Genomic DNA, 71681 nt, shown 5'->3' on the forward strand with positions numbered 1-71681 from the left:
AGTTCTGATAATTACACAGTAGGGTACATAATGATAATGCATTGTATATTTCTCTTAAAAGCTAGGAGAAAGGACTTGGAACAATTTCACCATGAAGAAGCGTTAAGTGCTTAAGGAGCTCGCTATGTTTACCTTGAATGGGCAGTATGCAATGTACACCTGTATTGCAACATCACCTGCTACCCTGTCCATAGTTACAATTTTTATGCATCTGTTAAAACATTTAAACAGAGTGGCCACCTCCTGTGACACTGGCATCACACATGCATGCCAGTTCCTGTCCCAACAGCTCCATTTCTCATCCAGCTCCCTCCTAAAGGCCAGGAAAATGCAGCAGAGGATGGCCCAAGTTGGGCCCTCACCACCCACTGGGTAGATTCAGATGAAGCTCCTGGCTCCTGTATTCAACCTGGACCAGCACTGGCTGTTGTGGCCATCTGGGGAGTAAACCAGCGGATGGAAGATGTCTCTCTGCCTTTCTTTCAAATAAATAAATAAATAAATAAATCTTTTTTTTTAATTTAAACAGTTAAAAGTTCAAACTAAAAACTTTCCCACGAGATCCCATTTCACTCAGAATAAAAATCTGAAGTCTTTTTTTTAAAGATTTACTTTATTTATTTGAAACACAGAGTTACAGAAAGAGGTAGAGACACACACAGAGAGAGAGGGGTCTTCCACCTGCTGGTTCACTCTCCAAATGGCAGCCACGGCCAGAGCTGTGTGGATCCAAAGACAGGAGCCAGGAGCTAGGAGCTTCTTCTGGGTCTCCCATGTGGGTGCAGGGGCCCAAGGACTTGGGCCATCTTTTACTGCTTTCCCAGGCCATAGCAGAGAGCTGGATTGGAAGAGGAACAGCCGAGACCCATATGGGATGATGGCACTTCAGGCCGGGGCTTTAATCCACTGTACCACAGTGCTAGCCCCTGAAGTTTTCTTTTTTAAGAAAAAAATACTGTGGGGGCAAGGGGAAGGGGAGGTGGGGAGAGAGAAGTCTTCCATCTGTTGCTTCACTCCCCAGATGGCCAGGCTGAAGCTAGGAGCCTGGAACTCCATCTAGGTCTCCCACATGGGCGCAGGAGCCCCAGTACTTGGGCCATCTTCTGCTGCTTTCTACAGGTGCAGTAGCAGGAAGCTAAATGGGAAGCAGAGCAGTGGAACCTTCAACCAGTGCCAATATGGGATGCTGGTGCTGCAAGCGGTGGCTTAATCCACTGCACCATGAGGCCCGCCCATTTGGTCAGTTTTTGAGTCATGCAAAGCCAGAGCCAGGAAGTTACTTAGACCACTTCCTCTAACTCCTTTCGTTCATTGGACGGATGGGAAGACTGAGGCTTAGAGAGGGCAAAGGACTTTCCCAAAGTCGCAGAGGGAGCGAATTTCGTCAGTTTTCAGCAAATTGACTCACAGAATCTAGAAACCTCCCATGGCTGTTTTCTTTCCGACAAGCAGAGGGGTTAGTGGGGTAGTGGAATAGGGTGGCGGATGCATAATATGCACTGGGGTGGGGGGAGGCCACGGTGTGGCAAGCAAGACCCTGGGCATTTTACATAAGGTGTCTCATATCCCCTCATGACCCTTAACACTTTCAATACATAGTCTTTCACCTCCTTTACCCATTGCAAGGCTGCAGCTTGGAGCAGAAAAGTGACTTTGCCTCGGGTCACTGAGTCAGCTCGCAGTGAATGCACATCTGTCATCTAAGAGCCTCAGGGGACTTTGTCTGATGCCCTGGGGGGAGCAGACCTGCCATGGGCCAGAGCTGCAGGAGTGTCGCACAGTTTTTGTGCAGCCTGGCTCGAGGCCTCCTTTTGCTCTGCCCCAGGCCTGCGGAGCCGGGCTGCTTTTCAGCCTTGGACTAACATTTTTCCCCACGGAGTATGGAGAGTCCGAAGTTGAGCCAAATGCAGGCCCCTCCCGCCCCTTGGGGGAGAGGAAAAGGGGGAGGGGAGTGAGCAGCCTTCCAGAAGGGGGATGGCTTTGCCCAGCAAGTTCCAGCGTAATATCCTGGAGCTATTCCTAGGTAGATTGTGGTCAGTGGAATTATGCTTTTATCAGGCTGCTGGGAGTTTCAATAAAATCTTTATGGCCGGGAAAGTTCTCTTTATGGAAATCAGATTATTGAAGTGCCTGCTGGGGTGGGTGGGGGAGAGCCTCGCCAGTCTGCCTTTTTCCCCACTGCCTCCCCCTTCCCTTGCAGGACAGCTTCGCCACTCAGCATCTCCCCTCCCCTCCCACAGGCTCCCAGCTCCCAGGAAAACTTGAGCTCTGCCTGCCCTTGGCATCTAGCAGGGCACTGGGTGGGGGCAGGGGGGCACATGGAGGCTGTAGATGGGATGGTTTTGCCACTTCTGGGTCACCTTTCCTCCACTCCTGCCTCACTGTTGCCAGTACCCACACTCTGGTCCTTAGCACCCACCTGAGTCCCTCCCGCCCTGCCCCCCCCCCATTCTTTCCCTGCCCATGTGTTTCTAGAACCTTCCTGCCTGGAGGCGTGTGAGACTGGGGTTGGGGGTGTTCCTGAAGCTCTTTGGGGACTTTCTTGGGAGTGCCCGGCCCTTTGGCTCTTTCTTGGGAGTGGAGGAACAACCAGGGTTGAGGCCCCCCACGCTCTACCCCATAAACTGCCTGCTTGGGGGAGAGCCGGCCCTCGAAGGTTTTCCTTGTGGCTTTCGGGGAGGTTTTAATTTAGCAAGAGGAAAGTGGTTTGGGCCAAATGGTCTCTTTCAGGGCTAGACTCTTTAAAAAATTCCCCCCTGAAATTCGGGGCTTGTTCTCCTACTGCCTACCTCGCAACACCTTCCTCATATCTGCTTCCAGTCTGTGGCTGGTTCAGGCGACAGCATGTGCCCTGGGGACTGGCTGGAGGGACTGCAGAAACAGATGACTGAGGCTGGGCGGGGGGGGGGGGGGGGCAGAGGAAGAGGATGCACCGGGCATCATGCGGGGAGTAGAACCAAAGCAGGCCCCTGCTGGCATTTTCACTCAACAACAACTTGAGAGCAAGAGTGCTGTGCCCGTTTTACAGATAAGGAAACAGGTCCAGGGCCACATAGTTTCTTTCCTTCCTCCTCCTCCTCTTCCTCGTCTTCTTATTCCTCCTCCTCTCCTCCCCCCACTTCTTTTTCTTGTCTCACTCTCAATTCCCCACCTTTCTTTGTCTCCAATTCAGTCTTCTCCTCTTCTCTTATTTTCCCCACCACGCTCCACTTCTGTCTCTGCCAGCACTGCCCCAGCCCCTCCCTCAGGTCTCCACAAAGGAACCACCTGTGGTGTGTGCGCGTGTCTTTTCCTGTCGCTGGCTACACCTCTGTGACAGCTGATACTAGGAGGCTGCATTTAATTGAAAGCATCTTGGGTCCCTGGGGAGCTGGCAGAAACCCTGTGTCCTGCAGCTTCTGTTCCCCAAAAGCAGGAAGTGACATCATTACCTCTGTCCCCCTTCCCCAAAAGCAGGAAGTGACACCTTCAGCCTCCTTCAGCTCCCGGAGGGTGCCCCCAGAGCACTGCTCTGCTCCAGAGAGGCGCCGATGAGATTTTGGAAACCCTGCCTTCTGAGTCCAGCTCCACCCCGGCGGTCACTCTCCTGCACCGACCTCACTTCAGTTCTGACCCCACTGTTGTTCCAGAACATTCGCAGGCTTGCTCCTCAAGGGGTGAAGCAAGCTCAGTATTGTTAAAGGCTAAAGTTTAGCCTGATAACTTGGCCCACGGTTGGAACAGAGAAAGAGCATAGCACAGTGCAGAGACCTTAGGTGTGTTGTTGGGGGGTGGGAGATGACAAGGGATGAGTTGAGAGGTAGACTGGGGCCAGGCCAAGTAGGGAACTTGCACTTTACCTTGAGGCTTCTGGGGAGATCTTGAAGGTTGCCAAGCAGGAAAGGGAGATGAGCCTATCTGTAATTTACGAATGCTTCTGTGCCAAATCCAACCAGGAGAGAAAGTGTGCAGCAGATTGGGCAAATAGGAAGTGCTTGGTGATTTTCCTAAGAGCATCATTATTCAGCAGTGCTGGGCATGGTCGCTGAACTGCAATGGTTGAAAAGATGAAGATGGCCAAGTGTGCATGCCCTACAGCCCGCCGCATTCTGCCACATTCCACTCCCTTTCATCTTGTTTCTCTGCTCAGGGTGCGGAGGAGCCAGCAGGCTTCGATTGCTTTCTACTATACTGAGATCGGCTTCTCCTTCCCACCCCCCACTCCCTGGATCCCCTACACACACACACACACTCATAGCAGACTCGTGCTTCCTCACGTCTCTGTCTCTGTTGCTTCAACGGGCTGGATTCTGGAGATCCCCCACCCTTCCCCACTTCAGATTCAGAAATAAATTCTTCACTGCCCCAATGGTGAAAACTTATCTGGTCTGGTAAAAAAAAAAAAAGTGTGTCTGGAGCAGCGGAGTTCCAAGTTGCAGCCAAGGGGGTGAGCTGACTGTGGGAGCCTGGGGCAGAGGCAGGAGTGGGAGGCAGGGAGGACCCGAGGCAGAGATTGGATGGGTTTGAGAAGCAACGAAAGGAAAAGGGAAAGCAGAAAGAAGATGGTGACATGGGGAGGGAGGACAAGAATTGTGAATGGAGAGACTGGGGAAGTGCTAAACAGAAACTGCTTTTCATGGGCACAGAGTTGGGTTTATTTTTTTTTTTCCGAAGACTTATTTATTTATTTATTTGAAAGGCAGAGTGATGGAGGGGTGGAGAGAAATAGACAGCCACACACACATACAGAGAGAGAGAGAGAGAGAGAGAGAGAGATCTTCTTTCTGCTGGTTCACTCTCCAAATAGCCATAACAGCTGGGGCTGGACCAGGCTGAAGCCAGGAGCCCAGAACTCCATCTGGGTCTCCCACATGGGTGCAGGGACCCAAGCACTTGCCTCATCCTCTGCTGCTTTCCCAGGCCATAGCAGAAAGCTGGATGGGAAGTGGAGCAGCCGGTGCCCATATGGATGCCAGCACTGCAGGTGGCGGCTTTACCTGCTACGCCACAGCACCGGCCCCATTCTTTTATTTTTATATGGGTGAGAGAGAGAGCAATCTCATCTGCTGATTCACTTCCCTGAACACCTGAAACAGCCCCTGGCTGGTGCTGAAGCTGGGAGCTGGGAACTCAATCCAGATCTCCCATGTGGACGCAGGGACCTAAGTACCTGAGCCATCACTGCTGCTCCCCAGAGTGCACCGGTAAGAAGCTGGAGTCAGGAGCCAGAACCGGGAACTGAACCCCGGTACTCTGATATGGGATGAGAGCATCTGAAAAGCTAGGCCAGACATTCACCTCTATTACTGTTTTCTTCGTTGTTCTCTTTATCATCGGGAACGAGTTGCTGTGGGGAGAAAGGCAGGTGGCTACTTGGAGACATTGCTTGGGCTGGAGAAACAGCCCCAGAGCCCTGCATGTATGGCTTTAGCTTTCCAGGGAGTGCTCAGAGAGACTGCTGGGCGACAACACCAAAGATGCCCTGAGCAAGCATGGAAGAATGGTCCTCTGGCCCCAGGCTTTGCAGTTCCCGTAGTCCCCTCGGTTTGGCCCTGAGACAGTCTGCAGAAGACAAGGCAGCCCAGCTTTGGGGCCTAGGCCTCCACCCACCAGTGCCCAGCTTCCCTTAGCTGCACACCAAAGCCCATCCATTTTCAGGTCACACTGTGGTGAGCCGTGACCATGGCTTTGCACAGACACCTCTGGCCAGCTGCTCGCCACATGCTGCCTAGGGTTAGGAGCCCACTGAGCTTCTGATGACATGGGAGGGCAGGGAGGCCACAGGTACTCCCCAGGCCTAGATTCCACAGCCATGGGCCTGAAGGCAGGGCCAGTCTTGCCTGAGGCTTATGTTACTGGCCCTAGCTTCTCCTACCCCCAGATCCACAAAGTCTCTAGGGAATTCTAAGCCACATGTGCCCCGCTGTGCCTACCATGTGTCTGCCTTCAGCCCTGTCCCGCTGCCCTGTCAGGCGGCTTCAGCCAAAGGAGAGGATCAGGGTATACTGGAGAGAATCCCTCACGGCCTGGGGGTGGGGCCAGGAAGTAGAGACATGACCCACTCCTCAGGTTGGGAGGGGCTCCACCTCCTCCTGATAGGCAGGACAGGAAATTGGGGCCTGGACCATGCAGAAGGCAATCCAAAAGGCTGCTGGGGCTCCTCCGGGGGCTGTGGGCCAGGAGGCAGCAGTGGCAGGCCGGCTGGATGCAATCAAGCTTGCTGGGGGAGAGGGGATTCATGGGGGTGGAGACACAGGGCACCGAGAGGAGTGAGTGAGAAGTATGAAGACGAACAGGTTAAAAGGGAAGGGAGAGGCACAGGCTCCAGGAAAGCATCTATCCTCAACTGCCTTGGACTCAAAACCCTCCAGAGAGGGGCCGGTGCTGTGGCGTAGCAGGTAAAGCCGCTGCCTGCAGTGCTGGCATCCCATGTGGGTGCCGGTTCTAGTCCCGGCTGCTCCACTTCAGGTGCAGCTCTCTGCTATGGCCTGGGAAAGCAGCGGAAGATGGCTCAAGTCCTTGGGCCCCTGCACCCACGTGGGAGACCTGGGAGGAGGCTCCTGCATGGAAAGGCAGAGACATCAGCATGTGACAAGGCATGGTTTCTAGACACTAGTTAAGATGTCCACATGCCACAAAGGAATACCTGGGGTCAGTCCCTACTCCCGCTCCTGATTCCAGCTTCCTGCTAATACACACCCTGCGAGGCAGCAGCAGATGATGGCTCAAGTACTTGAATTCCTACTACCTACATGGGAGACCTGGATTGAGCTTCTGGTTCCTGGCCTGGCCTGGCCCTGGCTGCTGGGGAGGGAATAAGCAGATCGAAGCTCTCTCTGCTCTCTCTCTCTCTCTCTCTCTCTCTCTATCAGATAAACAGAAAAATGTAAAAGGCCGTTTCTCGATGGGTTCTGGTCTCTGCCTAGAGGGAGAGGTTGGTAAGTAAGGGAGCTGGCCAAGGCTTCCTGGTGTGGGAGGATCAGCTCCTTGTGGATGATCCCTTGGGGAAGTCTGCAGGGCAGAACAGGAGGAGGTGGAGCCCACATGCAGCGCTGAGCGGGCAAGGGGCTCGCAGAGGTGGAAAAGAGGGTGAGCCCTTTCCTGATTATAATCACGGTCATGGCCACCACCACTACAACAAAGGCTCACAAGGGCAAAATACAATGTATTTGATCACAGTTTTACATGACCTGGGAGCCTTCAGGTTGAAGACCCAAAGACCTAGGGGCCACCTGTCTGTTTTTATGCTTAGGTTTGACGGGACAGGGATAGCTGTGTAAATGGATATGAGCGAATGGAAACAGTAAGTGGGGAGACCCAGCAAGGCCTGTCTGTCCAGATTCTTCTGGGTCCCTCAGTAGCTGCATTTTTTCCTCCCGGCTCTGGGACAGGAACCTTCTGGAATGAAGGTCTTATGACACACAAGGGTAGGTCAAAGAATTTCTTTATAACCAGCTATAAAACAGAAAAGTGGGGAAAGGTTCCAGGAATATTTTCAGGCTTTATGGCTGGCCTTGGGGTAAAAACGCTAGTGTCTACGAGCCGCCTTGCGAGAAGAAGGCCTAGTTTCTATGGCTTGCTTTGGGGGAAGAACCCGATAGAACACATATCCTCCCTTCCTTCAAGCTCTGCACCCTCTCCTGCCCCACATTATGTTAGATGGGGACTTCACCACTCATCCTACCCAGCATTCCCTGTACCTCACTTCCCTTTCTCACACGCAGCACTTCTTACCATTTGACACATTGAGCATTCATTCAGGCAGGGTACTGTGTTCTGTGCTGTAGCCCCCCACATGTAGAAGAGTGCCTGGTAGTGGATGCTCAATAAATCCCACTGACCACTGCTCCCAAGCCTGATGCTGCCCATGGAGCCTTCCTGCCTGCCTTAGCAGACACCCTGTCCTCCTATCTGCCTGTTGCCTGCCTGGCTGGTCCTTCTTACCAGCTACAGCTATGCTTCTGGCCTGTCCTCATTACTTGTGAGATCCAGGACTGTGGCCGGGCATCTCTTGGCCCACCAGGCTCCGGGGCCTGGCACTGGTTGAGCGGGTTTACTGTATACACCACCACCACCCGGGCCATATCCCTCAAAAGCACCTGCTGACTTGCTCCACAGGCAGGTCCTTTGTTGGGCTGAGTTGGAGATGGCACTCCAACGTGATACAGGGCTTCTGAACATACAGCAGTGCCCTATTGTCCACGGCAGTCACTCCCCAGCTACCTGAAACTGCGCATACAGATACGATGCTTTTTCCTATGCACTAATTCTCATGATCAGGTTTGTTTTATAAATGAGGCACAGCAAGAGCTTCACAACATTACCAATAAAATAGAACAAGTGTAACAGCATACTAGCATCTTTACGTAGAAGTTGGGAAATTGCTTCTTTCTAGAAGTTTCCATCTACTCTTTTTGGGTTGCAGGTAACTGGAACCGCAGCAATTGGAACCATGAGGAACCCCCTGTATCTGCACAATGACCTTCAGAGGTGGGTCATCTGCTTTAGCATCCCCATTTTACAGATGGAGAAACAGACCCAGAGTTTTAGGCACCTGCTGAAGGCCACAGAGCTGGAGAGTGGTGAAGCCATTGAATGAGAAGCCAGGCAGTTTGCCCCAGGCCCAGGAGCCTCTGACCACCCCCACCAAACTCCTGCCTTCTCTCCAGGAATTGGGAGAGCAGGTCCTGCTTCCCCAGTGCCAAGGCCCCAGCCCAGGCAGCAGCAGTGCCAGCTCCACCCACAGGGACTGCATTTGTTCCCAATTACCGATGGTTTGTTTTGAAATGCAAATTGTTCGTAATCAGAGGGGCAAGATAGAAAGATGTGTCCCTTTGTCTCAGGCAAACAGGGCTTGCCCAAGGAGTTGTGTTTTTTTCCCCCTCTTTCTTTTTCCTGACCCCTGAGGAAGGTGTGGGTATAGTATACTCTCAGTGAGGTCGAAATAAAAACAAACAAGGGCTAATTCAAAACTGACTGTCTTGCCACCTGCACCCTCCCATTCCCTGCCTTCCTTTCTGCCCTGCTGGCCTTGGATTGGTGATGGCACTGTGATACCCCAGAGGGAATCCTAAAGGGTGCCATGAAACCTTTCTCTAATGTTCTAAACAAAATGAGTTTGAACCTGATTGTAACTGAAGAATGAAGGGAAATCGTAACATCCTTGACTGAACAGGCCGGGGGAAGCACACTCACAAGGTCTCTGGCAAACTAAGAATCATGGAACAGTGCATGCAAGTAATGTGGACGATTAACACAATTTTTTGGATCCTGAAGTCACAAAGCGCCTTCGCCCCAGCTGGGCTGGGAGCCCTAGTCACCAAGACACCCTCTGCAGGATTACCTCCTCAGCCTCTTTTTTTTTTTTTTTTAAGATTTATTTATCTATTTGAAAGTCAGAGTTACAAAGAGAGAGGAGAGGCAGAGAGAGAGAAAGAGAGAAAGAGAGAGAGAGAGGTCTTCCATCTGCTGGTTCATTCCCCAATTGGCCGCAAAGGCCGGAGCTGAGCCAGTCCAAAGCCAGGAGCCAGGAGCTTCTTCTGGGTCTCCCATGTGGGTGCAGGGACCCAAGGACTTAGGCCATCTTTCACTGCTTTCCCAGGCCACAGCAGAGAGCTGGATTGGAAGTGGAGCAGCTGGGCCAGGGCATTAACCCGCTACGCCACAGCGCTGGCCCCCCTCCTCAGCTTCTGTCTTCAATGCCCATGCCCTGCCTCCCCACGCACGTGCCACTGGGAGTGGGGGCAAAGCTCTCTTCTTTCTGTAGGTGCGGAGAAGGGGAGCAAGACTCAGAAGCCAGTTGCACCTCCCTTGGGGTTCCCTCCTGGGGATGGTTGCAGCTTTGGGTTGGCTGCAAGCAAACCACTTGCCAAACAAAGATGTGGAAGGCAGAGGTGCAGCAGCAGGTTGGCGTTGAGGGGCTGTTGAAAGTGGCCAGTGGGCTCAGCTTGCAGGCACAGGGCAGTAGCCCAGCCCACAGCCCTGAGAGCTCCCTTAAGTCTTGTTGATCTTCAGGGAGTCCCTGCCAGGTGTGTGTGTGTGTGTGTGTGTGTGTGTGGGTGGGTGGTTTGGCGGTGCAGGTTGCCAGTTTCTGCTGTTGCCGACTTACCCAGTCCAGGCAGGAGGAGGCAGGAGGAGGCGAGATAAATGTGGCTTCCTGCTTGCTCTCACTCTCTCCCAGCCACTTCAGATTTGGTTTTCCCTGCTGATTGGCAGCCCTGCTCACCTACAGAGACTTCAGTCCCCTCCCCAAATGTACAGGCTTTCATAGGCTTCTTTTTTTAGATTGATTTATTTATTTGAAAGTCAGAGTTACACAGAGATAAGAAGTAGAGAGAGAGAGAAGTCTTCCATCTGCTGGTTCACTCCCCAATTGGCCACAACAGCTGGAGCTGAGCCAATCTGAAGCCAGGAGCCAGGATCCTCCTCCAGGTCTCCCACGCAGGTGCAGGGGCCCAAGGACTTGGGCCATCCTCTACTGCTTTCCCAGGCCATAGGCTTCTTCATGAGCTCCTGACTTGGTGAAACTTCCAATGCCCATAATAAGTTCCTTCTTCCACATGTCTCACAGTAGTTCTGCTTCCCTGATCACACCCTAACAGAAGCAGCCTTCAGTACATATTATCTTATCAGTGTTGTTGGATGGCAGGTTTCACAGGCTAGGACCAGTCCTTGTTATCTGTGGATACTAAGGGGCCGTCAGAGAAATTGAGCTGCTTCTGTAGGGCTTGTTGAGTGGAAGGGAATTGAATGGAACCTCTGTAGCAATGGCAGGTGCTTGATGGGACCCGTGGTGAGCTGAGGCCTGGAGGAGGGCAGGGCAGATTTGTGAATGTCATTGGATGCAGTTACTGCTTTAACACTCCCGAACAACCAACCATGATTAATGGCCAAGGATAAGAAGAATAGCTGGTACTAATTGAGCATGGTGCATGTGTTACCCCCTTTCATCCTCACTCTGGCTCTGGAGGCAGGTAAGTAAATGTGATCCTCAGAAAGAGGTCCAGTAATTTTGTCCAAGTTCACACAGAATGGAATTCCAACAGAATGGATGAGGTTCCAAAGCCTGTGTGGAGCTGTAACTGTTCCTGGCAATTTTCTCTCTCTCTCTCCCTCTCCCTCTCTCTCTCTCTCTCTCTCTCTCTCTCAGCACTAAAGACTCAAGAGCAAACTCTGCTCCCAAGGCTGCCAAGTGCTGTGAGGTGCTCAATGCTGGTGGGGAGAGCCATAGCAGGAGACCAAGTCCAAATGCACCTTCCTGGGAGGATCGTGGAGCTGGAGGCTGGCCCTGGAAACTGAAGAGGACTAAGTCTATTTCCCAGGAGAGAAATCCAAGCCTTGTCCTCAATGGCCTTTCTCTTGTCCCCTTTGTATCCATGTGTCACTGCATTCTCTGGACGCTTCATTGACCCCTGTGGGCCTTCGAATCTTCCCAATCTTTGGTCTGATCCCTTGGCCCTAGCTCTTTCTTTATGGCCTCGTGGCCTCTAGTCTTGCCTGATCAAATCCACACTGGCTTCCAGAACCATCTTTTTCAAACCCAGTTCTGATCATGCCATGTCTCCACTCAAGAGCCTCCCATACCCCACCTCCGATTAGGGCTCCACTTTGGGATAAAATAATATGAAGACTCAGCCATGTACAGTTACCAAGAGTCAATCACACATGACCTACAGAAATGGAAATCTCTCGTGGTTCTTCTAATATTGGTAATGCTGATAACCACAGTGTATTAAGCCCTTGCACTGCGCTAAGTCCGTATGCTGCAAACACATCCTCCCCATAAGTTTTCCATTCCCTTCCCCCTGTTGTCTGCTTCCCTCTGTTTTTGTCTGCTTCTGCATGTTTCCTCCGTATCATGGTCTCATTCACTCAGGCTGCCCACTCTCTCTCGGCGGTCTTCCTCCCAGTGTTTATTTCTTTCTCCTTGTTTCTGCTTTCTCTGAGTATCTTCCCATCTCTGCTCCATCTCTAGCTGTCCTTCTTGGATGTCTGTCTCATTATTGCTCCCCATCCCCACCCCCATTCGCTGTCATTCTCACCTTCCCTGTATCTGTATCTTCCCCTCCTTCTGTGTGTGTTGGGGACGGGGGGGGGGGGGGGGGCACGCGCATGCGCACAGATCTGTTTCTTGACCCCCTAGGTGACTGGTGCCTACGAGGCTCACCTGACACCGAGGGCCAGGACTCCCTTGTCAGGAATCTGGAAAGACAGACCAGACTGAGCAGGCAGCTGACTCAGGGGGGCCCATCGCGGGTCCTGGAGCCCCCGGGCATCCTTGCAAAGGCAGCGCCAGGAGCACACAGCCTGCCCTGAGGCTGCAAGCCTCATCCCGCCTGCAGCCAGAAAGGCAATTGGTACAGATGGCAATGGCCCAGATGTAAAACCCAGCTGTACAAATTAGCTCAAGGCCTGTAAGAAATTAGACTGGATCTAAAAGAGATCAGGCCGTGGAAAAAGAAAAAAAAATGTTAGTTAAAAGAGAGAAAATTCTTGCTCCCACCTCTGGGTCATAGATCACAGAAGAGAATCCTTGAGCCAGGAGGGACTTCAAGGGGCCATCTGGCTTGGCCGTACCTCAGAACAGGTCAGGCCTCAACCAGCCAAGACAATGGCTGCCTTTCCGTCTCTCAAGAACACAAGCCAGAGAGTTTGTTTTTTTCAGTGCCTTCCCTCAGTATCTTGTTCTTGGAATGAACCCCTGCGCTGTGAAAATGTTTGGTGGGGCGAGAGCCAGGACTATGGGAGTCATTCACACTAGGACCCAAAAGCGAATTCTAAGCTCCAGTCTGTGCTCCCCCACCGCCCCGCACAGTCTTCAGTAACTCAGCACCCAGCTCCACTCTTCACCCAAATGCTCAAGGCCAAAGCCACCGCATCCTCCTCCTGTTTCTCCTCCCCCCGCCCCTTAAGCCAATCCATCGAACACTCTTGCTGGCTCCAACTTCCAACTGCATTCCCAATCTGACACTTCCCATGACAGCCACACTTAATGCCGGAGTCCATGTCACCACAGGGTCCACGAGATCATGTGCGTCCCTCCTGGTGGCTCTTCCTGCCCCGGCTCCGGAACCCTCTCCCAGCTCCGTTCTCGAAAGCTTACAACAAGATCATTTTAAAAGAACCCATCAGATCATGTCAGTCCTCTGCTTAGACCCTCCTTTAGACTCTCATCACATCAAACCCCAAGTCTTCTAACTGCATCCCCTTTGCTGTTCCTCAACCACGCTAACTTCGTTCCTCCCTCGGGATCTGTGCCCTCTCTACCCCAAGCCCGCCTTGTCTACGAGGCTCTAACCGTCTGAGCTAACATAGCCGCCGATCTCACTTCCGCTCCCCTAGCACGCTCTAGTCCATAAGCAGGTGCAGCTTCTTAGCATGTTTTAGATTTATTTGGCAAGTAGCTGCTCTCAGCATTGTTTTCCCAGTGCCTAGCGTAAATTAAAGACATCCTGACTGTTATAGGCTGTGGGACTTTGGGCGAGTTCCTCAAGTCTTCTTTGAGTTTCCTTATGTCTAAGATGGGAAGAATTACATCTACTTTGTGATTTATTATGAAGAGTACTGAGATGATGGCTATAAGGATTACAGTGTCTGGCACTAGAAATTACTGATTACCAAATTCGCCAGCACCATTTCTTCTTGGTTTTTCTGGTTCTGTCTTCGGTGGAAGCAGAGAGCCACGAGTGACCTCCCTCCAGGTTGAATGACCCCAATCTTTTTTTTTTTTTAAAGATTCATCTATTTTACTTGAAAGAGTTACACACAGAGAGAAGGAGAGGCAGATAGAGAAACAGGTCTTCCATCCGCTGGTTCACTCCCCAATTGGCCGCAATGGCAAGAGCTGCGCTGATCTGAAGCCGGGAGCCAGGAGCTTCTTCCTGGTCTCCCACGCGGGTCCAGGGGCCCAAGGGCTTGGGCCATTTTCTTCTGCTTTCCCAGGCCATAGCAGAGAGCTGGTTTGGAAGTGGGGCAGCTGGGACTCAAACTGGCACCCATATGGGATGCCAGCACTACAGGCAGTGGCTTTACCTGCTACACCACAGCGCTGGCCCCGAATCACCCCGATCTTATTCATCTTTGTGGTGTTAGGCATCATGGTACAGCATGCAGGAGCACCTAGCTGACAGCTTCTCAAAAGCCACCCAAGGTGAGAATGAACCAAAGAGACCTTAAATCAACTCTCTTAAGCACAGTAATAAAGCTAAAGAAATCCATGGAACAAGAAAGAAGGAAACCAAAAGAACAGTATACAAATAAAATGAAAGCATTGATACTGAGATAGGAATGATTAAAGAGTAGCTAAATGGAAACACTGGAACTGGCCATTAGAATAACTGAAGTAAGCATGAGCCATAGATACCCCCTTTCCTCTACTGAGGACCCATAGGACAGGTAGCCAGGGTTTCTGAGGTTGAGATGTGAATCCCATGAGGTTCCAGGAAGAAGCATTTCACTGTCAACTAAGAGCATGGGATTTGGAGTCAGACAGACCTGGGGTCCAATCCCAGCCCTAGCTTACAACTTGTCTCCCTGGTTTCAACAGTGGTGATCTTAGTGGCCTGCCAGAAGGCCGAAATGAGAAGCACATGCAAAGCACTTAGGCCAGTGCCTGGCCCGTGGTCAGGACTCTTTAAAAGGTAGCTATTATTACAAAGTATTATCATGATCTCATCCAGCCCTGTCTCTAGGCAGCTCTGCGTTCCAATCATTCCCCAGAGCTCTGACTCAAACTCTTTAAACCATCCCAGTTTCCTGCCAGGAAAACCACCCAAGCTTCAGATCAGCTCCTGCACGTGGAGAGTTTTGCCCTGCATGAACAAAAAGGCACATACCTTTCTCTCTGGTCAAGAAGATCCCAAATGGAGAGACACGGCCCCAACTGCTTGGTGCCTATGGGCAAAAATCAAATGCCTGAGTAACATCAGCAAAATGGAAGAAAAGGCAGCACCATACACCCGTCACTCCAGAGAAACACCTCCTCCATGGAGAACACACAGAAAGTATCAACAAATTAGATAATCTTGAGGAAATAGACCGATTCCTAGAAACATACACATTACCAAAACTAACAGAAGATGAAGAACCTAATCCCTTCTTTCACATCCTAAAGGCCCCCCAAAATCTCAAAAAATTTATTACAAGAGATCGAATCAGAAATTAAAGAAAAATCCTATCAATCCAAAAAGGTACAGAAACAGATGGCGTCTTGACTGTGAAAATTCTACCAAACTGCTAAAGAAGATTCAGTATCAACATTTCAAAATTTCTCCCAGAAAACCTGAAGAGTAGGGAACACTGCCCAATGCATTCTATGTGGTCAATATTTCCTTGATACCAAAGCTATACAAAGACAGTATAAGTAAAGAAAGTTGCAGATTAATATCCCATATGAATATATATGCAAAAATATTCTACAAAATACCAGCAAACAAAATCCAACAAGATGTTAAAAGGATTATATATATGACCAAGAGGGATTTATCTGAACAGTGTAAGAGTGGTTCAGCGTAAGAAAATCAATCAATGTAGTAGGCTACATTAATACTCATAAAATGAAGTTTAAAAAAGCTCAATTGGTTAGAAAAATTCAACACCCTTTTATGATAAAAACCCTCAGATAACTATGAAGAGAAGGGAACTTTCTCAATATGATAAAAGCCATGTATGAACAACCAACACTAATATCATACTCAATGGTGGTACACTAAGATCAGAAATAGGACAAGGGCACCTGCTTATTTACAACTGGTATTCTATATTGTACTTAAAGTTTTAGTTAGAAAAATTAGGCAAGAAAATGGAATAAAATGCAACCAGATCAGAAAGCAAGTTCAACTATCTCCATTCACAGGTGGCATAAATAGAAAATTCCAAAGAATCCACAAAAAAGCTGACAGCTAATAGACCAATCCAGCAAATTTACAGGGTACAAGTTCAAAAAACTTTGTGGAAAATGGAATTAAAAATATTTTTATTTTGCTGCAAAAATACTGAAATTTGCAGGTAATGTTTATCTGATACAAATTTTCAGGAACTTTTTTAAAAAAGATTATTTATTTGAAAGTCAGAGTTACACAGAGAGAGAAGGAGAGACAGAGAGAGAGAGAGAGAGAGAGAGGTCGGTCTTCCATCCTCTGGTTCACTGCCCGATTGGCCATAATGGCCAGAGCTAAGCTGATCCAAAGCCAGGAGCCAGGAGCTTCTTCCAGGTCTCCCACATGGCTGCAGGGTCCCAAGGACTTGGGCCATTTTCTACTGCTTTCCCAGGCCATAGCAGAGAGCTGGATCAAAAGTGGAGCAGCTGGGTCTTGTACTGCCGCCTATATGGGATGCCGGCACTGCAGGCCAGGACGTTAACCCACTGTTCCTCAGTGCCGGCCCCTCAGGAACTTTTTTGAAGACCCCTCAGATGCATGGAAAATTTTTGGACCAAAGTCAATATCTTTTAGTTTCGTTTTCTATGAACTTTTGGAAGTACCTTCATATTTCTTTTCTTTTTTTTTTTTTTGACAGGCAGAGTTAGGCAGTGAGAGAGAGAGAGACAGAGAGAGTTATAGACAGTAAGAGAGAGAGACAGAGAGAAAGGTCTTCCTTCCATTGGTTCACACCCCTAATGGCTGCCACGGCCAGTGCTGCGCTGATCTGAAGCCAGGAGCCAGGTGCTTCCTCCTGGTCTCCCATGGGGGGTGCAGGGGCCCAAGCACTTGGGCCATCCTCCACTGCCCTCTTGGGCCACAGCAGAGAGCTGGACTGGAAGAGGAGCAACCGGGACTAGAACCCGGAGTGCGAGGGCTGCAGGCGAAGGATTAGCCTAGTGAGCCACGGCGCTGGCCAAAGTACCTTCATATTTCTACACACCAGCAATGAACAATCCAAAAAGGATAAAATACCTAGAAATAAATTTACCTAAGAAAGCAAAAGACTTGTATACTAAAAGTTACAAGATATTAAAGAAGGCACAACAAATAGGGTGATATGTTGTGTTCATTAATTGACTTAATATTATTGAGATTTCAATACTGCCTTAGTACATCTGGGCTGCTATAAAAATACCACATACCAGGTAACTTATAAAGAATAGAAATTTATTTATCACATTTCATGAGGCTGGGAAGGGGGCCAGTGCTGTGGCATAGTTAGTAAAGCCACCTGCCTCTAGGGCCTGCATCCCATATGGGTGCCAGTTCAAGTCCTGGCTGCTCCACTTCTGATCCAGCTCTCCACTATGGCCTGGGAAAGCAGTAGAAGATGGCCCAAGTCCTTGGGCTCCTGCACCTGCGTGGGAGACATACAAGAAGCTCCTGGCTTTGGATCACCCCAGCTCCTGCCGGTGTGGCCATTTGGGGAGTGAGCCAGCGGATGAAAGACCTCTCCTCTTCTCTCTCTCTCTCTCTCTCTCTCTCTCTCTTTCTCTCCCTCTCTCTCTTCCTCTCTGTCACTCTGCCTTTCATATAAATAAATAATTCTTAAAAAAAAGGAGGCTGGGAAGCCTAAGACCAAGGCGCCAGCAAATTTGGTGTCTGGTATGGGTTGCTGTCTGCTTTCAACATGGCACTCTATTGTCCCATACTCTAGGGGAGAATGGATATTTTGCCCTCACACGTTGGAAGGGATAGAAACAGCTAATTTGTTCCCTTGGGCCTTATTATTTATTTGAAAGGCAAAGTAACAGAGAGGCAGAGGCAGAGAGAGAGAAAGTCTTCCATCCACTGATTCACTCCCCAATTGGCTGCAATGGATGGAGCTGGGCTGATCCAAAGCCAGTATACAGGAGCTTCTTCCAGGTCTCCCACATGGGTGCAGGGGCCCAAGGACTTGGGCCATCTTCTACTGCTTTCCCAGGCCATAGCAGAGAGCTGGATCAGAAATGCAGCAGCCAGGACTTGAACTAGTGTCCATATGGGATACCAGCACTGCAGGCGGTAGCTTTACCTGCAACACCACAGCACCAACTCTCTTTGGGCCCTTTGATAAAGCACAACTTGGGAACTGATTAAGCCATGAGGCCCCACCTCTTTGATACTCTTGCTTTGGGGGTTTCAACGAGAATTTTGGAGGGGACACTGCCATTGCAACCATAATACCACCCAAAGCAGTCAACAAATTTAATTCAATCTTATCTAATTCTGATGGCTTTGTGTGTGTGTGTGTGTGTGTGTGTGCAAAAATGGAAGAGCCAGTCCTGGCACATTCATATGGAATGCAAAGGATTCCAAATAACTAAAAACATTCTTTTAAAATAAATATTTATTTGTTATTTAATTGAAAGAGTTACACAGAAAGAGAAGCAGAGAGAGACAGAGAGAGGTCTTTCATCTGCTGGTTCACTCCCCAGTTGGCTGCAACATCCGAAGCTTCACTGGTCCAAAGCCAGGAGCCAGGAGCTGCTTCTGGGTCTCCCACGTGAGTGCAGGGGCCCAAGGACTTGGGCCATCTTATACTGCTATCCCAGGCCATAGCAGAGAGCTGGATCGGAAGAGGAGCAGCTGGGACTAGAACCAGCGCCCATATGGGATGCCGGCCCTGAAGACTGTGTCTTTACCCTCTATGCCACAGCGCCTGCCCCAAAACATTCTTAGACAAAAAAATAACAAAGTTGGAGGACTCACACATCCTAACTTCAAAACGTACTACAAAGCTGTAGAAAAATTTGGAGTGAAAAGACAGCAGCTCAACTGGGGAGGAACTCCAGGCCCCCAGGCTCCCCCTACCACTACCGCCTGGGGTGATTATCTCCCTCAGAGGTGTCTGTAGGCACTTTTTCATCCCTTCCCTCTCTTTCTGGGCTGACCTTGGCAACAGCTTGGCCTCTACCTGGGAACAACTAGTGCTCCACACTTCTATAAAGAAAGAATAAGACGGCCACAGGAGGACTCAGAGAAAGCAGCAGGTATGAGTCAGGGCTTGGCCAGGAGATGGAGATAGCAGGGCCGCTGACGTCTGAATGTCTACCTGCCGTCCCAAAGACAGCAGCCGCGGGCTAAGAGATTGCCACAGCCAGAAGGACACGAAGCTCATCCCATCCCATTTTACAGATGGAAGATTGATGCCCAGAGATGGGAAGGGAGTTACCCAGCGTCCCATGACAGCTAAGCTCAGTGAATCATAGGACTACTGGGCTGGAAGACATCTTAATGTACCGTAACCTTCCCACTAAACCCCTAATCTAATGAAGACGTGTTCCCAACAGCTTCCCCAATGATAAGTGATTGTCAGGCTGCAGCTGGAACACCTCCCCAAACGGGGTTCTCCCCCCGCCCCCGGCAGGACGGACCTGTGCTTCTGACCCTCTAAGGACAAAAGGGCAGATTGGGGAAGGGCATCACCTGGAGTGCAAGGACTGAAGGATCCCCTAAAAGACCTATGGGAGACCTGGAGAAGTTTTGCCTCCCACCAAACCTCACCCTGCTCTCCTCCCTCCCTCCTTGGAGCAACGCCTTCCTTTGGCCAGCAGCTGGCCTTTCGTTCCAGCAGAGAAGCTGAGGGTCTCTGTTTCCAGAGCGTTCTGAGCATCGCTGACTTGGAAACGCAGCAGACTGGCTCTCCTCCCAAATCCCCCTTTGGGCAGAGACCAGACACTGGAAAACTTTCAGGGTCCTTTGGGATATCTGAGGGGCCTGCATCCAGGGTGGCCTGAATTCAATGTGATCTCACAAGCCCCACACCCAGATTGGTGGAAGAATTGTCAGCGCCTCCAGGGCCCATCTTTGCTTGGGGAAGGGGCCCCTGTCTACTCTCCTCCCTCTCCAGCGTTGGCAGCCTCATGTCCTTCTTTCCCTGCGCCCTTCTTCTCCCCTTCTCTCAATAACCAGGTCCATTGTCTATTGTAGTCTAACCCTCACCATTTTACAGTTGGGAAAACTGAGGCCCCAGGAGGGGGTTGGGCTGGCGCCAATATGCGGGTTCAGCACCCGGAGCCTCATTCCCACCCCAAGCCCTTGGCTCCACCTCTTTGCACACTCCGGCCATAGCTGGCGTCACGTGCCTCTGACATGCTGGGATTGGAAAAGCTCAAAGTGTCGATGCAGCTTTGCCCGGAGCTCCCTGTGCCCGCCTCCACCCACCTGCCTGCCCATCATGAGGATGACACCAATGCCAATGCCAAGGGGCATGTGGCGGTCTAGGCCAGCTAAGCTCAATATGCCCAGGCTACCTGGCCCCTGAGCTCCCCTCCTGGTGGTGCAGGTCTGCTTCTGTGGCTGGTGGGGTGGAGGTAGGGGAAAGACAGGGGGCCTTTTGCCCTCAGCTCACTCCTCTTACCCTGCCCTGCGCTCTCTCCTCCATCTCCCTTCTCCACTCATGGAACTTGCTTATAAATCCTGAAAAACCCAAACCCCCATAAATTCTCAATTCATTCTGCAGATATTTCCTGTGTTGGGGTTTTCGGCAGCATCTGCTGGTTTGAAGTTCCCTCTTTATTCGTCCTGGGGGCACCATTACTCTCAACTTTAGCGGTTTTCCTGCTCTGTAGTCCTTGCCAGATTCCATCGGAGGAAGAGAAAATTGGTGAAAGAATAATTATTATTATTGTTATAAATATATATTTCATTTTGGTTTCTTTTTTTTTCCCCTCTAGGCCTTGATGAGAATCCCAGGCAGACGCTGGCAAGGGGATAGTTTCTCCGTGGACCTCAGGGCAGTGGGCTTGCTCTGCTGGATCCTGGCACGGTGCCCTCCCTATAAAGGTGTCTGCGAAAAGGCCATTCCCTGCCATTCTGCCCAACTGTACCCAGCTCTCCAACAGCTTTTCTGCCCATCTGAAACTCCTGGCTCCAGTTCCCAAATCTCCAGGAAGCAAGGCACCTACTGAGGATGAGGCATTTTCTTTCCTTTTCTTTTTTAAAGATTTATTTTTATTATTTATTTGAAAGTCAGAGTTACACACAGAGAGAGAAGGAGAGGCAGAGAGAGGAGAAGCAGAGAGAGAGAGAGAGAGAGAGAGAGAGAGAGGTCTTCCATCCACCAGTTCACTCCCCAATCAGCTGCAAAGGCCGGAGCTGTGCTGATTCGAAGCCAGGAGCCAGGAGCTTCTTCCGTGTCTTCCACGCAGGTGCAGGGGCCTAAGGACTTGGGCCATCTTCTACTGCTTTCCCAGGCCATAGCAGAGAGCTGGATTGGAAGTGGAGCAGCCAGGACTTCAACCAGCACCCATATGAGATTCTGGCACTGCAGGTGGCAGCTTTACCTGCTACGCTACAGCGCTGAGGCATTTTCACACACCTGGACTAGATTCTTTCTCACCCTATCTTTCTAAGGCAGGGTTACTTAGTCCCATTACACAGAGGAGGACACTGAAGGCTCAGAGAGGAGTTTAGAGGCTCTAGGGGATCCAAATAGCAAGTGCAAGAGCTAAGTTTTAAATCCAGATCTGTCTGGTCCCAAAGCTGGTCATTCAACCTGACTAACACTCTCCCCTCCCCTCTGAAGAGCTTCTTTTATAAGCTACAGCATCGCAACCTTGGACCCAAGTTTTCTTGAGTTGCTCTCTGCTTGTTTCCAGAGTCATACATAGAGTCTCAGAAATTGAGATCCTTATGGATGCATTCATGTAAGGACTTTAACACCACGCAAGAGAAAATGGAGGCCCATCCAGCACACGTAGGTGCCACAAACCAAGTTGGTGATTTTCTTTCTGAGATGTGAAGCCTGTTGAGGACCGGGCACATGTCCCCCACTCCCTTGCGCTTCTTACATGAGGGTACTTTGAAAGCTCATGGGAAAATGTGTATTCTAAAAAAGCTGTGCATGGGTTTTGGAAAGCTTTTGCATCCAAATGCAAGGAAAAAAAAGAAGAAGAAAAGAGGACTGGCTCTTTGGCATAGTGGTTAAGACCTCTCTACCCATCTTTGGATGCCCACATCCCATATGGGAGTGCCTGGTTTTGAGTATTGGCTCCACTTCGAATTCCAGCTTCTTGCTAATGTGCATCCTGGGAGGCAGTGGCTGGGGACTCAAATACGTGGGTCCTTGCCACCCACGTGGGAAACCTGGCTTGTGCTCCCAAATCCCAGCTTCAGCTGGCCCAACCCCCACTGTTGCAAGGCATACGACTACTTGAATCATCATTGCTGCCTCTTTTTTTTTTTTAAGATTTTTATTTATTTGACAGGTAGAGTTACAGACAGTGAGAGAGAGACAGAGAGAAAGGTCTTCCTTCTGTTGGTTCATTCCCTAATGGCCGCCACGGCCAGAGCTACACCGATCTGAAGCCAGGAGCCAGGTGCCTCCTCGTGGTCTCCCATGCAGGTGTAGGGCCCAAGCACTTGGGCCATCCTCCACTGCCTTCCTGGGCCACAGCAGAGAGCTAGACTGGAAGAGGAGCAGCCGGGACTAGAACCCAGAACCCATATGGGATGCCAGCACTGCAGGTAGAGGATTAACCTAGTGTACCACTGCGCCGGCCCCATTGCTGCCTCTTAGCATCTGCATTAGCAGGGAACTGAAGCTAGGAGTCAGAGCCAGGACTCAAACCCCGGTATTACACTGTGGGTAGCTGGCATTTCACCTGTGTCTTCACTGCTAGGTAGACCCCTACTTGCTAAGTAATTCCATTTTTGCTTGAACTGTTCAAAGTCTCCTCATACCCGTCCTCACCATGCATACCCATACATAGGCACACAACACTTGATGCGACATACAACACAGTGAAACAGAAACTACTACTTGCTAATCGACAGTGACGACTGGGTGCCAATTGCATTACTTGATTATCCCAGAAATCCTGTGTGATCCAATTTCTAGATGACTGGGGATCAGAGAAGGAATGCAATTTGTCCAAGGTCATGCAGTGAGGAAAGGGCTGAGCCAGAATTAGAACCCAAAGTCTGACAGACTCAGGAGCCAGTTCTCTCTCTCTCTCTCTCTCTCTCTCACTGCGCGGCTACTTTAACAACAGCTAACATTGATTGAATGAGCACTACACATGAAGGACTGTGCTAACTGCTTTATATGAGCACTTGAATTTAATTTTTATGACACTCCTCTGAGGTTCTCTCATTTTACAGATGACAAAACTTGGGCTTAGAAAAGCTGAGCAACTTGTTCCAAACCCAAAAACCAGTCCGTGGCTGAGCCACGTCGATTGGAACCAAGGCTGGTCTCAACCACTCTGTCAAAGAGGCTCTTGCTCATCAGACAGTTGTTACTGGCGAGAAAAATCCCACTTAGAGTGAATCTGTTTAAACTGTCAACGTAAATAGTGAAAAAAAAACCTGCTAATTTGGATTTAAGATAAAAATGAAACAAAAAATCATGACAGGCAGTTTATCTTATACTTCACAAATTTAGGCCGAAATTATGGTTTTGTCCTGGTTCTTAGGGCGAGCAAAAAATGACTCCAACATCAGTTGCTTTCTCATGTGATTTTTTTCTCAGAGAACTGTGTGACACCGTGGGATAACATCTTTTGCTTTGCTTTTCATAGCATGATCATAAAGAAGGTCATTTTATAAAAAAACAAAAAACAAAAAATAAACCAGCCTAGGGCTTTGGTTTTCCCCAGGATATCTCTTAATAATTTAAGAGCCAACTCATTATTTTTTGAAGGCTTTATCTTGTTCTCATCCTTGTTGACTCGCTCTTCTTCAACTGTTAGCTGATCTAATTCTGCCAGGCGCTCCTGTGTCAATGGTTTTGTTGAGACGCCAGCAGTTTTCCGTTATCACGTTTGTTGATTTCACCAACTCCTGCATCTTTTCTAGTGTTTGCGGTTTGGCTTTGCAACACCAGTGGCATTGCATTTGCTCTTTACTCTTGGATTGTTTGCAATATCTGACAATCAGAACAGACTGGTCTAGATGCTTGTGTTAATCTGGGAGAGATGCCAGAGTAATTTTATAATTGGCCAGTTCACTAGTGAATATTTTAATGGTCTCTTGCTTTCCTACCCAACCTTATGACTGCAGGGACTTAGAAAGTGAATGCTCGGATAATAAGGACCTCTTTGTACTACTGCAGTAAGCACTTGGCCATTAACAAGTATTTAGTAATCAAGAAAAAATACAGCAAAATAGGGAAGCACTGGATTTATTTGTCGGGTTTTGTCACTTACTAGGTGTGTTACTTTGGACAAGTTATTTTGTTGCTATACCTCAGCCAGTGGTAACCTTCTTTCCATTCCAAATAATTCAGCTACTCCAATCATGTTCTTTTAGCCCCCCTGGCTGATGACTGATTCAAGAATGACTAGGTGACCCAGTCCCAGCTGAGGACACAGGAGGGCTGTGGGAAAGATTGCTTTCCCCCCTAAGGACACAGAGTTCCTGGCTTTCTCCAGGCCATGTTTATGCATGGAAGTGATGCTCAGCCTCAAGGGGAGCTTTCGGGAAAGACAGCAAAACAGATAGACTCAGTGATCCTAGTCCCTTGACGACATTATTGAGTCATTGATTTTGTCACACCTAAGCCCACTCTACCTCTGGCCATCCAGCTAACTGAGATAATCAATTGCCTAACTGGTTGGGCCAGGTGGAGTCATCATTTCTTTGACTTGCAGCTAAAAGCATCCTATTGGATGTGAATAAGAGAATCCATGTAAAGGGGCTGACGCCTCAATGTTGTATCACCTTTAAGTACTGGAGAATTTAAAGCAGTTTGGTTACTTACCATCAAAATGGAATTCTCTTGTAATTGGCTATTGGAGAAGAGACAAGGTAGAAAATGCACATCTCCTTATACATCCCTGCGGCTAACAGTTTGCTGGGGGTAAGGGAAGATGGAGACATAAAGCCTTAATTTTCTCCTCAGGCAATCAAGGGTTGATGTCCCTCTGAGGAGTGGCTGAGTTTCATGCAAATATGGCTTTTTTTAAAAAAAGATCTATTTATTTATTTGAAAGTCAGAGCTACACAGAGAGAGGAGAGGCAGAGAGGGAGAGATTGGTCCCCTGTCCACTGGTTCACTCCCCCACTGGCTGCAACGGCCAGAGCTGTGCTGATCCGAAGCCAGGAGCCAGGAGCCAGGAGCCTCCTCCGGGCATCCCATGTGGTTGCAGGGACCCAAGGACTTGGGCCATCTTCCACTGCTTTCCCAGGCCATAGCAGAGAGCTGAATTGGAAGTGGAGCAGCCTGGACTAGAACTGGCACTCATATGGGATGCCGGCGCTTCAGGCCAGGGCGTTAACCTGCTGTGCCACAGCGCTGGCCCCCAAATGTGGGCAGTTTTGACACACAAGTATGCCTGTAAAGAGTCATCAAAAAAAAAAAAAAGAGGAAGTCTGAAATCTAGAAACTTCTCAGTCAGAACTCAGCACATCTCTAATAAGTTTTAGAATTTTCTTTTTTTTAAGATTTATTTTATTTATTTGAAAGGCAGAGTTACAGAGAGAGAGAGAGAGAGAGAGAGAGAGAGGTCTTCCATCCACTGCATCACTCCCCAGATGGTCGCAACGGCTGATCCGAAGCCAGGAGCCAGGAGCTTCTTCCAGGTCCCCCATATTGGTGCAGGGGCCCAAGGACTTGGGCCATCTTCTACTGCTTTCCTAGGCCAGAGCGGAGAGCTGGATTGGACAAGGAGCAACTGGGACTCGAACCGGCGCCCATATTGGATGCTGGCACTTCAGGCCAGGGCTTTAACGCGGTTTATAGAAAGTTGAATTTTTTCTACATAGAGAAGCAAAAAGCTGAGGCCAGAGAGGAGCTTCTTCTCCAGTGTTCCCCATCTCAGAGAAATGGCACCACATTCGGTTCTGAAGCCAGGGGTCATCAGTGACACATCCCCCTACCCCTTGTACAGTACAACTCTGAGTCCTGTTAGGAGGATTCAGTGAACTAATAATGCCTGAAAGTGAGTGCTCAGTAGGTGCCTGGTACATATTAAGTGCTCCATAGGTGGCAGCAGCTATCATTATTAGGCACCATACCAGCCTCAGTACGGGCACCAAGCTATTCCCTTGGTTTCCTCCTACATATTAGTACTCGTTGACATTTTAACTAAAAAAAAAAAAGTTAGAAATGAACAAGGAAAAGGAAAAGGAAATGCTGCAATTTACAAAACTATAGAGCATCATGTAAATAATCCCTCTGGATTAATTCCAGTTTTAATCCTAATGAAAAAGCAGATGAGCCTGGGGGAGCCTCAAACCTTGTCTCTCAAAGAGGTGGCCCTCTCACACCTGATGACCTGAAACCACCCTGGAGGCACCTTTACCTGCTGCCCCCACTCCCCCAGCTTCCTGCCTGTCTCAGCCATGTGGCCTCCTTGACCTGGGAGCTGGCAATTTTGTCCCACTAGAACGCAAGGGCCAACTCCCCAGTGCTTCCATTCCCAACCCACAGTAGCTCTGGTCGATGAGACGCAGCTAGCTGCTAGCTGATTGGTGGAACCATGGCAGTGGACGTTCTCGAACCTTGTAGCAGGGGGAGATCTTTACACACCTGAGAGCTGCTCTGCTGCAGGAGACAATGTTGATGCCTGGGCCAGATTCTCTTCTCCACCCATTCTCCCAGCTACCATGACTGCTATGGCTAACAGCAAGATCGCAGAGACTTGCCCTTGGCTGGTGGGAGCCACCCAATTCAGAATGGCATAGGAGAGATTATATCTCCCCCCGCTTCACTAGGGGAGGGAAATAAGTGAATGATGTAAGGATGCAAGAGTCCAACAACCTCTCTCATCAAGGTGGGGCGTCTCTGTGGTGTGATTTACGCTCCACTACGGATCAGGTCAGCGCTACACTTTACCAGACATCAAATCTGTTCTTGCCTCCTACCTCTTCCCTCTCCAGATTGCCAGCCTCACAGGCCTTTTGAGAATGCCGTATCACCAGTAAATCATGCAGCCCAAATCCCTCCTTCAGGCTCCACTTACGAGGAACCTGACCCAAGACCCAGCTGGAAGTTGTCTAATTGCTCCGCTCTTCCTCCTAACCAGGACCATCCCTTTTCAGAAATCCACAGGTTTCAAGTCTGAAATAGAACCGGGCGTCTATTACACAGTAACTTAGCCAGGCGCACATGCGGCCAGCGGGCCAGCCTTTCTTCACACTGCTCCACAGGCTCCTGGCTTCACACAGTTGATTACACTGCTTCCGGAAAAGATTCCAAAGCCAGGGCTCTCTCCTGAGGATCTCGGGATGGAAGGAGCAGATTTCTGAGCGGATAGAGGTGAGAAATGTTAGAGATCATCTCAGCCTCCAGGGCAGGGGCAATAGCTCTTTAGGGCTGCATCCATTGGGTGCTGCCCACAAAGCTGGTCAGTGGATGTTGACCTAAGGCAAAGAAATGAAGATCCGGCAGAAAGGAGAGAAAACAGGTTTGATTCATCAGAGATGGGTCATCCGTCCATTTCAGCCCAGGCTTTCTCAGTCTGTGACGCTTCTAGGGTCTTGTCAGGTCAAACCAGGCCCGTCATCGGTTTCTCGCACCTTCCAGCCATCTGACAATCTGCACTTCCCACTCAATAGAACATTATGCAAATTTAACTCTCCACAATGGTCTGTTGGCACTGTAATTGACATCTAGATTAGCCCTAAGAAAAGATTTCCTGACAGTAGCAGGAAAATGCTTGGCCTTACCTCAAGTGGTTGGTTAATGTTATGTTCCAAATAGTGAAACACGGTGGGGTGGGGGGATGCACCACCCTCACCACTTTTCAAGTGCGAGGCCCTTGACTCCAAAATCAGTCAGGAAAGAGAGTGTCATTAAAGAAACAGTGTCACTATATCCCAAATGAATGTCTTCTGGAGGTGTTTTCCTCCATTTGTCACTGGCCAATAATGTGCTCAGTGTTTGCTAGCCAGGAATGCATCTCCCGTGGTTCTCTCCTGGTCTTGCTTTGGGCTCCCTCTGCGCCTGCATTCTTGGGAACCAGGCCTGCATGGAACAAAAAATGACTGCAGTAAGAGGGACTTAAGTGCAACCTAAGCAATGAGTTCCTGGCCCCGAGAGATGGGCGACACTAGTGGTGGAGGACAGTTGTGGGATCTCCCCAGCCCGGGGGTGACACTGGAGGACTCCAACTCCAACTTCAGTCATAGGCTCACTGAGTCTTGGGTGGGGCTGCAGTGAGTTTCGAAGCTTGAGCCTGCTCTACAGTGGTTTTATTTTTTTTTTCTAACCAAGGGATCAGCTTCACCCAATATGCATACCACCAGTGATGGTGAGCTCACTCTTTCTCAAGGCAGCCAGTTTTCATGTCAAGATAGCTTGGAGTCTGAGAAAGTCCCCCTTCAGCCACCACCTCTTATCTCAGTCCCGGGGGCCGCACAGAGCAGGCCTGTCTGCTGCATCCTCTCTCGGTGCTGTCTCTGTGTTTTGGGCTCCAAGTCTCCCCCAAGCTCCTCACCTGCCTGCAGACGTGAGCCAGTATGTCTTGAGTGTACAGGGCCTCTGGGCTGGCCGCGTGTTCCAAAGGGTGGTGAAAAAGCAAAGCTGGCATCTACTTCACTTGATCTCCTGGCCTCTGTTGACACATCCGCAGTTCCCAGGAGCTTTTGGGGTGACATTTCTGCCCCAGTGTTTTCCCTTCACTCCGTAGCAAGGCTCTCTCTATCGGAGAGGTCCGCTTTACCGCCCCTGGAGTCACGGAGCCTCCTCTGCCTGTCTCCGTCTTTGTGTGACCTTGGGTAAGTGAGTCCAGCTGTCTGAAGCTGCTTCCTCCTCTGTGAAATGAAGATTATAAGGGTACCCACCTCACACGGTTGTCATGGGAAGTCAATGAGATAATGGACGGAAAATGCCTGACACATGGCAAGAGTTCAGTGTGTGTTAGCTCTCTTTCCCTTTTCCTCATTTCTCAGCCTCGGGGCCTGGCTAACAGCTGGGGGCATCTCCAGTCCTGTGTGTGAAGGGGAAGGCAATGGGTGGAGTAACAGGACAGTAACCAGATGGCCCAGATTTCCGGGGACAAGCCTAATTTTAAATACTCTGCTCTGTGATCAGAGTAAGCATTAGGCAATCTGGCCTGATTTTTTTTTTGGTTTGAAAAATATGGCCCCTTTAGTTGATGCTGACATAGCACGGATGCCGTAGCGTAGGCGAGCAGGCTCAAGATGGCAGAGCTCAGATCCTGGCTAGGAAATCACGTGTCTACCCTGTGTGGTGAGAGCAGGTCATGATCTTATAGACAGTAGGAGGCAGAGGTAGAAAATGAAAGCTCTTTCAAGCGCATCACATCTTCTCTGAGTCTCTGTCCCCATCTGCAAGATGGAGTATTTGGAATCTGTGTCCTGGGAGATGCTTCCAGCTGAGAAGTGCCACCCTCTCAGTATGGGTGCATGGAAGTAACAGTCTCCACTTGCCCTCAGCTCTCAGCCTATTCTCTGTGCCACTGCCCCTCCCTCCCTGCCTGTCTGTCAGCAGCTCCCCCTCCTAACATCTCCCCTGCCTGCCCTCTCTCTCAGGTGTTCCGTCTTGCCTTTCACCGGGCTCAGGATGCTGCTATTCGGTAAGGACCCCCATCCCTTCTCTGCATGCCTCCCCCAAGGGGCTCCCTGAGCGCTCAGGGTACCCAACAGGCCAACTGCCAGCCTCAGGAAAGAGGGGGCTGGGTAAGACGATGAGTCAAGGCCTAGGCGCCTACTACAGTCCTCTGCTGCCACCTGTCGTTCGTCCAGAGTGAAACTGCTCTTGGCGGGGCGGGAGAAGGGGGGGAGCTGCCTGGGCCCACAGGGGCCTGGAACGCTGCTCAGGCCAACAGGAATCCATTCCAGGCAGTGTCCTGCCAGGCCTGATTTAAAACTCATCCTGCAATCAGTCTTGCGCCCCCTCTGGGGCTGTCTCCGGTTTCCTTGCCTGTGAAATGGCTGCAAGTTGTCTTTAGCTCTGGCACAAAGAGGTGAGGAGCGGGGACTCCAGGGACATGAGGCTTCACATCCTACCCCTGGCCTGGGCCTGCTGGGTGACCTGGCTGGTTCCTTCCCCTTTTCTTTGGAGTTTGTCACCTTGCAGTGCGTGATGTGGCCTAGACAATTGAGAAAAGTGATGAGCTGTCTGTGGCTGAGTTGCTGGCAATGGACACACGCACTTGTGTCTACAAAGCTTTGGCCAGGCCACAACTCCATTCGAGCAGCTAAGCCTTTCCATTCATTCATCCACTCACCTACTCACTCACCCATTCATGCCAGCAAGCAGCCGTGGCCGTGGGAAATGAGGAGCCCAGCACTCACGCCTCAGCTCTGCCACCGTCCCTCTCACCTGCGGCCAGCATGTATGTCTCGTCCTCTGAGCTTCCACGCCTTCCTTGTGACATGAAAGGGTTGCAACAGACCAGGGCAGGTGTAAATCTCCTCTTCATTCTTTATTTTTTAAGAAAAGATTTATTTATTTATTTGAAAGATAATGTTATAGAGAGACAGAGGCAGAGAGAGAGAGAGGTCTTCCTTCCGATGGTTCACTCCCCAAATGGCAGCAACGGCTGGAGCTGTGCCAATCCAAAGTCAGAAGCCAGGAGCTTCTTCTGGGTCTCTCACATGGGTGCAGGGGCCCAAGGACTCGGGCCGTCTTCTACTGCTTTCTCAGGCCATAGCAGAGAGCTGGATTGGAAGTGGAGTAGCCGGGACTTGAACTGGCGCCCATATGGGATGCCAGCACTGCAGGTGGAGGCTTTACCAGCTACGCCACAGCGCTGGTCCCTCTCCTCCCCATTTTGCCATTCTATGGTGATTCCCCAATTGCAGGTGCCCTGCTGAGCATACCTGGTGATGGGTGATGAGCGATTCCACGTCCCCACTCAGAAATCTGAGATATCCTTCCTTGTATCCCATACCCACTGCATCCACCTGCCCCTGAACCCGTGGCTAGCCTTTGTCAACCCCTTCAACAAGCAAGCCCTTGGTAGGGGTGCCCACTATTCTGGTGCTGAGGGGCAAGCACTGTGAGCTACATGTCATTTGGCCCTGCCCACTTGGGTGTAGGGACATCAGCAGTTCCTGGTACTGCAAAGTACTTTAGACTTCCTCCTGGCAATACTATCCCCAGGGTCCCTAGAGACTGGAACTGGGGCCAGGATGAGCAGGCTGGAGCTGGATGGAGTCAGACCTAGCTCCCAAACTCCTCCCTGCCTCAGCGAGACCCCTGCAACTGACACCCAAAGGAAAAAGTCTCCTTAGGGTGCAGAGAAGCCCAACCTGGGGGCTGCTGACATCTTGGCTTAAGCTCTGCAGCCAGAAACATGGAGTGGAGGCCAAGGTCTCAGGTCTCTCAGCCTGGCTGCACCACCCTGGGCAAGATGCCATACAAGGAATGGCAGCCAGGGAGCCATGTCCTGAAAAGAGCTGCTCGGTGCTGTCTGGGAGCTGATCCTCATCTCCTCTTCGCCCCTGTGCACTGCCCCCCCACCACACCCTGTCCCCTGGCCGCCCGTGAGGGAGGTCCTGCCCACATCTGCTGCTGGCCGGCACATCTGCAATGGATTATGGGGCTGGCCCCGGCTCACGCTCATCCCAGATGTGGATTCCCCTGGAATGTGCCTTCTCTCTAATTGTCCAGCCCCTGAAGGGTCCCGCACCACCCCACCCCCCCTTCCTCCTTTCCCACAGCTTGTGCCGGAACAGCCACAGCCGGGACCAGGGCCAGCCCGGTGGGGGGCCGCACTCTCCTCCAGCCTGGGCCGTGGGGCTGGGGAGCGGGAGGTCTCAGCCCACCCCCACCCCCACCCCTTTCTTTTTTTTTCCTGGGGCCAGGCACTGGGGGGCAGAGGGAGAAACTCTGGAAAACTCACTAGAGGTGAAAGAATTTGGCTCCGAAGTGCAGGCTCCCCTAATCCCTAGCCCTTCCTGGGAATGCCATTAACCTCCCCAGCCTCACTGATGGAAAGAACAGGTCTTCTCGGGGCCAGGCCAGCTCCTCCGGGACTCCCAAATGACAGCCTGGCTGGGCAAAGTGGCTCTCCTGGGTCCCACCCAGCATCTTCATGCCCCAGCGATTGTAACAGCCTCCCAAGTGGTGGTGTGGGGCTCTAGTCTCTTGCATTTTAGGGCATCCCTCACAGGGCCCCTGGAGACACCTAAGGCACAAATCAACCCAGGTTCTGGCTTTGCAACTTAGTTCTGTCACAGACTGGCTGTGTGGTCCCGTGCAACTGACTTTACCTCTCTGAGCCTTCCAATCCTCCTGTATGAAATGAAGATAGCACCAGCATTATTTCTGAGATGGGCCGGGCTCTGTTTTAAGCAATTCACATGTCTTACCATCAAAGAAAAACCTATGAGAGCAAGATGGTCTGTTTTTTTCTAACTAGTTAACTTATTTTTCATCTGTTATTTGAAAGATAGCATGAGAGATCTTCCATCTGTTGGTTCACTCCCCCACATACCCACAACAGTCAGGGCTGGGCCAGGTGGAAGCCAGGAGCTGAGAACTCCATCCAGGTCTCCCACGTGGATGGCAGGGACCCAAGCTCTTGAACTGCCACCTGCTGCCTCCCAGGGTGCACATTAGCTGGAAGCTGGATCACAGGCAGCATAGCCGGGACTCAAACTGGCGGCAGTCTGACGAGGGGAGCAGGTGTCCCAAGTGGGGACTTCTCCTGCTGTGCCAAACACCTGAAGAAACTGGGCCATGAAAAGGTTGTGTAACACGCCTAGACCACACAGCGAGTAAGTGGCAGAGCCAGGGTTTGAACCCAGGCCAGCTGAGCTCTGAGCCTGTAGATGAGAAGGCTTCCGTTAATGGCACCGAATATAATCTGAATGCTTCCAAGTAAGCATCTGATCATCTCCCTGTGTAAAAACCAGGAACTCCCTGATACATGCAAAGTACAGCTCGAATTCCCCAGGCTGGCCTTCAAGACCTTCCGGAATCTACCTCAGATCCACTATCTGAGCCTCCAACCCAGCCCCTTTCCTCTAGCTCTTGGAGACTGCCTTTACCATTTCCTCCAAGTTGGCTTTGGCTAGCTGGGAGTCCTATGTGCACTGTGGTTCTTTCTGCCTGGAATCCCTTTGCCTTGTGCACCTACGGCTCTCCTACTGTTCTGCAAGATGGAGACTGACAACTTGCAGCAGCACCCTGTGAAACCTTTCCAGGCAACTGAGTCCTCAAGACTTGCTTTTTGCATGCTCTTGTTTTTTTTTTTTTTTTCACTGTATTCTCTGGACAAGTAAATGTCTTTCCTTCTCTCTGCCTCAGCAACCTTGGTGGGCTGGCTGGCTTCTAAAGGCCCTTTCAGATTAACGTTTCTATGACCGGCTGCTGTTGAAGTCGACTCTGGACTGGCATTGGCCCCAGCCATTAGCTCAGATAGGACATACAGAGAAGGAGAAAAGAAGACACAGCTTGCACAGGAGGGGTGAGATTCTGAGCCCTGCCACCATTTCTCTCTTTCTCCCTGCCAAGCCTCGTTCCTACCCCCTTCCAACCCTCTGGAAAATCCACTGCCTCCAAGCAGTCTCTCTTGCCCCTCTAGCAGTACCATACATGGCCTGTCTGTTCCACAGCACTCAAACCCAGGGGCCACTGCTTCCATGAACCTGCTGCAGGATGGATCAGCTCCTGGAGTGTGCTCTTTAGCAGAGGGGTGCCCTGGCCAGGGGTGCTTGCCTCTGCATCTATTTGTCTAATTGTCTCTCCATGTTTCTTTCTTTTTGTTTAAAGAAGTTTTATTTATTTATTTGAAAAGCAGTTTTACACACACACACAGAGAGAGAGAGAGAGAGGGAGAGAGAGAGAGATCTTCCATCCACTGGTTCACTCCCCAAATTGCTACAACGGCTAGAGCTGGGCTGATCCGAAGCTAGGAGCCAGGAGCTTCTTCTGGGTCTCCCACGTGGGTGCAGGTGCCCAAGGACTTGGGCCATCTTCTACTGCTTTCCCAGGCCCATCAGCAAGGAGCTTGATTGAAAGCGGCTGGCCCTGGCTCTCTGTACTTCTATTAGCAATGGCTTCCTCCATTTAGAGAGCTGTGTTCAGAGAACTGACTCAGGCCAGAAGCCCCGGGTGGATTATAAAACCTTTCTTTCTCCCTCACGGGAATCAGAGGAAGAACCTGGGTGCACAGGAGCCAGTAGGGCATGCAGGGCTCATCTGGCCTACTGTGTCCCTATTTGTCCCTGAGGGATGCAGCTGGGCGTTCAGAGCCCAGAGCAAACTTGTCCAGGGTTCTCAAACTAATCAGAGACAGAGCTGAGAGTAGAACTCTCCATATCACTTGACTAAATCCTCACATCCCCGGTTTGTTGGGGAAAAAAAAAGCCCTAGTCCAATCTTGAAATGCCTTCCCCCCTGGAAGACTTCGCAAATTAGCCCCGCCCACCTCTCCGCTGCCCAGATTCTCAGCACTTATGCCTCCCTGGGCCACTGGGGCCTTTGCTTCCCTGCTGTTTGCGTGCTGTGAGATGTGTCCTTCCTGCGATCTGTGTGTCCCCCCATCCTCTCCGAAAATAATTGGCTGAGCGACAGATGGACAAGCTGACTGACAGAGAGATGAGCTGACAGACTGACCCGCTTCGGAGCGACCCCCCCAAGGGTCCAACAACACCAGCAGACCAAGCAGAGGGGCGAGGCATACCGGGGGTCCCTCAGCAAGGCTTTTGTCAAGACACCTCCTGCAGCCTGTCACCAATGAGAATAGGAGGGGGCCTGGAGGAGGGAGGCAGAGGAGCTAATGGAGACCAGATGTGCTGCTGGCCTGCCTCCGGGAGGGCACCCAGGCGAGGACCTGCCCCAGCTCCTGGCACCACAGTGCGCACCTTGCAGAAAAGCAGCAAGGAGCCGAGAAGGTTGCATACATGGGGGAAACCTCCCTGCAAGCATGGGCAGCCTCATCTGGGCTTTCAGGAAAAGAGGCGCCTCATCCTTCTCCCTGTCAGAGCCTCCATCCAGTTGACATTTAAAAATAATAGACCCCGTCTGGCTTTGTTCGGAGGCGCGGGGCCTTCGGTAGCCTCTCTCTGCGTTCCGAGCTGGTTCTTATTAAGCAGTTTGCAACTGGAAGGCGCTCCTCTTTCTCAGGCAAAGCCTCATGGCGTTGCTGACAAGTGGAAGTGTGTTTGGGGGCTGCTTTCTCATGTGCTTCAGAGGTTGGTCATTTCATCCCCTCCGCGTCTGTCGCTGCCCTCCTGGGAGGGGCAGGTAGGCGCACTGAAGGCAAGGTGGCACGCCTTCCATCCCGGCTTCTGAACCCACCCTGAAATAATCCGTTGGCCCACACGGCGGAGGGCCCAGGCTTCATGGGTGAAGGCACTGGGTGAGCTTCTGGGCAGCCGGCTCCTCTCCACAGTCTTTCCAGGCAGAGCAGGCTGGGGCTGTAGCAGAGATCCCTGGAATGTGGGCGTGCTAGGGGTGGGGGTTGGGGGTATGGGGTGGGGGAGGGGGTGGGGGGTGGGGTGGAGAGGGCAATCCCGCTTCCAGACTGCTGGGTCCGTGGTCAGTCACACATAATTGCAGTCATAACAAACACATTTGAAGCTCACAGGCCTGTGCAAAACAATGTGATTAATAAGGGAAGATGTAAAGCAAATTAGCACGCCAGACGAGCAAATTGTTTTCAGGGCCAGGGAGGGAACCAGAGGCCAGGCTGCCTTGTTGGCTGCCTTGCACCCCCACCTCCGCCAACTTCTGCTCTTTCCCATTGATCTGCCTGCCCACTCCCCCCCTCCCAACCCCGCAGGGCAGTAAGGGAGAAGACAAGGCCTCAGAGACAATGCCATGGGTCTGGCCTGGGGGTTAAGCACGTGAGTTCCAGTCCGGGCGCCGTTGTGGATCAGTTCTGAGCTTGCTGACAGATTCATAGGGCACACAGCTCAGCTCCACCCAAGGAAGAACTTTCTGAACCTTCTGAGCCCCTTACACCGCATCAAAAGTGTGCTACCAGGCCTTGGCCTCAGCCCCATGCATGCGGGTGTTGTCAAAAGAGTTCTGGTGAGCAGGAGAAGCTGTCTTCCCTCACTGTGCTTCTGTGATTCTCTGATCTTCAGCAAGGCACTTTACATGGGCTGGATCTTGAGCTCCAAGATCCAGCCAACAGGGAATAATGAAAAGCTCTGCCCCACTTTCCTCACAGTGCTCTCACTCCTCACCAAGGCACACTGTGTGTGCAGGTGCACTGAGAAACTCTGGCGAGCCATAAGCCGTGGTTCTGGGAGTCACCGCTTCCTGACCCCGATGGCGTGGCTGCTGCTGGGGGAGCGAGCTGCTTGCCAGTGTGTCTCTTCTGCCTCTCCCGAACGTCCCCAGTCCCTGAGGCTCAGCTGAGATCCCACCTCGTCACCTCACAGTGCAATGGGTTAACGCCCTGGCCTGAAGCGCCGGCATCCATATGGGTGCCGGTTCTAGTCCCGGCTGCTCCTCTTCTGATCCAGCTCTTTGCTGTGGCCTGGGAAAGCAGTAGAAGGTGGCCCAAGTCCTTGGGCCCCTGCACCCGTGTGGGAAACCTGGAAGAGGCTCCTGGCTCCTGGCTTCGGATTGGCACAGCTCCGGCGGTTGCGGCCAACTGGGGAGTGAACCAGTGGATGGAAGACCTCCCCCTCCCTCCCCCCGCCTCTCCTCTCTCTGTGTAACTCTGACTTTCAAATAAATAAATAAATCTTTAAAAAAAAAAAAAGGAAGATCAGCTTTCCTTGACCAGACCTGCCTTCCGACTATCCCGTCTTCTCAGCTGCTGTGGATGGTGGCATTTGCAGAATATACTATTCAGTTCTTTGCCGTTTGTCTATATCAATTTGAACTGTTCCAACTCTTTCCATGGGTTTAGTCTTTCCATGATTTTAGTCCTCGCCACATAGTTGGTTTTACAAGCTATCCAAAGCAGAAGCTCAACTGCAAGCTCCATGGGGCACAGAACAGGATCATACTTGTTTTGGGCATGCGTCAGGGTAATGGGCTGCTAGCCTGCTTCCGCCTATTGGGAGGAGAGAGCGCACGGAATCATCCCAAGGTTTTGGTATCTAATCATCAGACAAGGGAGATGAGCTCCAGCCAAGATGCCTCTGAGAGTAGCAGCAGACTGCTATGTGCTGTCACTAACACTGCCATCTCTGGACACTTGCCCCTGTGCCAGCCGACTCGTGGCTTTGCTGTTGTCATTACAGATAATCTCCTGCCATGGGGCGGGAGCATCTGATTGGCTGCATTGAACGTGTCTCTAGTTGTCAGGGAGCTGGAAGGAGAGCTGTCTGTCTCCTTTCAGCTTCGGCACTGCTTCGCATCTATCTTGGGGTGTCCCCAAACAGTCAGGGTACTCAGATACTGGTCCGTCACCCCGCCCCCTCCTGTCCAAAGCCGCCCAGCACTCATTCAGTGGTTGTGGGCTGGATGTGATTTAGGTATTGACAGAGTCCTCCAGCCTATCCCACTTTACTCAGCATACGGCTGTGGTCAACCCCTGTATTTCAGTGAGGCATAGATCGGATCACAGAGAAGCCCTCCGTGAATCCCAGAAGTGGAAGACTACAACTAAGAATCCCTGCTCGGGGGTTGGTGCTGTGGCATAGTAGGTTAAGCTTCTGGCTGCAGTGTCAGCATCCCAAATGGGCTCCGGTTCGAGTCCTGGCTCCTACACTTCCAATCCAGCTCCCTGCTGATGTGCCTAGGAAAACAGCAGAAGATGGCTCGAGTGCTTGGGACCCTACACCCACGTGGGAGACCTAGAAGAAGCTCTGGGCTCCTGGCTTCAGATTGCCCCAGCTCCAGCTGTTGCAGCCATTTGGGGAGTGAACTAGCAGATGGAAGACCTTTCTCTCTGTCTCTCCCCCTCGCTGTAACTCTGCCTCTCAAATAAATAAATGAAATCTTTAAAAAAATGTTGGTTACAGCTCTGTCTCTACTTTTAGCTTAATCTGAAGCTGTGTTTGCCTGTTTGCTGGGAATCTATTTGAGAGGGAGAGTGTTGGAGAAGCTACCCAAGAACGGGTCCTGTGCAGTGCCCAGTACTCAGCTGACTCCAGCCTGGGACTGCTTCTCTTGGCTGGTGGCTTCCTCCCTATCTAAGGTAAGGCTTCAGGGTCCTTGGTCCCCACTACCTTTAGTGTAGCTGCCAGCCTTCGCATATGCCTCCCTGCAGGTACTTCTGCATCAACAACCAAAACTTAAGTTTGAGTCTAAAACGTAGGCTCAAAATGTCCCAGTCTACCTCTCATCACTGCGAATCAGTCTCAACTTCCTTCTCATAGTTCGGCGTAATTATATCACAGAGCTCCTTCCAGTGAGTTGTAGCCAAGAAATCCAACTGTCCACCAATGATCTGTGCTCCCCTTCCACAGTAGAGGGTTTTTGCTGGGAAGCAACTACCCAGCCTGGGACTGCATTTTCCAGTGTCCTTGCATCAGTGCTAGGCCGCATGACTGGAATAAATGAATAGAAATGGCAGGCTGAGATGGTTAAGTGCTTGGCATGCCTTCCCTGTGCTCTTCTCCCTCTCTTGCAAGCCTGTGTTCAAGATGGCAGCATTATGAGATGAATGAGGCTGGGTCTATCAATGGTCATGGGCAGCAGAGCACCTCAGTGGTAACGGGGAGCAGAGCAGACTGCATTAGACTGATGTGAGCCAGCATTGCACTTGCATTAGGTTAAACCTCTGAGATTTGGCAGTTGGTATTGCATGGTTAGCCCATCCTGACAAATACCTTACGCCAAAGGGGCAGCCCATTGTTGTCTCCTGTAGCCTGTTCCCAAGAGACCCATGGCTGACCCTTGGCAGAACCACCAGGCTTCCCCGTCCACTGCCCTATGAAAATAAGTGTTTAATCTCATCCAACATACAGAACTTTGCATCTCCCTCTGCCAGACAGCCAAGAACTTGACATATGCTTCCTCAACACTCTTTCCCACTCCAAATTACATGTAGTTACTCCCTTTATCTGTGGAGGCTATGTTCCAAGACCCCCTAGTGGATGCCTACAACCACAGATCATGTTGAATCGTATATATATATATATATATATATATAGTTTTCTGTAATAAACATATATACCCATGATAAATTTTAATGTATAAATTAGGGGCTGGCGCTGTGGTGTAGCGGGCTAAGCCTCCGCCTGCAGCGCTGGCATCCCATATGGGTGCTGGTTCAAGTCCTGACTGCTCCTCTTCCAATCCAGTTCTCTGCTGTGGCCTGGAAAAGCAATGGAGGATGACCCAAGTGCTTGGGCCCCTGCACCTGCGTGGGAGACCCAGAAGAGGCTCTTGGATCCTGGCCTCAGATTGATACAACTCCGGGCCACTGAGGCCATTTGGGGAGTGAACCAGTGGATGGAAGATCTCTCTTTCTCTCTCTCTCTCTCTCTCTCTCTGCCTCTGTGTAACTTTGCCTTTCAAGTAAATAAAATAAATCGTAAAAATAAAATTCTAGACTGAGATGAAGTTATGAATTTTTTTAAATGCATACATTAGATACAGTAAAAAAATCAGCAACAACTGTCGCAGGATGTCGCATGGATGTCGCAGGAGTCCAGCACACTGCTCCGAAAGGCCCACGATGGCCAGCTTCTGAATTGTTTACCTTTGCAGCTTCCCATTGACTATTTTTCAGAGCACAGTTGCCTGTGGCAATCAAAACTGCAGGTAAACAACAATACAAAAGATGTTTTTAAATTCTAATTAAAACTATTGGTTGAACTCTGTAATTAATACACAATTACTCTTAGGTGTTTAATTAATGCTATAACTAGTACTCAAATAGTATTTTACACTTTGTGTTTCTGTGTGGGAGCAAAATGTGGAAATCTTTACTTAACATACGCTAAATTGATCTTCTGTATATAAAGATAATTGAAAATTAATCATGATGTGAAGGGGAAGGGGAGAGGGAGTGGGAGAGGGGAGCGTTGTGGGTGGGAGGGAAGATACGGGGGGGAGGAGGCTATTGTGGTCCATAAGCTGTACTTTGGAAATTTATGCTCATTAAATAAAAAAAAAAACTGCAGGTAAAGTACAACTACCAGCCATAGCAACTACAATCAACCAGCAGCCGCGGCACAAGGCTGCTGTGTCTTCACCCGAGCACGGCCTTCTCGCAGAACCCTGCAAGCTCCCTAGCATGCTTCCCTCTTGTGATCTGCAAGGCTGTTCTTAGCTGCACACTCTGAAGCATGTCTGAAACACTCGTCAAACTCTTTTTCTCTGGATGTGGCTTGCTGCCATCTCTCCCCTACAACATACGGATCCCCGACCAGCACAGACAACCCTAGGGGTTTGGGTACCTGGTAGCATTCAACACGGGTTGTGTCCCTTGTTCTATCAGCTTCTTCAGGCTCCAATATCTACTTAGTTCTTCCAGCCAATTCTACCATATCCCTCGGGGAACAGAGACGGCCTCATCTCTCCATAAACAAACCGATTGCCTCTAAAAATTTCTGTACCTGTGTCTGATTTCCTGTGGGAAATCTTAGGCTTCAACCAGCCTAGAGAGGTTTCAGTGCAAATAGAGTCCTGGCTCCCAGACATGACCGCCCTCCAGGGACTTCCATGATGAACGTATTGCTGTCCCTGTCATATCCCTCTCCTGCTGGGAGGGATCCTACAGCACCAGTAACGGCCTGTGCTGCATCTACTTTGTCTCCAGCCCCAGGCTCATTCTTCTAACAATTTAGGGGCCACAGGAGCCCAAGCGCACTCAGTTCTGCAGGGTGGTTTGTTTTGGGTGCACTTGGACTCTGTATCGCACTTGAACAATCCTGGATGGATGCCATCCCTTGACCCCCAGACCCCTCCCCCGCCAAACCCTCTTAGAATGTTCTTCAGTGGCAGAGGAGTGGGCTAGTGTAGTCTTTCACTGGGGAAAGGAAAGCCTTTTTTTTTTAAAGATTTATTTATTTGAAAGAGTTACAGAGAGAGGTAGAGACAGAGAGACAGGTCTTCCATTGGCTGGTTCACTCCCCAAATGGCCGCAAAGGCGGGAGCTGCACGGATCCGAAGCCAGGAGCCAGGAGCTTCTCCCAGTTCTCCCACGTGGGTGCAGGAGCCCAAGGACTTAGGCCATCTTCCACTGCTTTCCCTGGTGACAGCAAAGACCTGGATCGAAGAGGAGCAGCCGGGACTAGAACCGGCGCCCATGTGGGATGCCGGTGCTTCAGGCCAGGGCTTTAATCCGCTGTGCTACAGTGGAGGCTGAAAGGAAAGTCTTGAAAACCCTATTAGTGTATTAGTGCCTAATCACACGTGCACAGAAGCTACAGTGAAGAACAGGTCTTTGGCCACCCACAGAGTTGGCTTCTCTCTCTATATATATACATATATTTTTTAAAAGATTATTTATTCATTTGAAAGGTAGAATTACAGAGAGGCAGAGAGAGGGAGAAAGACAGAGAGGTCTTCCATCTGCTGGTTCACTCCTCAGATGGCCACAACGGCCGGAGCTGAGCTGATCCAAAGCCAGGAGCCAGGAGCTTCTTCCAGGCCTCCCACATGGGTGCAGGTGCTCAAAGACTTGGACCATCTTTTTTCTCACGCATATTAGCAGGGAGCTGGATCAGAAGTGGAGCAGCCAGGACTCGAACCAGCTGCCGGTGCTGCAGGTGGTGGCTTTACCTGCCACGCCACAGCGCCGGCCCCAGTTGTCCTCTCTTGATGTCTCCCAGAAGCCACTCCTCTGAGACTCCCTCTATTCTCTTTTCCTCACCCAAGCTCCTTGGCCTCCTAAGTTCTCTGCCCCCTCGAGTCTATTTTCTTTCCTCCCTGGCATTAGGCATGGGCTGCCAGTTATACTACTTAGTCCTGTTTGCTGGCCTCTGGATGGAGCTAGAGAGGGCTTTAACCCTGGCAGGTGAAAGGGAGATGAAGAGAAGCACCTGCGCTGGTCCAGCTTTAGGGTCAAGCCCTTACAAGACAATGGGGCTTTTCACACTGACAACAGTGACTGCCTGTTAGCATGGCCCCAGTGCACAATGCTGCTAAAAGAATCTCCTATTGCTTTACCTCCTCTTGGGTTGCATCACAAAAGACTTCCTTTTATTCCAGCCTGATACATTGAGGGGGCCCAGGAAGGGTGCAGGGGAGAAAAACACTCCTGCAGCGGATTTAGACAACTCCACTTACAGGATATTACCACGGATTCCTCCTCAACTTCTCCAGACTTCAACTCTGCCCTATTCCATCATTCTTTCCGTTCAATTGCTCACAAATCTAGTTATCAAAATCTGCCTGTGCCAGGCTCTAAACAAGGTACAGAGACCAATCAGATGTAGTCCCTACACTCTGGTTGCTCCCAGGCCTATGAGAGAGGCACACAGTGGAAACAAACAAGCACAATGCATTGCAATCAGTGCTATGGAAGGAGGGAGCCAAGAGAAGTGTGGGAAAACAACAAAGGATCACCCCATGCAGACCGACATAGTTGGAGAGGACTTCTGGGAGGAGAGGATACATGGGTCTGGGCGGCATCCAGATTGAGGAAACAGTAGGAATAAAGGCCTGGAGGATGACAGCTCATGCTGCAGGCAGGCGCCTGTGCAGTTTGGTGCTGCTGGGATGGAAAGAGCAAGACAGGGTGTGGTTGATGAGGAGGCTGAGAAGACTGGCAGGAAGCAGGCTCAGGAGGACCTAGGGACCAAAGTAAGGAAGTTGGCATTCCGCCTGCCCCTGAGCCCAGGGGTGGTGGTCCAAATATTGAATGACCTGAGGGTCAACCAGGCAGAATGAGACAATGGCCAATTGGAACAGAGGCCGGTGCTCAACAACCTGGATGGGCCAATGACTGGGGAGAGGAGGGGCTGCAACAAAATGTTTGCCTCATGGATGACCGACCCCAGGATTTGCCTAATCCCGCCGTGGGAGAGAAGACTTGCTAATAACTGAGACAGCACGTCCCAAGAGTCCACGGCAGGGCGGTGAGAATAGAAACCAGATTCAGGTTCATTTAATGAAAATAAGGAAATTGGCTGTTTCTTGTGGATATAACAGAGTAAGGCAGAGCCTAAAATGAGTTCTAGTGGGCCTGCAGTTCTCCCCTGTGAGCACGGAGAGGGAGGGGGATGAAAAAGCAGGGTTTCTGTAGGGTTGCCTGGCCAGACTGGTTTGCCATGGGCTAAAACCTTTGGGACACACTGCCCTGGCGGCTTGCCACCTGTGTTCGGTAGTACCTCAGTCAATGAAGTAATCAGAGTGCCCTTTCATGGGCTATGAGGAAAGTGAAAATCAGTGGGTTGGCATGCCTTTGGCTGGATGAGGCTCTGGGCTTGTGGCATGGGCCAATGGGTGGGTCAGAAGATCCATGCTGGGCTGGCACTGGGGCTTGAAGTGCCGGCATCCCATATGGGTGCTGGTTCTAGTCCCAGCTGCTCCACTTCCGATCCAGCTCTCTGCTATGGCCTGGGAAAGTAGTGGAAATGGCCCAAGTCCTTGGGCCTCTGCACCCACGTGGGAGACCTGGAAGAAGCTCCTGGCTCCTGGCTTTGGATCGGCGCAGCTCTGACTGTTGCAGCCATCTGAGGAGTGAACCATCAGATGGAAGACCTCTCTCTCTCTCTCTCTCTCTCTCTTTCTCTCTCTGCCTCTCCTTCTCCCTCTGTGTAACTCTGACTTTCAAATAAATAAATAAATCTTAAAAAAAAATAAGAGTATCTATGCAGCTCTGGCCATTGCAGCCAATTGGGGAGTGAACCATTGGATGGAAGACACCCCCCCCCCTCCGCCTCTCCTCTCTCTGTGTAACTCTGACTTCCAAATAAATAAATAAATCTTTTAAAAAAAGAAGATCCATGCTATGGAATGGACTGCTCCAAGTCCAGAGGTTATTATGGGGGCCAGCCTGCCAGCAGCGAGGAACCCTGATCCATGGCCTCGGGCGACACTCTCTACATCCCCACTGATGACTTCAAGATTCTGGCCGAGTTGTGGAGCTGCACGACATCACGGAGGGGGACCATCTTGGTGGAGACCATCAAGAGTATGGTAGTGGGTGAGGAGGAGGACGATGACCACAAAAAGTATGGCTGTGGCACACGCCGGCCAACACTGCCACCACCACCACCATCGCTACCATTACCAGCACTAGCACACGTCCTTGATCATGCTGCAGCCACTTGCCTCTCACGACCTGACCCAGGTGCACTACCTCCAGGAGCTGATCCTAGTACAGACGCGCAAGGAGGTGGTGGGCATTGATCACTCAGGCCAGCTGCATGCCAGATTGGCTTCACAGAGGACCAGATCCTCATCCTGGTGCCTGTGCCGGCAAGTGGTGACGATGACTACATCAAATAGATACCGGTCTCCGTGGCAACAGCCGGTAAGCGAGGAGGCAGCGGCAGTGCAGACCCAGGCAACAAGAAATGCAAGCAGATGCAGGTGCAGATCAAGAAACTGGAGGGCGAGTTCTTGGTCACCATATGGTTCTCAGATGAAAAAAAAAAAGATAGAAATCATGAGACAGTGGTTGAAGAACAGATCATTAGAGAGAACCTGTCTCCTGATTATTCAGAGTACATCACAGGAAAGAAACTTCCTCCCGGAGGAATCCTTCGGATCCTAAACAAGTGGCAGGATTTGCTAGAGTGAAGTCAAGAAAACTTAAAGAAGACGATGCTTTGAGAACAATAGCTTGCCCTCATAAAGGCTGCACAAAGATGTTCAGGGATAACTGTCTGCAGAATGTGGCAAAGCTTTCGGGGAGAGCCTCAAAGCTAAAACGACACCAACTGGTTCATACCGGAGAGAAGCCCTGGCAGCACGCATGCGCAGGCTGTGGGAAACGCTTTTCGCTGGACTTCAGTTTGCGCACACACCTGAGCGTCCACACTGGCGACAGGCCCTGTGTGTGCTGCTTCAATGGTTGTAATAAGCAGTTTGTTCACTCAACTAACCTGAAATCTCACATCTTAGCACTTGCCAAGGCCGAAAGCAACCAAGTGAGAAGACGAGAGAAGACCCCATCGGTCTTGGGCAGTATCTTCCAGGAGTGTATACTGAATCCTACACACCTAAGGGACATATTTGAATAAAGTAGTAAAAATACAGAAAAGCTTTAAAACAATGATCTATGGCTAAGATGCTCCCTCTAGCTGTGTAATCTTGTTTCAAAAAATAGGGTTTTTGTTAAGTGTGGTCCCAACAAGAGGACAACTCATGAACTTTTCATCAAAAGACAATTCTTCATACAACAGTGCTATAAGTGGGACTTTTTTTTCCACATTTTTATAAGTATGAAGCTCACATGTTGTTTATAATTTTTAAAATTTTGTATTTTCCAACTATGCATATTGCACACTTTTTGGGGATATGCTTAGTAATGCTATGTGTGATTTTTCTGGAGTAGTGTGATTTTGCTTGCAGTAGTTTTTCTTAAAGCATGGGCAGTTACATGCATCCTTCAAAAGTATTTTCCTGTAAAAAAGTTGTATAGGTTTTGTTTGCTATGTTAATTTTGGTTGTCTTCTTTGATGTTTGCATATTTTGTATAATTGTATCATATAGCTATATTGAATCAAATTTTAGATGTCATTTAATAGTTAATTAATTGTTAATCAATTTTTTGACAGGCAGAGTTAGACAATGAGAGAGAGAGAGAGACAGAGAGAAAGGTATTCCTTTTCTGTTGGTTCACCCCCCAAATGGCCACTACGGCTGGCGCGCTGAGGCCGGCGCGCTGCGGTGATCCGAAGCCAGGAGCCAGGTGCTTCCTCCTGGTCTTCCATGCAGGTGCAGGGCCCAAGCACTTGGGCCATCCTCCACTGCCCTCCCGGGCCACAGCAGAGAGCTGGCCTGGAAGAGGGGCAACCAGGACAGAACCCGGCACCCCAACCAGGACTAGAACCCGGGATGCCAGCACCGCAGGCAGAGGATTAGCCTAGTGAGCCACAGTGCCGGCCGTTAATCAATTTTTAAAAATATTTACTTATTCATTTGAAAAGCAGAGTCACAGAAAAATAGAAACAGGTGGAGACAGAGAGAGAGAGAGAGAGAGAGATCCTCCATCTGCTGGTTCACTCCCCAAATGGCCACAAAGGCCGGAGCTGGGCTTATCTGAATCCAGGGGCCAGGAGTTTCTTCAGAGTCTCCTTAGTGGGTACAGGGGCCCAAGTATTTGGGCTATCTCCTACTGCTGTCCCAGGCCATAACAGAGAGCTGGATTGGAAGCAGCCGGAACTCAAACCGGTGCCCGTATGGGATGCCAGCACTGCAGGTGGCAGCTTTACCGGCTATGCCACAGTGCTGGCCCAGTGTTAATCAATTTAAACCCATGTTCGTCACTTTTTTCCCTCAAAGATACTGCCAGATGCTAATGTTCAGTGTAATTTCTTTGCTTGTTCAGTTATAGAAAGTAGTGTTCAGTTGTAGAAGGCATTGCACTCTTTTTTTTTTTTAAATTTTTTGACAGGCAGAGTGGACAGTAAGAGAGAGAGAGACAGAGAGAAAGGTCTTCATTTCCGTTGGTTCACCCCCCAAAGGCCGCTGCGGCCCGCGCACTGCGGTTGGCTCACTGCGCTGATCCGATGGCAGGAGCCAGATGCTTCTCCTGGTCTCCCATGGGGTGCAGGGCCCAAGCACTTGGGCCATCCTCCACTGCACTCCCTGGCCACAGCAGAGAGCTAGCCTGGAAGAGGGGCAACCGGGACAGAATCCGGCACCCCGACCGGGACTAGAACCCGGTGTGCCGGTGCTGTAGGCGGAGGATCAGCCTATTGAGCTGCGGTGCCGGCCTGGCATTGTACCTTTTAACACCGGATGTGTACATCCATGTAATACAGAAAGGACAACAATAAAATAGCAATTCTAAAAAAAATGGCTATGGGGAGGTTGGCAGGTCAGTGATCTTTCTTGTAGAGATAGGATCCCTGAAGTTGCCTCATGTCTTGTTAAGCTTCAGATTGGAGCTGGGTGAGCTCCTTCCTATTTGGGGCCACCATTTAGAAAGGAAGACACTTACAAAAGTGGCTTGGAGGGCACGCTGAGAACTCCCAGGGCCACTGTACCACTTCCCAAGCTGTGCAAACCTGAGCAACGTACTTATCCACCCCATGTCTCTCCGATTTCTCATTTACAAATTGGGGGCATGTATGTTTGGTAGTGTTGTGAGGATTAAATATGGGCATAGGTGTAAGAATGTAATATAGTCGTGACATGTGATAAGCATGGAAGAAATAGTAGCTGTTATTATTAAAAACAGGGGCCCAAGGACAAAGGGGAGGGAGTCTTCTGTTGGCGAGGGGAAGGGCCATTTTTGCAGAGATGTTGTGGCAAGTATGGCAGAATGACTTCAGGGAAAGCAATCAGAGTTCTCTGTAGGGCCTCTGTCCCTGTGGGAACTTCAGACTTGGGGATATCTGTAGCATCCTTCTGGTTGCCCAGGTATAGCTAGCTGTCTTTCTTTTCTTTTTTTTTTTTTTTTTTTGAAAAAAAGAGAGATTTATTTATTTATTTATTTGAGAGGCAGAGGGACAAGGAGAGGAGAGACAGACACAGAGAGGTTTTCCATCTGCTGGTTCACTCCCCTAAAAGGCCACAATGGCCAGGGATGGGCCAGGCCAAGGCAAGGAGCCCAGAGCTCCATCCAGGTCTCCCATATATATGGGTGTCAGGGGCCCAAGGGCTTGGATCATTTTCCTGTGCCTTCCCAGGTGCATTAGCAGGGAGCTGGATCAGAAGTGGAGCAGCTGTGAACCAGCAACTTATATGGGCTGCAGGTTAACCTAATGCACCATACTGAGCCCCACAGCTTTTTGTTTCTTTCCCTTGGCCTTGTATCTCTGATACAAACATCTTGTGTGATGCTCTGACAAACCACGCTGAATAAGCCTCAGAAGGCCACCATGCTGCAGTGGTGACACAAGTGGAGGTGCTGGCTTCCATCTTGCTGGAGGGTGGTGCTGGTATGATATCCAAGATCCTTCAGACTGCAGTCACATCTAGGGCTGTGCTGAGCTAGTCTTGGAACTCTGCCAGCATCTAGGGAGCATAGGATCTGGCCTGCATCTGGTCCTGAGAGAGGCTGGGGAAGCCAAGGGAGAGCGCTAGTCCCCCAGGCTTACAGATGTCAACTCAGCAGTCCTGGCTTCCCCTGATGGTTAGAAGCTGATTGTGGGACCCCTGGGAATACAGACCTGCTTCTAGAAGCTTTCAACGACTCTGGGATGTGGTGATTGCTGCTTGAGTCCATGGGTGTGCAAAGCCCTTGTAAGGTGGCCTACTCAATCATGAAATGCTTCTGTCTGCTGAGTAGCCCGAAATCCAGTAGTTATTTATCAAATGCCTCCTGGAACAGCAGAGTAGACTTCTGAGGCATTTGAGTTTTGGAGTCACCCAGATCTGGGCTCAAATCCAGGCATGGCCTATTTCCCCCGTCACATCTTTGTTGAGATACAATTCACACACTATACAATTCCCCTGTTTACAGCACACAGTCCAACAGTTTTCAGTGTGTATACAGAGTTTGCAACCATCACCATAATGAATCGTAGAACATTTTCATCGCCCCCAAAAGAAACCCCATATCCATTATCAGTCGCTTCCCATTCTCACTCCACCCCCTGTTAAAGCAAACAAGAGCTGGATGATAGTAAAAGCACTAAAACCAGATTTTAGTGAGGAACGATTGCAATAGAAGAGAAGAGACTTCAGTATAGAAGTTGGCTCAAATCCTAATATAACAAGGAAAAGTGGGGATTTACAGCCAAAAGACAGGTTTCAGAAGGGTGAGTGGATAGAAAATTACTAAGAGAAGACATCAGGGTAAGCGGGATGCTTGTTAAACGAACAGGGTATTTGCTAAAGGCAGCTCAAGGTGATCATCTATCACCTGGGAGTCATGGAGGATGAGGAAAGTGATCAGATATGGAGGGTGAAGGGTTCTCATTGAGCTGATTTAGCTGGATTCTCACTAAAACTGGATTACTCTGCAGGCCTAAGGACAAGGCTCAAGGTCAAGGCCTAGTCCTAGTTGAGAAGAAGGCCTGGAGGAAGACTTCTCATGAAAATCTGGTTAAGGAGATTTTTTTGTAACCCCCACCCCTAGCTCTTGGACACCACCAGTCTGGTTCTGTCTGTATGGATGTGCTTATTCTAGAAATTTCTTATACAAGTAATCACATACTAATGTGTTACTTGTATTGCGTTTCTTTCACTTAGCATAATGTTATAATGTTTTCATGTTTTCGCTGCGTTATACCATGTGATAGTACTTCACTTCTGTTGATTGCAAAATTATATTTCATTGTGTGAATATTTCACACTTTCTGAATCCATTCATCAGTTATTGTGACTTTTTGGCTATTTCCACTTTAGGCTATTACAGATAATACTGTGTGAAAATTTGTGTGCCAACTTTTGTGGACATATGTTTTCATTTCTTATGTGTATGCATCTAGGAATAGAATTGCTGGGTTCTATGGAAACTCTACGTTAAACCATTTGAGAAATCAGCCATTCCCATAGTGGCTGCACATTTTACATTCCTTCCAGTAATGTATGAAGATTCAAATTCCCCCACATCCTTGACAGCATTTGTAATTATCTTTTTTATGAGAGCTATCCAAGTGGGTGTGAAGTGGCATATCATTGTGATTTTGATTTGCATTTCCATCACGACTAACAATGTTGAGTGTCTTTCATTCACCATTCGTGAATCTTTTCCTGATTTTTAAATTGAATAATTTAAAAAAATTGAGTAATTTGTCTTTCTATGATCAATTTGTAAGAGTTCTTTATATATTCTAGATACAAGTCCCTTATTAAAAGTTCCTTGCAAAAATCTTCTCCCATTCTGTGGTTGATTCTTTCACTTTCTTTATGAGGCACTTTGAAGCCAAACCATTGTGATTTTGGTGTCATAGCTAAGAAGGATTTGCCTAAACCAAGATCATGAAGGTTGAATCTTAGATATTCTAAGAATTTTGTAATTTTCATTCTTGTAGTTAAGTCTATGATCCATTTAGAGTTCATTCATGTGTATGTTGTGAGGTAGGGGTCCAACCTTATTCTTTTGTACATACGTACCTATTTATTTCAGAATCATTTATTGAAAACACTGTTCTTTCCCCTGCTGAATAGTCTTACCACTCTTGTCAAAAATCAATTGAACATAAATGCAGTGGCTTCTTTCTGAAGTCACAAGTCTATCTTATTGATGCCATGATTATTGTAATTTTCAGGTTAGTTTTGAAATTAGGAAGTGTGAGCTTTCCAGCTTTCTTTTTTTAAAGATTTATTTATTTATTTATTTGAAAGTCGGAGTTACACAGAGAAAGGAGAGGCAGGGAGAGAGAGAAAGAGGTCTTCCATCCACTGTTTCACTCCCCAATTGGCTGTAATGGCCAGAGCTGCGCTGATCTGAAGCCAGGAGCCCTGAGCTTCTTCCAGGTCTCCCACGTGGGTGCAGAGTCCCAAGGACTTGGGCCATCTCCCACTGCTTTCCCAGGCCATAGCAGAGAGTCCAGCTTTCTTTTCAATCAAGACTGTTCTGACTCTTTTCTTATATTCCCATATGAGTTTAAGGGCAAGCATGTGCAAAAAAGCCAAAACTTTGCTAGGAATTAGATGGAATCTGTAGATTAATTTGGGTGTATTGGTATCTCAATATTAAGGTTTCTAGTTTTGAACATGGGATGCCTTTCCATCTATTAACATCTTCTTTCAATTTTTTCAGCAGTGCTTTCTAGTTTTCTGTGTAGAAGCTTTGCACTTCTTTTGTTAAATTTACACTGAGGAATTTTTGATATCATTCTAAACAGAATTGTTTTCTTAAATGCATTTCAGATCACTCATTGCATGGATAAAAATACAACTAATTTTGGTATAGTGACCTTGTATCCTGCAACCTACCAAAACTTGCGTGTTGATTCCAACAATGTTAAGTGTGTGTGTATGTGTGTGTACACACACATATATAGAAAGCCATGTCATCTGTGAATACAGATAGCTGTTTTTTTTAACAACCATGTTGAAAACTTTTATTTTGTTAAAAAATACAAACAGGACAAAACACTTCACCCATTTTACGTGTTCTGAAAATTTAACAACCATCAATACTTTCTGTGACAAGTTGTTGTCCTTCAGAGACAACTCTCTTCAAAGAAAGCTCCGATGCCTGGCAGTTTATGAAAGCCCAACTTTTCTTCCTTTCTACCCCCCCAAATTAATCTTCTCAGTAGTCTTGCCGAGTGCTTTCTTTGTTTGCCTCTCCATGTTGCTGTTTACTTTGATAGATTTCGTTTTTTAGTTGCACAGTAGTCCGTTCGGTCTCACAATTCTCACTGAACAGGGATACCCAACTTAACTTCTGAAGCTCTTTCTGTGCATGGTCCATCATATGAACTAGATTTTCATTATACACTTTCCAGGCATTACATCCATGCTGTCACATCAGTTCCAGATTCTAAATAAGAACTGCTTGGTGCTCTAACTGGGCCATAGAATTGTTTGCACATTCTTGCCACGCAGTAATGTTTTTCTGACCCGAAGATGGGGTTGGAAGCTTGTGGGGAGCAACTCGGACTAGACTGTTACTGGAATTAAGACTTATTCTATGCATCTGCTCTCCCACAATATGGCGCTGGGAGAGGAGTAAACAGCTTCTACCCAGCTGCCTCTCACCAACTTGACAAGCTGCAGGAGCTGCTCCTGATTGGAGGAGAGCAGCGTACTCGGCGTGTGGGTAGCAGAGTTGGGATTGGTGGAAGAGGACTATACAGGAGGAGAGAGACAACATGCACCAGGAACATCTATCTGAAGGAACACCTGAGCAGCCCCCGAGAGAGCGGGCCGGCCGGCGGTGTGCCACTCCCCCGCGGAAGTGGGGAAAGTGGCAGGGGGAACCACCCTTCCACGGAGGTGGAAGGGTCAGTAGCCAACCCGGGAAGAACCAGCAGCAAACCCGGGGAGGGCTGAGCAGACAAAAGAACAGCGCAGGGTCCTGTGTCGTTCCTCCACAAAGACGGGGAGCGACAGAGCTCATATCATTTCATACTGAGCAGTTCAATTGGTTGTCTGGCAGCCAGTCTTTCAAATTAATTTCTCATTGTCACTTTAAAAAGCAGAAGAATCCGGGACTGTCCAGTAGCTCAGGTAGTTTTTAGTGGGTCGGTATCAGTGAGTTTCCTCCTCCACCAGGGCTGCAACTGTTTCCTGCACACCAGGTACTTCCATAACCTTGATTGAAATATGGTAGCATGTCCACCGCAACCTCTCCGGCCACCAAACCAGTGCCCGCCATGCTGGGGCACTTGGGTTCACGTACGAATAGAGATAGTTTTACTGTTTCTGTGTGTGTGTGTGTGTGTGTGTGTGTGTGGCTACTTTTTATTTGGTCTTTTTTTCTAGTTCCCCTGGCTTGAATCTCTGCTACAATATTGAATAGCAGTTGGAAGCGTGGACATCTTTGTGTTGTTCCTGATCTTAGGAGAAAAGCTCTTGGTCTTTCACCATTAAATAAAGAGTTAGCTGTGGGTTGTTCATAGATATTTTTCACTATATCTGAGGGAGTTTTCATTCTATTTTTAGTTTTTTTTTCATGAAAAGGAATTGAATTTTTTTTCACTTGCTCCATAGAGATAATCATGTGGATTTTTCTTTATTCTGTCAATATAGTGTATTTTTTAAAGATTTCTTTTATTTATTTGAAAGGCAGAGTGACACACAGAGAGGGAGAGACAGAAAGAAAGAAGTAATCCATCTTCTGGCTCAGTTCTCAAATGGCCACAATGGCTGGAGCTGGGCCAGGCTGAAGCCAGGAGCCAGGAACTCTATCTGGGTCTCCCATGACAGGTGTCCAAGTACCTGGGCCATCTCCAGTTGCTTTCGCAGACACACTAGTAGGGAGCTGGATTGGAAGCAGAGCAGCCAGAACTTGAACTAGCACTCTTATATGGGATGTCATCATTGCAGGTAGAGGCTTAACCACTGTGCCACAGTGTCAGCCCCTATATAATGTATTGCTTTGATTGATATTAATATGTTGAACAAACCTTGAACTCTTGCCATTAGTCCTACTTGGTCATTGAACATTATCCTTTCAAATGCTGCCTGAATAGATTTGGTAATATTTTGTTGAAGACTTTTGCAGGAATACTCAGTAATTTTCTTATGTTGTTATGTCTGTCTCTTTTTGTTATAAGGATAGTACTGTCCTCATACAAGAGTTGAGAGTTTTTGGTGGGTGCAAGAGTTTGCATGGGTTAATTATTTCTTCCTGAATTATTATGTAGAATTTATTAATGTACACATTTTTTAATTGGATGTGATTTTATTAATTCCACCCCTGTGTTTGCAGAACATAATTTTGTATTTTCCCCTCTTATCACCAATGTAGAAAATTCTCATGTAGTTTTCAGGGTAAGTTGGGTGGCAATCATGAGGGTGTGGGAATTTGTCCTTCTATAAGATATATGATTTTGTAAAAAGGAAGTGTTTCTACCAAATTTAGGAGTAGGCAAAGTACTAATCAATTTAGCTCTGTGTTTTATGTTTTTTAAACTTTTGTTTAATAAATATAAATTCCGAAAGTACAACTATTGGATTATAGCAGTTTTCCCCCCCATAACCTCCCTCCCACCTGCAACCATCCCATCTCCCATTCCCTCTACCATCCCACCCCTCATTAAGATTCATTTTTAACTACCTTTATATACAGAAGATCAACTTAGTATATACTAAGTAAAGATTTCAACAGTTTGCACCCACACAGAAACACAAAGTATAAAATACTATTTGAATACTAGTTTTACCGTTAATTTGCATAATACAACACATTAAGGACAGAGATCCTACATCGGGAGTAGGTGCACAGTGACTCCCATTGTTGATTTAACAATTGACACTCTTATTTATGATGTCAGTAATCACCCTAGGCTCTTGTCATGAGCTGCCAAGGCTATGGAAGCCTCTTGAGTTCAGAAACTCCGACCTTATTTAGACAAGGCCATAATCAAAGTGGAAGTTCTCTCCACCCTTCAGAGAAAGTTACTTCCTTTTTTGATGGTCCGTAATGAACACATTTTGACCTAGATAAGTGTTTGTCAATTTTAAAGACATTTGTTTATTTATTTGCAAGGGGGAGAGAGAGAGAGAGAGAGAGAGCTTCCATTCTCTGGTTCACTCCCCAAATGGCCACAATGGCCAGGACTGTCCAGGCTAAAGCAAGGATCCCAGAGCTGCATACAGGTCTCCCATATGGGTGGCAGAGACCCGAGTACCTGTGCCATCCTTTGCTGCCTTCCCAGGCACATTAACTGGGAGCTGGATCAGAATCAGCACTCGAATAGGGGTTGCTGGCATTGAAGGCATCAGCTTCGTTCACTGCACCACAACACATTTTTCCCCCAGAAACATTTTATTTAAAGTATAAAAACTTCATGAATTTCATAAGTACTACTCTAGGAACATTGTGATAGTGATTCTTCCCACTGTACGTGCCCTCCCTCCCTTCTTCCTCCTCCCCCTCCTATTCCTATTCTTATTTTTTACTAAGATTGATTTTCAATTAACTTTATACACAGAAGATTAACTCTAGACTAAGTAAAGAGTTCCACAAACACTATGAAAAAAAGAAAATCATTACTCAACAATTTTTTGATTTCTCTTGATTTCTTCTATGACCCACTGTTCATTCAGGAGCATGCTGTTCAGTCTCCATGTGTTTACATATGCTCTAGGGATTCCTGAGTTGCTGATTTCCAGCTTCATTCCATTGTGGTCAGAGAAGAAGCATGGTATAATTTTGATGTTTTTGAATTTGCTGAGACTTGCTTTATGGCCTAGTATGTGGTCAATCCTAGAGAATGTCTCATGCACTGGTAAGAAGAATATGTATTCTGCAACTGTAGGATGGAAAGTTCTGTAGATATCTGTTAGGTCCATTTGGTCTATAGTGTCGATTAACTCTGTTGTTTCCTTGATGATTTTCTATCTGATTGATCTGTCTGTTGCTGTAAGTGGTGTATTGAAGTCCCCCATTACTATTATATGAGAGTATGTGTCTCCCTTTAGATCCATCGACATTTCTTTTAAATAGCCATATTTCCTGTCATTAGGTGTGTATACATTTATTATAGTCACATCTTCCTGTTGAATTGATCCCTTAATCATTGCACAGTGCCCTTCTTTGCCTCTTTTAACAGTTTTTTTGTGTTAAAATCTATTTTGTATATTAGGATGGATATACCAGGTCTTTTTCGGTTTCCATTAGCTTAGAATGTTTTTTCTATCCTTTAACTTTCAGCGTGCATGTAGTTTTGTTGGTGAGATGTGTTTCTTGTAGGCAGCAAACAGATGGGTTTTGTTTTTTAATCCGTTCAGCCAGTCTGTATCTTTTAACTGGAGGGTTGAGGCCATTTATATTCAAGGTGACTACTGATAAATAACAACTTGGCCCTGCCATTTTTCCATAAATAATCCTATTGTTTGGATTTCCTTTGTGCTTTTACTGAGAGATTTTCTGCCTTCACCTTCTTTCATAGTGATGACCATGTTTCTGTGTTTCTGTGTTGTAGCACATCCTTAAGCATCTTTTGTAAGGCTGGATGAGTGGTGACAAATTCTTTCAATTTCTGTTTGTTATGGAAGGTTTTTATTTCACCTTCATTCATAAATGAAAGTTTTTCAGGGTACACTATTCTGGATTGACAGGTTTTTTTTCCCTGAAGACTCTCACTGTTTTCTCCTAGACTGTAGGGTTTCTGATAAGTCTGCTGTGAGTCTAATTGGAGATCCTCTGAAAGGATTCTGGAGTTTCTCTCGTGCACATTTTAGAATATTTTCTTCATGTTTTACTGTGGAGAGTTTGACTACAACGTGTCATGGTGAAGATCTTTTCTGTTCATGTCTATTAGGAGTTCTATGTGTTTCCTGTACTTGGACATCCCTTACTTTCTCTATATTGGGGAAGTTTTTTTTGTGATTATTTCACTAAAAAGGCCTTCTAAACCATTCTCTCTTTTCATGCTTTCAGGAATTCTTAAGCTCTGTATTTTGGATCATTTTGTAATATCCCATAAATCTCCTATACTATTTTTGGTTTTCTAATTTCTTTTTTTTTTTTTTTGATCTGACTATAAAATTTCCAGAGATTTGTCTTCTAACGAATATTCTTTCTTCTGCCTCATCAAGTCTGCTGTTAAGGCTTTCCACTGCGTTTTTATTTGATCTATTGAATTCTTCATTTCCAATATTTCATTTTGATTTCTCTTTAAAAACTCAACTTCATGGGGAAAATGTTCATTTGTGTTACGTATGGATGTGGTAGAATGAGAAGGTGAGAAGGTCATGCCAAGATGGCCGCTGACAACAGAAACTGCCTGGCAACAGGCCATGATTGGATGGCTTCAGAAACCACATGACAACAGAGCCTGACTGACAACAGGCCGTGATTGGATGACTTTGGAAACTGCCTGGCAACAGGTTGTGATTGGTTAGGGCATAGACCACCCCTTGACTGGCTTGGCTTCCTTGGCTATATAAGCAGCTGTAGCAACTGAAATAAACGAATCTGCAGGCTGCTTGCCTCAGGCCTGCTTTCACCTGACTCCTGGGGTCTGTGTGGTGACTCTATGTCTCTTGCCCCCACCACACTCCTCCTCCCAGAAACGAATCCACTGCAACATATGGATTTCTTTAATTTGTGGATTTGCTTCTAATTAGTTCTAAGTAATCCTACCATCAATTTTTTGAATTTAGTTTCTGTAATTTCTTCAATCTCTTCACCTTCACATTCTAGTATTTGTGTGTTATTGTGTTCTTTTGGGGGTATCATGCTGTCTTCCTTATTCTTGTTTCTTGAATTGTTTCACTTATTTTTAGGCGTTTGTGGAGGTATTTATTGGTTTATTTTTTTCCCTGTGATGTCTTTTACCTTTGGACTATGCCTCTGTGGAGTAGTGGAGTGTCTGCTCTTTCAGTGAGTACCCTGAGGCATGTGCTGTGTGTGGCCAGGGAGCTCTGTTCAGTGCTCCAGGGTGAGGGGAGTGTCCAAGGTCACTCCCAAATTGGTGTGGTAAATCTCTCTCCCCCTCTCTCTTTTTTTTTTTATCAGAAGGGAGATTTAATCTGCTCTGTTGGCATAGTCTCATGCTCACCTCCTCTCCTCCAAGGAGACTAATGCCTGGGCACCTGCCCCAGTGGGTACCATATTCACCTGCACTGCCACAAGAACCACACAAAGGATCTGTGCAGTCCTTGGTGTAAGCACAGGTCCTTCAGCAATGACCCTCATCAGGAAATCAGGGAGCCCTGAGCGTGTGGAACAACCCACAGTGACTGCCCAAGGTCCAGTCAAGCCTTGCACCCTCCCATGCAGCCACAGTGTTTTCACAGTCTCAGCACACAAGGCTGCCATAGTCATGAGCACTCAGCCCCTGTCAATTCTCCCTGCCAGACTCAGGTATCTCCTCTAAGCTGGTTGCTGGGTACACGGACATGAACTGGCATAACTGTTACATATGTCCAAAATGATGCCTGCCCTCTCTCAACTAGTTACAGGACATGGCTGCCGGGTGGTCGGGGAGAGAGAAATGTGCCCTCAGTTTTTTTCCAAGTTGGCAGGTATACTGTTCCCCATAGGGTTCTCAGCCAGACTCCGGCCAGGCTCTTCCTTCAGCTTTGTTGCCAGTGGCTTGGGCTGCTGCAGTCTGCTCTCACCTCACTCTCCAAAGCTGGTGCTGAGGCTCTCGGCTGCTGGGGTCCTGAGGTGTGCACGTCCACACCCTCCACATAGGTCCACAGTGTCCCTCTAATTCGTGTGGAGTTTCCTCTGCCGTTTTCTCCCTAACTCTTTCCTGGGTCTATTGTTTATTATTCTCTTTATTCTCTTCCTTTTCCTTACTTTAGGTTTAGTCTTCTCTCCCCCACAATCCAAATACTGCCAATTTTATTGCTGTATCATCCTGCATAAGTCATTTTCTCTCTCCCAGCTTTCGTTCCTCATTTGTGAAGTGCTAGGGCCTCTCTCATAGGATTGTTGGGGGGATGATATGAGAGAACTTGGATGAAGCACTTGATGCTGAGTCTGGCACAGAGTCATTGCTTAACAAATGGTAACATCTCATACTTCTCTGTGCCAGGTCCTACTGTTGGCACTTTATCCATTTAATGTGGCAATTATGCTTCATGATGTCTTGCAAGAATAGAATCAATTATGAGATTTAAAGTGTCTTTCACTTATGGCCAATCCAAGCACATTGATATCCAGAAATGGTGTGAAACATGTATCCACTGCTAATAGTTGATGGCTCTTTAGTCCATAAATCTGCCACTGTTGTGTGATTGGAAGGCTGTCATCTCTGGGTTGCCCGCCTTCCTTCCTTTGTTACTCTTTTACCCCTACTAACACCACTGCTAGGTTACTTGACTTTATCCTTCTATGACCACTTGTGGTCAAGGATGCTGAGATCCATTGAACCTCATGGCCAAGGCCAATGGGAATGGCTCCTGGCTCTGGGACAATAGAGAAACCCCCACCCCTATCCAAATGAAGCACCTTCCAGTCCAATAAGCCTCTGTATTACTTCAACCCACGCTTTTTTCAGAAGAAAAGTCAATGTAGTATTAGGAAAAATGGCTTCCCCACCTGAGGTGAGGATGGAGGGGGAACAATCAGATGAATTACAATATGAAAAGACTCCCTCCTTCTCACCAGGAGGATAACAAGGAACAAGCATCCTAATGGGACCCTTTGTACGCTTGCGGAGGAGAGTACTGCCACCTCCCCTCAGTGAGCTAGGAGAGCCTGGGGATACATCTGGGGTCTCTGCACAGCAAGCAGCAGCTAGTGACATGAAGTAGATATTCCCTGAGCACACTCAGTTAACTCTATGTCAATCATCATGGAGGATTTCCCAACATCCTTTGGGGGCACTGTCCTGTATCTTCCATCAGACTCTGAGAAGTCCTCTTTGCAAAAATTCTACACCTCCCAGTTTTGTGGCAGGAAGCTTGCTGATTCCTAGTACCTTGGAGACAGCTACCTACTCCTATCAAAGACTGAGATACTCATGGGATCCTCACTCAAAAGTTGTCACATGTGCTCCACTATCAGTTCTTACGTTTTCCTCTCTTTAGCAACTTTGAGAATAAATAGTTAATCTGTTCATCGTTATTACTGCCTTGTGTTGGGAGCATCTGCTATCCTGATTAGTTCCCTAATGGGTAAATGTTGTTATGTGATGCATTATGTCAGTGGTTCAGAAATTCTGAAGTGGGACTCTGTCATGTGCAACCTAACAATTCTTCTAGATTTATTTATTTATTTGAAAGTCAGAGCTACACAGAGAGAGAAGGAGAGGCAGAGAGAGAGAGAGAGAGAGAAAGAGAGAGAGAGAGAGAGTCTTCCATCTGCTGGTTCACTCCCCAACTGGCTGCAACAGCCAGAGCTGTGCCGATCCGAAGCCAGGAGCCTGGAGCTTCTTCTGGGTCTCCCACATGGATGCAGGGGCCCAAGCACTTGGGCCATCTTCTACTGCTTTCCCAGATGCCTTAGTAGGGAGCTGGATCAGAAGTGGAGTAGCCGGGACTTGAACCAGCACCCATATGGGATGCCTCCGCGCCAGCGCCCTCTAACTGTGTTTTTTAAACCTGGCTCACTGCCAGATAAAGAGTTGCTGCCCCACATTGTTGCAGCTAGCATCTAACCAGGACGTTCAAATGTTGTAGCAAAATCTGATCTCTGAATACTCATTCATATGCCTTACATGGGTATCATAATGTTTTTTCCTTTGTGTCTGGGGAGCTGTGTTGCCACCACCACCTGCCAATCAGCTGTTGGGAAATTGCTCCTTAGCTTATCTGCAGACCCGGCCTTTATCAGCCCATCTGAGCCCTTGCCACTAATCCCAAATGGAAACCAGTGTTCAGAAAGAACTTCCAAATATCAGGGGAGAAGCTGAGAGGCCAGGGATATCCCCCTCATTGAATTCAAATGCCATTCTAGCCACTTATGTTATAGCCAGAGGCTCTCATTACAGTTATTGAGGTTCTTTAAATATCAATCCAGGGGTTCTTTGAAGAATAATAGGAGTACTTCTCACTTTTTGATTGCTGACAGTTGAAACAGTTTCCATAACAACCAACTCTCAAACTTCCTCTTGGGCAGAATGCATTCAAGCAAAAATGCCTCCTCCTGACACACTTGTGCCATCATGGATTCTCTCTGATGCCAGGTAAGGGTCACTGGGCATGACACCAGTCTGTTGCCCGGGTGATTACTATCTTTTATTTTTAAACCTCTTTGTATTCTAATTAATGTCTTTATGACTATAACGTATTTCATTTTTTAATGGGCTAGAGAGTGCCTCTTTTTAAAAAAGATTTACTTATTTACTTGAGAGGCAGAGCCATAGAGAGAGGGAGAGAGGGAAAAAGGGAGAGAGAGAGAGAGAGCAAGAGAAAGAGAGAGATGAGATGTCTTCCACCTGCTGGATCACTCCCCAAATGGTTGCAGATGCTGGGTAGGGCTGAGCTGATCCGAAGCCTGCAGCCAGAAGCTTCTTCCAGGTCTCCCACACGGGTTCAGGGGCCTAAAGACTTGGGCCATCTTTCACTGCTTTCCCAGGCCATAAGCAGAGAGCTGAACTGGAAGAAGAGCAGTGAGAATATGAACCGACACCCATATATGATGCTGCCACTGCGGGCAGAGGTTTAGCCTACTATGCCACAGCATTGGGCCCACATCAGGGTTTTTTCTTTTCTTTTTTTTTAAAATATTTACTTATTTATTTCAAAGGCAGAATTACAGAGAGGCAGAATCAGAAAGAGAGAGAGAGAGCAAGAGCGAGAGGGAGAGGTTTTCCATCTGCTGGTTCACTCCCCAAATGACTGCAACCACTGGAGCTGCACCATTCTGAAGCCAGGAGCCAGGAGCTTCTTCCAGGCCTCCCATGCGGGTGCAGGGGCCCAATAACTTGGGCCATCCTCTGCTGCTTTCTCAGGCCATTAGCAGGGAGCTGGATTGGAAGAGGAGCAGCGGGGACCTGAACTAGCACCCATATGGGATGCTGGTGTCACAGGTGAGGTCTTAATCTACTACACTACAGCATTGGTCCCTATAATTTCTGGTACAGTTTTGGTTGCTTCCCACAGGGTTCGATAAGCCATGATTTTAATTACCATTGGCTTCTAAATCATTTTGAAATTTTATTTTTCTTTCCTTCTTAACCTATTATTTATTAAATATCTAAATGTATGGCTCTTGCTATGACTTTAATGTTTGTGCCCCCTACATATACAAATAAGTATATATACAAATATAAATATGGAGACAATTATTAAGATAGGCCATTTATATGAACATTCCACATGCACTTGCTAAGAATGTGTATTTTGAGACTGTTGGGTACAAGGGCTGACACTGTGGAGTAATTGGTAGCCTGCAGTGCTGGCATCCCATATGGATGGTGGGTCGAGTCCCAGCTGCTCCATTTCCAGTTCAGCTCTCTGCTGTGGCCTAGGAAAGCAGTAGAAGATGGCCCAAGTGCTTGGGCCCCTGGCTCCTGGCTTTGGATCAGCCTAGCTCCAGCCATTGCTGTCATTTGGGGAGTGAACCAGCAGATGGAAGACCTCTCTCTCTCTCTCTCTCTCTCTGTGCCTCTCTGTAACTCTGCCTTTCAAATAAATAAATAAATCTGGGGAAAAAAAGAAACTGTTGGGTACAGAGTTTTGTATCTATATACTTAAGTGCAGGCACACTGCTTACATTATCAAGCTTGAGAATTCATATGCTGATATCTAATCAACAACATGCTAATATTAGGAGGTGTAACTGCTGGGGAGAGATTAGCTCCTGTTCTTGTGGTTGGGATTAGTGCCATTATAAATGAGGCCCAGGAGAGTGAGCTATCCCCCTTCCACCATGTGGAGACACAGCAAGAAAGGCACCATCTCTGAAGCGTAAAGTGGGCCCTCACCAAGCACTGGATCTGTGGGCACCAGATCTTGGCCTTCCCGACATGCGTAACTGTGAGCAATACAGTTCTGTTGCTGATAAGTTCCTTTGTCAATGGGGTCTTGCTATAACAGCCCAAATGACTAGTATGTTTCTCCTTTTATTTTTGATACTTTGGATTTTTTTCTCTACTGTATTCAGCACATATTACTTGTATAGTACAAAATTTAGGACTTTTTTTAAAAAAAGATTTTATTTACTTGAAGGCAAAGTTACAGAGAGAGAGAGAGAGAGAGAGAGATCCTCCATCTACTGGTTCACTTTCCAAATGGCTGGGCAGAAGCCATGAGCCAGGAGCTTCTTCCAGGCTTCTCACATGGGTGCAGGGGCCCAAGCACTTGGGCCATCTTCTTCTGCTTTCTCAAGTTGCATTAGCATGGAGTTGGATCAGAGGTGGAACAGCCAGGACTCGAACTGGCATCCATATGGGATGGGTGCTGCAGGTGGCAGCTTAACCCACTGCACCACCGTGCAGGCCCCAATTTAAGAAGTTTCATCAAGAAGGGCAAATGTTGTGGTGTGGTCAGTTAAGCCATTACTTGGGGCACCCATATGGTATATAGGAGTTGTTAGGTAGGAAGTCAGAAATGATCTTATGTGTGTGTGACAAAGGCCTAAGGAGTTGACATCTAGGTCCAGCATCCTCATCTCAAAGTCATTCCGATAACCTTCCAGGTGCAGTCCAGTATCTGCACTTCAAATGTCCTGCCCTTTCTACCCAATACCCATCCTTCCTCTAAGGCTCCTCTAAGGTGGGGCGATGCCAGCCAGGCTTCCCCCTGTCTGATAACTTCAGGGGGAAAACTCAGAAAGGAATTTTTCGTATTTATATCCAAAAAGTCCTTTGTTCCAGGAGAAGAGGCGGGAAGGCAAGGCCCATCCCCTTAAAAACTCCCAGCCTCAACTGGACTGCGTGCTCAGCCCTCTGTCTCTCTGCTAAGCCGCCCAACTGGCCTGGCCAGGTGTAATATCTCCACTCAACCATGTAACCCCGCTCTCCCCCAGTCTGAGCGACTGGGCACGCTCTCTCTGGTTCTGTCTGGAGAGGTGCCCATCCGTTCTTACGGATGTCCCTTCCCTAATAAACCTTGCTATTTTGCTTTCCAGTACTCTCTGTCTCACGCCTGAATTCTTTCTTGCGTGAAGAACCCTTGCTTCTCCAGTAACAGAGTGATTCATTTCAGTCCTGGCTATTTTGCACTTCCGTTTGTATCTGGGAGGCAGCAAATGATGGCCAAAGTACGTGGGTTACTGCCGCCAATGTAGAAACCTGGATTGAGTTTCTGACTTCCTGGCTTTGATCTGCTCTAGCTCTGCCTGTTGCTGGCATTTGAGGAATGAACCAGCAGATAGAGGATCTCTCTCTCTCTCTCTCTCTCTCTGCCACTCTACTTTTCAAACAAGTATAAATATTAACAAAATCATCAAGATAATTAATTTATATAAATACATGCACTTGGGAAAAATGTGTATTTTGAAACTGTTGGGTACAAAATTTATTACCTATACAATGAAGTGCCTATGCACAGTTTACATCATCAGGCTTGATAATATTGTCAGTCAATAGCTCTCTATTCTGAATTAGTTTTTATCTTTCCATTTCTGACAGGTGTAGTAAAGTTTCCGACTTTGATTGTGGAATTCTGACTTCTTCATAATTGTTGTTTTATATATTTTGAAACTACTTCCTTAGTTGCATACGATTTTCTGCCTCTATTATATCTTGCTGGTAATTGTTCCTTTAATCAATACGAAACTTCCCTCTTTGTTTCTTTAATGCCTCTTCGTCTGCTAATAATAATGTTTTGTTAGTATTTGTCTGACATATCATTGTTTATCCTTTGGTACTTTCAACCTTCCGGTATCATTTTCGTTTAGTTGTTATTTTGCTTCTATACTCAAGCTAGAATCTCTGTGGTTTAATAGGTAAATTTAATCTTTTCACATACATTTTAATATATTTGGACTCAAGTCTGCCTTATTACATATTTTCTATTCATCTTGATTTCTTTTATTTTCTTCTGGACAGAAGAAACAATTTTCTTTTCTTATATTTTCTCTATTGATTGGAATGTAAACATTTGGAAAGGAGGGATTGGAGAAGCGTTTAGTTCAAGGTTATATACTTCAGTGTGACTTCAGTGACTTCATGCCTTTTAGGTCATTTTTGCCAAGATTAAAACACAGTTCTGATAGACTCAAAGTCAACTGTCTCAGATCCTTTTGAAATGAGGCCAGATATGAATAAGAAATTTGAAATGTAGGCTCTCTCTTTTTTTCTTTAAAAAAGATTTATTTATTTATTTATTTATTTGAAAGGCAGAATTACAGAGACAGAGATCTTCCATCCACTGGTTCACTCTCCAAGTAGAAGCAATGGCCAGAGCTGGGCTTATCCGAAGCCAGGAGCCAGGAGCTTCTTTCAAGTCTCCTATGTGAGTGCAGGGGCCCAAGCACTTGGGACATCTTCCACTGCTTTCCCAGGCCATAGCAGAGAGCTGGATGGGAAGTGGAGCAACCAGGACTAGAACCAGTGCCCATTATAGTACAGGTGGCAGCTTACCCTGCTACACCACAGCCTTGGCCCCAGATCTAGGCTCTTTCTAATTCAAAGAGTAGCAGCCAATCTTTATTGTCAGTTGGCTCAACATCAGGCACTGCTCCAAGAGCTTCACATTCTCTACACCTCACGGTCAGCAGTTTGAATACAAAGTAAGCACAACGTGTCTGTAGCTAATGCTGGGCAAGGCTGCCCTCTTCCCAGGATTTCACCCTGGTCATAGTGGCCAAGGTGAGCACTCGTGTCCCCAAACACACGAGGTAGTTTAACCAGTCTCATGAGGAATCATGCATTCTTCCATTAAATACCTACCATATACTGTGTAGTAGTTCCTGTCCTCTTAGAGCTTATATTCTAAAGGAAAAGGCATATAGCAAACAACCAACGACAGCAAAAAAAAAAAAAGTGGAAAAATTAAATTTTCAGACAGTGACAAATTCTACAAGGAAATAGAGTAGAATAAATACTTCAGAGTGATGGGGTGGGGGTGGGGGCTGGATAAGATGGACAGGTAAGGCCCCCTGGAAGGGAGATCTGTCTGTACAGATAGGTGGCTATAGATAGTAGATCTATATGTCTGAGTAGTCATAGGTTGTCTATCTGAGATGCTGACCAATAACACGGAGCAACCCATGCAACTATATGGCAGGCATTCCATGCATAAATGGATCTGGAGGGTGTTTAAGGTAAAAAAAAAAAAAAGAAAAGAAAAGCCAGTGTGGCTGAAGGGACATGGACATGCAAGGAAAGGGGTGGGAGGCAGTTAGCAGCAGGAAGAAGCAAGGCCTCTGAGGCCATGGTTATGGGTTGATTTTGTTCTACATGTGCCTAGAAGCCATTGAAGGATTTTGTTGTTACTGCAGCTGTCTGGATTTTTTGTTTTGTTTGCCTTTAATTATGGAAGCTTTCAAACATAAAAAAAAATAGAGTGAACTGATATAATGAATTAAAGGTTCGTACACTGAACCTTCATGTACCTATCACCCAGTGTCAACAAATAACATGTGTTCAATCTTGGCTCATTTATACTCCTGCTGCCTCCATACACACAGAATTATTAAGTGTAACCCAGATAGCATATCCTTTAATCTGTAATACTGTGTTATTAGCTCCAAAAGATGAGGACTCTTTATTTTTAAACATCACCACAACATATTGGAGGGATTTATGCATGGGAGTGGTGTGGTATGAGTTGTATTTAAAAGATTACTCTACATATGGAGAATTGATTGTAGGTGCGCAAGGGTGGCAGTGAAGAGACTGAGCAGGCTACTGTCATGGTCCAGCAGACAGATGGTGATGGCTTGGCCCGGGAGTAGCACTGGAGATGGAGATAAGCCAGCCAGGCTGCTGTCGGTGGGAAGGTAACAGTAACCCGATGAGGATAAGAAACCTTGTAATTACAAGATTTTAAGGGAGCTCCTGTTCCAAGACCACAGTCACCTTTGTCAGCATTACCCAACTGCTTTGAAGAAGGAGGATGGTCCCAACGAACTGTACACCGGGGTGGCCAAAGATGGCCACACTGTTAGTCACTCAAACCATCTGGGCTGAGATGCAGATAAGCATGCTGCCCAAATATGTCTCTGCTTCAGCGTTTCAAAGCACATGCAGGATGATGGGCATCACATAGTAGCACACTCTTAGCACTGCTAGAATGGCCAAGATACAAACAGATGACCTGGTGAGCTGGGCTCTTGTCTAAACTTAGGAAGCTGCCACAAATCTACAGAGATCACTGCTTCCACAGGCCCAAGACAGAGTGGAGATCCCAGGATGACTGCTTGCCAGAGCAGCTGCAGGGAGCCCTAACTGTAGACAAGGAAGAACACCAAAGGCCCAATCTGGAAAAGTGGAGATTGAATAAGAGATTTTTTCTTGGGAGGACAGGGCAGCTTGGGGGAGGATGCGAAACACATTATGAAGTTGGTGCCAAAAAAATTCAGAAGAGGCCGAGAAGCTTTGCACAGTGCACGATACAAGTGGTTTGGGGTGTAGGCCGCAAATCATTCAGGGGTGTCAGAAGCTGATTATAGCTGTGTGGTTTGAGGCTTGGAGGGAGGGGGGCGTTTGTCTGATAGCAGATGCTTCTTGTCTTTCCTGCCCCTTTGGGGGCTAGAGATGAAGATGCATGTCAGCAGGGGCCTTCAGCTTCCTGAATATCCAGGCTACTCCGAGGTTAGCCAGCCGAAAAGAGAGGCACTGTTGTATGATCAGTCTTGTGCAGTCATGATATCCAGCCCTTGGTTGTCCTAAGGGAGCCCTAGCTTACTGTGTTGAAGGGTGGATGAAGCCTCCCTGTTTTCCTTCAGAGATTTTTTTTCCATAGTAGTTCAGAGCATGAGCTGGCACAGAGAATCTCCATTTCATATAGACCCGGGTCCTGAAAATCAGACGGATGACTCTGTCTTGCCTAGTCCAGCGAGGAGGCAGATTCCTGAGCTTGTGCTCCAAGAATATCTCTCCAGAAGCCACATAGTTGGCCGGCAGGGCAGCTCCTGGCAGAGTGGGCTGTCCAGCTGTCTGAGAGGTCCACATGAAGTGCTGACAACAGTAGATCAAGGTGAAAGGCACTGGCCCACACGGTGGGAAAGACAGGGAATGAGTGACCACAAAAGCCAGCAACCATCGGGACCTCTGGGGAAGAATTTCACATGTAACAGGCTTCTTCATCAGGGCCCTGGATGATGGTGATGGAGAAGTCACGATGATGATGGTGATGATGATGGTGGTTACTGCTTATACTGAGCACTCGCTGATTGCTAGACATTACACTAAATGCTTTATGTACGTTATCTCACTTCATCACCGTAGTAACCCTGGGAGGCTGTTATTATTATCTTCATTTTGCTGCTAAGGAAATGGCAACTCAGAGAGGTTAAGTCATTTGTTCAAGGTTACAGAGCTAGTAAGGGGCTGAACCTCAGTTCGAACACATGCAGCCTGATCTCAGAGCCCAAACCCCAAACTCTCTGATGTGCTGCTGATATTAAGGCAGCCCTTCATAACATAACCAGGTTGGGGGAGAGCACCAACAGGCATCTGCTGGGCTGGACTAGATCCCTGTGGATAAAACTTCTTGACTTTCAGGAATATCCTATGGCCTGGATTTTGGAGCAAGTCCCTCATGTGAGCACAGGGCAAGCATGAAGATAAATGGGGGAAAGAGCAGAGCCAGGAAGGAATTTAATTCCCACATGGCACAGACTTGCTGATGCCACTCCTGATAGGTGTGCTTAGCTGTGGATATTAGGTAGGAGGCTCACCCAAGCCCAAGTGCTTCAGTGATGGGAAGGGCCCAAGAGATAGTCCTAGCTATGCTGGAAAACAGTTATGACCTCCAGGCCACATTGGAGCCATATCCACTGTGCACCTGTTTGATAAGATTTTTCACTTCCAACACCTGAGACAGGTCATTGTGTAGGAGGGGCCAAGTGCAATTCTTCACCAAGTCGATGATATCATGCTACAGAGGCCTTGGGAAAGACTGTGGAAGTCCAAGGCATAGAGACCCACGGGCTCCATCTTGGCTCTGAGTACTAAATCACAATGGGAAGGGATAGGTACATTCTCATTTCAATTTTTCAAGGAAGCCATCATAACTACCATGCAAGAAAGATTTCCTGACCATGCATATAGAAAAGCCAATTGCACTTCCTTTCTTATAGACATCCTTCAGCTTTGTCCCCAAACTACGAATCAAAGAGGTTCCATACTGTCTACAGCCACAGTGACTTCCATGAAAATAATCAAATACACCCGACGTCTCTCATAGCTTCTCAAACTAACCTTATCAGAAGTTTACAATCTGCCTTCTGCTGCTTAACCACAGAAGTCATAAATGCCATTTTCCAGCTAAATTCTGTTTTTCCTCCTTCGGACATGATACAATTGCACGTTCCTGTTTCTTTGAAGGTAGGTATGGCCACGTGACTCGTTTTGGCCAATGAAAGATGATCAGAATCGACATATGTCCCTTGTGGGTGAGAGAGTAAGGAGAGCGTGAGTAATTTAATCTGTGCTCTCTGCAGCCCCAATGCGGTACTTGTGGAAATGGGTGGAGATGCAGCTCTGTCCCCTGGGTTTCTGAAGGCTGATGGGCTGAGCGCTCAGCTGGGCCTGCAGTGCTCGCGCAGAGTGAGCCTGAAGCATTTTAAAGTTGTTACTGCAGCACACCTTGACTTGTCTTGACCAATACACATAGTTCCCCTCACACACATGAGAAGCTCAGCACCTACGTAGACAGCACCTAAGGATTTTAGGTTCTCTGTACCACTCCCCCCTCCCGCATTCTTCATAAATCTCAGGTTGTCGGGGGTACAGGCAAAGAATGGCAAAACCTAGCTTTGGAAGACTACTTAGCTTCAACATGGAAACCTAGAAGGGTCCACTTTCTCTTTTGAGTAGTCCCAGCTTGTGGGGGGGGCTCATTAGAGAGTTATTCATAACCCAGGGAGTTACTCCCAAAACTGAACTTATGAGATATTTGAGAATACAGGAAGATGGTGAGTAAAACATTGCCTCCTGGCTATGTTTGATGACCTTGTCCCTCCAAACCAACCTGAATCACTCACAAGCATGTGGCCAGTAGCCAGTAACGGCAGCTCTTGGCATTCCACCTCTTATTCCTTCCCTTTCAGCTCTGGCCAATTTTATATGGACTTTGTCTTCCATTTCCGGTCTTGCCATTATTCTTTGGACTTGATTACTTAACTTGACTTCCCTGAGCTTTTTTTTTTTAAGATTTATTTATTTTTTACTTGAGAGTCAGAGTTACACAGAGAGAAGAGAGGGGGTGAGAGAGAGAGAGAGAGAAGGTCTTCCATCCGATGGTTCACTCCCCAATTGGCCGCAACATCTGGAACTGCACTTATCTGAAGCCAGGAGCCAGGAGCCAGGAGCCAGGGGCCAGGGGCCAGGGGCCAGGGGCCAGGAGCTTCTTCCGGGTCTTCCACGCGCGTACAGGGGCCCAAGGACTTGGGCCATCTTCTACTGCTTTCCCAGGCCATAGCAGAGCTGGATCGGAAGAGGAGCAGCCAGGACTAGAACTGGCACCCATTTGGGATGCCGGCGCTTCAGGCCAGGGCTTTAACTCGCTGCGCCACAGTGTTGGCCCCTTCTCTGAGTGTTTTGACCCATGGTATTGATGGTTGGTTCTTGCCATTCCTGGGCACCATTCATCAACCTCAACTACAGCCATTTCGTGCCCTTTTCAATACCTAGCTGGGCACTGTGCTAAGAATTGCCTAACTTCATTTCAGTCTCACAACTGGCCTGAAAAAATGATATTATTGAAAGTTTCCATTGTATAGATAAAAAAATGAGGCTCAGAGGGATTAAGTAAGTTTGTGAATAACAGCTCTAGGGTTCCCCCAAATTGGGATAGCTTATCTAACACCCCTATACCGTCTCAGCTCTGACCTGTGGGACTTAAACTGCAGCAACTAGCCAACACTGCCTGGCTTTTCAAAGGTGCCCATCCCAGCCTCACTAGAGACACTTCGGACAGTTTGCATTGTCAGTGGTGCTTTTTAGGTCTTCCAGCTACTCCTAGACTGACTTTCCCAACCTTCCTGGACTGTGAGGCAGTAAGAGAGCTGAATCATATCCCCATTTACCCTCCAGACCTCATCCCACACGGCCCCCTCCTCCAGTCTCCGAAAGTCCAGAATCATCTCTGACAGCATCATCTCTGAAACTAACCCAATTACATACCTGAAAAGTAAAAAGAAAAATCCTTTTCCTCGGCTGGGGCCTATCAGGGGGCTCCCTCAACCATCCAAGAGACATCTGTGATTGGTGAGATTATGAAGGCTCACAACCCACCTCTGGTTTCCCAGGCTGCTTCTGGGATCTGCAACTGAGATGAGTTTCCCCCATAGTGGCAGGAGAACCATCCTATTCTTTTTTTAAAGATTTATTTACTTATTTGAAAGTTACACAGAGAGGGAAGGAGAGGCAGAGAGAGAGAGAAGTCTTCCATCAGCTGGTTCACTCCCCAATTGGCCGCAATGACCAGAGCTGTGCTAATCCAAAGCCAGGAGCCAGGAGCTTCCTCCAGGTCTCCCATGCAGGTGCAGGGGCCCAAGGACTTGGGCCATCTTCTACTGCTTTTCCAGGCCTTAGCAGAGAGCTGGATCGGAAGTGGAGCAGCTGGGTCTCATCCCATCAAGTGTGGCCTTCAGACATCTCAGCCATTCTAGAGCCTTAACAGGCTGCTGAAATCCATTACAGGCACTAGCTCTGCCCTCCAGGAGTTTTGGTGGCCACTATCAAGGCTTGAACCTCATAGACATTGATATCTGTGGGAGGGTACAAATGCAGGAGGTCACTGGGGCTGTTGAAATCTCACTGAGGGGGACGGCGTCATGACAGAACAGGTAGAGCCATTGTCTGCAAAGGCGGCATCCCATATGGGCACTAGTTCAAGTCCCAGCTGCTCCACTTCTGATCCAGCTCCCTGCTGGGAAAAGCAGCAGAAGATAGTCCAAGTGTTTGGGCCCCTGCCACCCATGCGGGGCACTCAGATGAATCTCTTGGATCCTGGCTTTGGCCTGGCCCAGTGCTGGCTGCTGTGGCCATCTGGGGAGTGAATTAGCAGATGGAATCTCTCTCTCTCTCTCTCTCTCTCTCTCATTCTCTCTCTCTCTCTCTCTCTCTCTCTGTCCCTCCCTCCCTCCATCTCTCTTTCTTTCTTTATTTCTGTAACTCTGACTTTCAAAATAAATAAAATCTTAAAAAAAAAAAAAAGAAAGAAATCTCATTGAGACCATTGGAGCCCTTTGTAGCAAGAAATGCTGACCATGTGGTAGAGCCTGACCCCCCTTCCAGGGTCACAGGGCCAGATGGTGGTGGTGGATGCCCACCCTCCAGCCCCATCCCCTTGGAGCATAATTCATCCCTTACTCCAGATTTTCACCTACCCAAGATACTAATGCCTTGGTAAGCAGGATCCTCAATTTTGTCTCTTAACTCTGAAGGTTTAATATTCTTCAAAGTCTTCTCTGTGCACTTTAGACTATCTACCACCCACAGCTGACAAAACCAGAGGATAGACTGAATCAAACAGCAGGCCCATAGAAGGATATCCCTTGGTCTGGACAGGACAACCGCCATGGGAATTCCACCTACCACCTCACCGCAAAGCTAATCTCTAAGAACGCCTTGTACTTTTCCAGCCAGAGTATGCCCTGGCCTTCTAATTACAGGCTATCCCCTCTCCTTCCTCAAGCCACAGCACAGCACCACAGCCGCAGACCACCCAGGGAAACCTAACAGAAACTCCAAGTGATACATCAGGAAACTATACCAGGCTTATGGCAAGAAGCATCAAACAGTAGCCAAAGCTGAGCTTGTGGGAGGCAGCAGCTTCGTTCAAAAGACTAAAGGGATGTTCTTCTATAGCAATGG

The 71681-nt window shown here is 48.2% G+C and overlaps 2 pseudogenes; one reads left to right on the top strand and one right to left on the bottom strand.

Moving 5' to 3' along the window:
- Positions 1-43626: 43626 nt before the first annotated feature.
- On the top strand, positions 43627-44792 carry LOC108178689 (transcriptional repressor protein YY1 pseudogene; annotated as a pseudogene).
- Positions 44793-50929: 6137 nt separating this feature from the next.
- Positions 50930-51997, bottom strand: LOC100344101 (pre-mRNA-splicing factor SPF27-like; annotated as a pseudogene).
- Between the last annotated feature and the right edge of the window lie 19684 nt (positions 51998-71681).

The sequence above is a fragment of the Oryctolagus cuniculus genome, chromosome X, assembly GCF_051225735.1.
Source record: "Oryctolagus cuniculus isolate XC-2025 breed Fujian yellow rabbit chromosome X, ASM5122573v1, whole genome shotgun sequence".
Lineage (NCBI taxonomy): Eukaryota > Metazoa > Chordata > Mammalia > Lagomorpha > Leporidae > Oryctolagus > Oryctolagus cuniculus.